This window comes from Xyrauchen texanus, chromosome 16 (genome assembly GCF_025860055.1).
Source record: "Xyrauchen texanus isolate HMW12.3.18 chromosome 16, RBS_HiC_50CHRs, whole genome shotgun sequence".
Taxonomy (NCBI): domain Eukaryota; kingdom Metazoa; phylum Chordata; class Actinopteri; order Cypriniformes; family Catostomidae; genus Xyrauchen; species Xyrauchen texanus.
Genome location: NC_068291.1, coordinates 14431247 through 14503335, shown reverse-complemented (window position 1 = coordinate 14503335; position 72089 = coordinate 14431247). Strand labels below are relative to the sequence as shown.

Sequence of the window (72089 nt, the reverse complement as noted above, 5' to 3'; positions counted from 1 at the left end):
TCAAGCAGCAGAAGTTAAGTGACAGTGCACATACTATTGGCGTTACATGTCACTGTTTATAACACAGGGCATTCATCCTTTGCTGGGCCACTTTAAAAAAATGGGGGGCATAATTTAAGAGTATACCCACTTCTCCAGGCACCACTACACCACTGGGTACAACACATTCTGGACCATCTGCAGTGGCTTAATCATGCTAGCAGGGAGGCCAGCCAACAGAGCATTACAGTAGTCCAGTTTCGAGATGGCCAGATCTGTATAGCATATTAACACAAGAAAGGTCTGATTTTCCCGTGTGGTTGATGAGATGTGGGCAGTGAAATTAAGCTTGTCATCTACCACGACTCCCAGGTTCCAGGCTGTCCTGGATGGCGCAAGTTGAAACAACCATTAGATTGATTTATTATTTAGCTCTTAATTATTTAGCCCTGTGTTGTGTTATAATTATTTTTTTTATCAAAGGGCCAGCCAGGCCTGTTAATGTATCCAAATATTGGGCTTAATAAATTAAGTTAGACATGAAATCTTAAATCTGTGATAATTGTATTCGATTTTGAAACAATTCAAAATAATTTTCCATAATATGATCAAAAATGTAAATGGAGGGCCAGTTTGCACTCTAGATGAATATTGACCAATACATTAACCAAAACAACACATCAGGTTTTACATTCACTGATTCAAATTTCATTTTGGAAAATAAAGAAATGTTCAGCAGTCCAATGCATTGTGTGGAACAGAAGAACGAACAGTCAGCAGGTAAGAAGGTTCAAAGTCTTTTCTGAATATCCTTACAAATAGCATGAAAAGAACAACTAAACGCAGCAAAAAAAGAAACGTCCTCTCACTTTCAACTGCTTTTATTTTCAGCAAACTTAACATGTGTAAACATTTGTATGAACATAAAAAGATTCAACAACTAAGACATAAACTGAACAAGTTTCACAGACATGTGACTAACAGAATGAAATAATGTGTGCCTGAACATAGGGGGGATCAAAATAAAAAGTAACAGTCAGTATCTGATGGGGCAACCAGCTGTATTAAGTACTGCTGTGCATCTCCTCCTCATGGACTTCACCAGATTTGCCAGTTCTTCCTGCGAGATGTTACCCCACTCTTTCACCAAGGCACTTGCATGTTCCTGGACATTTCTGGGGAGAATGGCCCTGCTCTCACCCTCCGATCCAACAGGTCCCAGACGTGCTCAATCAGATTGAGATCTGGGCTCTTCGCTGGCCATGGCAGAACGCTGACATTCCTGTCTTGCAGGAAATCATGCTGTGACAGGGCGGAGGGCAGGGCTGGGTCGTGATTCTACACACCCGGTCCCTTATCAGGCTAATCAAGCCTTCGAGAGGTATAAAGGCCGACTGCGGATGGTGGTGCAACGGAGAGAGAGCCTTTACGGGTCTGTCATATGTGTGTGTTTGTGCCGGTTCTCGCCTCCTCCTTTCTCTTGTTCCCTTTACACACGCACAGAATGAGCAGTATGGCTGGTGGCATTGTCATGCTGGAGGGTCATGTCAGGATGAGCCTGCAGGAAGGGCACCACATGAGGGAGGAGGATGTCTTCCCTGTAACGCACAGCGTTGAGATTGCCTACAATGACAACAAGCTCAGTCCGATGATGCTGTTACACACCGGCCCAGACCATGACCCTCCACCACCAAATCGATCCCACTCCAGAGTTCAGGCCTCGGTGTAACATGCATTCCTTCGACAGTTCCTCAGTCATCGAACCATCACCCCCGGTGAGACAAAACCACGACTCATTTTTTTCCACATATTGCGGACAGTCTGAGCACCGTTGATTCCTGAGCACATGGATTGTGCGTTCCTGGTGTAACTCGGGCAGTTGTTGTTGCCATCCTGTATCTGTCCCGCAGGTGTGATATTCAGATGTACCGATCCTTGTTCTGCCACTGCGAGGATGATCAACTGTCCCTGTAGCGCTGTCTTGGCATCTCACAGTACGGACATTGCAATTTATTGCCCTGGCCACATCTGCAGTCCTCTTGCCTAAGGCACGTTCACAAAGATGAGCAGGAACCCTGGGCATCTTTCTTTTGGTGTATTTCAGAGTCAGTAGAAAGGTCACTTTAGTGTCCTAAGTTTTTATAACTGTGACCTTAATTACCTACCGTCTGTAAGCTGTTAGTGTCTGAACGACCGTTCTACAGTTGCATGTTCATTAACACAGACAATCGCTTAACGCTCATATCACACAAAGATTGATGCATTTTACTTTTGTGTGTACAAAATTACTGCATGTTGGGAGGTATTTTGGTGGCTACGCCATGCTTCCAGCACAACAAAACCTTGAGGAGTGGGATGAGAGTTTCATTAGACAGGGTAATTAAATGCAAGTTTAGATTTGGTTGAATAAATTGCCATAGACCAAAGAGAAAATATCTGCCTCACTCATCTATCTTCTTCTCACCTTTATCCACCTTCCCCTAACCTTTCCTTTCATTTGCTCTCTCTTTCTCTTGATCTATCTCACTGACATGATCAGTTGGGGTGGGATGGGGGGTGGGGGGTAATGATTATCTGAGTTGAGCTGGAACAGTAGGGAAAAACTGCAAATGTCAGTGCAACTCTCCACTTCATTTACCCAGGACAAAAAAATCAGCTTATTACAAAAGATTGATCCAGGATAGAGCTATCAGCAGACTTTGAGGATCTGCAATGAAGGCAACAGAACGATATGCAGTACAGCCAATATCCTGATGGATAAAATGATATCAGATTGTTCTGTCCACACAGCATAAGACTCACTTCAGGGTTTTTGTGCCACCTTTGATGGAAAGCTTGGTGGCATTAAGGAACATGATGCAGGGCAAAAATTCAAGGATTCATTAATCCGAAAATGAAAATTCAGTCATCGTTTACTTACCTTTGTGTTGTTCAAAACATGTATATATGACTTTCTTCTATTGAACTAAAAAAAAAAAATTTTGACGATTGTTCTCACTTTACAATGAAAGCATACAGTGAACAGGGCTTTCAAGCTCCAAAAAGATTTTGAAGACTGGAATTTAAGTTGTTTTTCACTGAAAACCCTCTGCCACAGCTCTAAAATTTCATTCATGCATTTTCAAACTTGGCGCATAAAGACGAAATGCACCGTTGATGTCCGTTACACCAAATGGCATTGGTTCTTGAGTGTTTCCTTATACCGGATACAACCCAACAAGTTGGAAAATGTGCATGCTCAAATGGGATTTCAGAATGTTCATTTTTGGGTGAATAATTCCTTAAAGGTAGAGAATTTCATTTAATAATACAGGACTTTATTAGCTTTAGAATAATATGGTTTGTGCATGCACTCCCCATCCATGGGTACACCAAGGTTTCACAAAATGAAACAATTCGGCATGCATGGTGGCTTGTAGTCCAATTTGGCCCTCAATTTAAAATGTTTTTTTACACCCCTTCTCTATGTTACCTGTCATTATTAATTGCACATTTTGTGTATCTTTTTGTCCCGTGTTTCTGCCTTTTCCAGCCCCAACCTGAAAGATCACAAATAAGTGTCTTTAGGTTGCCAGTTATATATGTTAATTGTTTTTGTAAAAGGAAAGAATTATTAAAGATGTATTTTATTAATTGTCACATGTGAAGTTGTCACAAAGGCTATATTTAAGTAACTACAGTATAAGGTTTTGAATTAGATGTGTAATAAGACAAATGTCAGGGATATTGAATGCTGGTTTCAAACCTCTGGTTCAAAACCCCTTAATCCCTTAACCTCCTTGTGAACAGGTTTGATTGGAGCAATGGAGGAGTCAACACAGAATCGACGGTAACCGTCGATACCAATCCACTATTATTTTATACGTGTATATATATTTATATAAGCACTCTACATGGGCCACTCTCTCAGCTGTTGTGCTTTCTGGACACTCTCTCTCTCCCTCTCGACACTTGGCGTCCCTTTAAATGTCTCTCACCGTATCACTACAACAAGACACAGGTGTTAGAGATAATTACAAACCAGGTGACAAGCCTTACCGCTCTCTCTCTCTCCCGCAGACCGACACACGACCACGCCCCCCCATGCCACATGCTCCCACCGCTGACTCAGGCCTGGGCAACATCTGGCCTGCCTACTCCCCCATTTCTGGTGAGAAAGTCAGCCACAACCATCTGCGCCCCTGGCCTGTGGACCACCTTGAATTTAAAGGGCTGGAGATCCAGATACCAACGGGTGATCCACGCGTTAGTATCCTTCATGCAGTGGAGCCACTGCAGAGGGGCGTGATCGGAACAGAAAGTGAAGGCCCGCCCCAGCAGGTAGTTGCGGAGCGTCAGAACCGCCACTTAATCGCAAGACACTCCTTCTCGAGAGCTTGTGACTAATAAAAAGCACTGGCCGTTCCTCCCCTCTGACCACCTGCGAGAGCACTGTGCCCATCCCCCTGTCAGGTGCATCAGTCTGCAAAATAAAGGAGAGAGAGAAATCAGGTGCATGTAAAAGCGGCCTCCCACACAGTGCAGATTTTACCTTAAGGAAGGCCTACTGGCACGACTCTGTCCACTGGAACTGATCGGGAGCCCCCTTTTTAGTAAGGTCAGTCATCGGGCTGGTGACATCAGAATAACTAGACACAAACCTTCAGTAGTAGCCAGCCAGCCCCAAAAACTGCCTTACCCCCTTTTTGGTCTTGGGTGCCGGGCAGGTTGCGATCGCTGCGGTTTTGTCAACCTGTGGATGCACCTGCCCGTGACCCAAGTGGAACCCCAGATACCTAACTTCCACCCATCCAATTGCACACTTCTTCGGGTTTGCCATGAGTCCCGCCCACCGCAGCGCTCTCAGGAAAGCCCTCAGATGTTGCACATTGGATATGCGTCAAATTTGGGCACTGCATTCACTTTCCAATAGTCAACACAGAAACGGACCGAGCTGTCGCTCTTCAGTACCAGAACTACCGGGCTGGCCCAATCACTGTGCAACTCCTGTATTACGCCCATTTCGAGCATTGTTTCTAATTCCTCCTTAACAACCTTTTTCTTGTGCTCAGGGAGACAATAGGGCTGGCTACGAACCACCACGCCCGGGGTGGTCTCAATATGGTGTTCTACGAGGTTAGTGCGACCAGGCAGGAGAGAAAATACATCTGCGAACTCCGCTTGCAGCCTCGCAACATCTGTCAGCTGCGACAGCAAGAGGTGGTCTCCGCAAGGAACCGGGGAAAATGAATTTGCTTTGAGCGATACCTCCGTCCGAGCTCCGCCTTCTCCGAAACCGCCGTCACTAAGGATACAGTTACCGCCTCCCTCCATGGTTTGAGGAGGTTGAAGTGATAGGTTTGACGTGACCCTCTCCTATCCGTTCGCTTAACCTCATAATCGAGATCTCCAACTCGTTGCGTGACCTCAAAGGGTCCTTGCCACTTGGCGAGTAATTTGGTGCTCGAGTTGGGCAGTAACACAAGTACTTTATCTCCCTGTGAAAATTCCCTTAGCCGAGTGCCCCTGTCGTACAGTCGACGTTGGCGTTCTTGCGCTTGGAGCAAATTCTCCTGTGTTACCCGTCCCAAAGTGTGGAGTTTTGCTCGGAGGTCAAGAACGTATTGAATTTGATTTTTGCTATCCGAAGGTCCTTCCTCCCAAGCTTCCCATATCCCAGTGGCAGCGCCCGTACTGTAGATCAAACGGGGAAAAGCCGGTGGAGGCTTGCGGGACCACTCGTACTGCAAACAGCAGGGGTTCGAGCCACTTATCCCAGTTTTTGGCATCTTCGTGTACGGACTTACGAATCATGTTTTTCAAGGTCTTATTAAATCGTTCCATCAGTCCATCGGTCTGTGGTGATAGACGCTGGTACAAATCGACTTAATGCCTAATAATTCATGTAGTTCGCAAAGTGTACATGACATGAACGTTGTGCCTTGATCCGTGAGGATTTCCTTTGGAATCCCCACTCGGGAGATCATTTTAAGAGTGCCTCCACAACACTGCATGCTGAGATGTTGCGTAGAGGCACTGCTTCTGGATATCGCATTGCATAGTCCACCAGAACTAATACAAAGTGATGTCCACGTGCAGTCTTTTCTAATGGTCCAACAAGATCCATTCCAATTCTATCGAAGGGGATCTCGATCAATGGCAGCGGGCGCAATGGCACTTTTGGGGTGGCTGGTGGGTTCACCATCTGACATTCTCGGCACACCACACAGCACTTGCGAACGTGGCCAGCCATTGGATTATAGTGAGCCACCTGGAAGAGTATTTCCCGACGGCTCTTCGGTACTAACAGCTGAGTTGTAACCTCTTTGGTTTGAGTGTCCTGTGTCACTCGATACAACCGCTTCTTGATAATAGAAAAGTACAGGTATGTGAGCACAACACCGGGCTGGAGCTGTTGACCATCAATTACTTTCACTTGGTCGAAGGGTGCCTAAGGGACTTGTCACGCGACTGCTCCAGAGGGAAATCCCCCTAAGGGAAGCCCCTGAGGGTGGAAACACCCTTGTCTGCATCATCTTGACGCGGAGCCGATGTTGACGGCCCCGGCACCGCCTCCCCAGCCATAGTATCACACGCCAAACCCCATGCCACCCCTCTGCAGGACCCATCCACACTCATTACCCTCAGTAAATTTTTAAAGCCGGGCCAATTGGTTCCCAGGATTAGTGGATGAGTAAGGTGGGAATTAACCGTGGCCTCGACTCTATGCCTTTTCCCCTTGAATCGTATCTCGACGGTAACCACTGGATACTTGTGAATGTCCCCATGCACACACCTCACACTCACCAGTTTACTTTTATCCAATGCCCCACCTTGCACCAAGCATTGGTGGATCGAGGTTTGAGAACAACCTGTATCCACCAAAGCTTGATGTGTATCCCCCTTCACCCTTACCGGTATGCGATACATTCCTGCCCAATCGGGGGCAGCCTGTGGAGCGTCGGGGATACGAACCTGTGTCCCCACCTCCATCACTGGACACCGCTCCTGGCTATGTCCGGCTTCCCCGAAGCTCCAGCTGACTGGCCCAGGTCTTCTTTCCGCACTCGTGGGGGCTGGCTCACCAACCTGGGTAGAATAACGGAGAGAGACAGGGGGGTTTGAAGAGGCAGAGAAGGGGAAGTGTCCTCTGGACCGGGATCGGGGTCTGGGCGGGCCTCCCCACCTACGAGGAGCCGGAATTGGGCAGGAGTGAGGGGAACGGGGAGAAGGAGAGGGAACAGCAGACACAGGGGCTGGAGAGAGAGAGAGAGAAGTACTGCCTTGCCGCCTCCTGGGAACACTGCCATGTAGTCCTCTGCCACCTGGACGGCTCCATCCAACGACACCGGGCGGTGGCACTGGACCCACTCCGACATGCCTCAGGGAAGTTGAGAGATGAACTGCTCCAGTACCACCATGTCGACCACTTCCACGATGTCGCGGGTTCCTCCCACCAACAGCCACTTCCGGCAGGCGTCACGGAGCTGCTGCACAAACGCAAACGGGCGGCCGTCCTTCCTGAAGCTCAACAAGCAGAATAACTGTCGACTCTGCTCCGAGGTTCGACCGACCCGTTGCTGGATGGCCTTCTTAAGGTGGTTACAGTCCAGGAGGCTGGCGGCGGGAAGCTGTTGTGCCGCCAGCTGCACCTCCCCGGAAAGCAGAGGCAATAGGCGTGCCACCCACTGATCGGGAGGCCCTATTTTCGCGAGGGCCAGCAGTGGGGCGGCACCAGCCCCCTCCCTGGCAATCAGGCTCTGCAGCACTTGCTGGTCCTTGGCTTGTGCCTGGAGCAAGGCTTGAAAGCGTTGTTCTTGCTCCCAGCGAACCTCCAAGAGGGCATGGTGTTGTGTCTGCTGGATGTTGGTGAGGGCGTTGATAACTTCAGCCAGTGGTGAAGACTCCATAGCGGCGCTCTCCTCCAAACCCGGGTTTTGGCACCACTGTGAACAGGATTGATTGGAGCAATGGAGGAGTCAGGAGACAACGAGGCAGGTTCAAGGTTAGTCCTTTTATTATTCCTTTTTTTCTTCAACACAGAATCGACTGTAACCGTCAATACCAATCCACTATTATTTTATACGAGTATATTTATATAAGCACTATTCATGGGCCACTCTCTCGGCTGTCGTGCTTTCTGGACACTCTCTCTCCCTCTCGACACTTGGTGTCCCTTTAAATGTCTCTCTCTGTATCACTACAAGACACTGGTGTGAAGGTGCGTACATACTGCCAGCGACTTTGCCAGTGGCTGGCGGTGAAGTCGCTAGTGGGCGTTCCCACTACTGGTTGCCTAGTAACGTTTATAAATGACATTCACGGATGTCATTCCATTGCTGTTGACAGCGAATCTTTTCTTGCCACTAAAAACAAACATTTTGGAGGGAAAAGACTAAATATAAATAGAATCAGTACATAAAATGCTTTATATCAAAGATGAATGAGAAACAAGGCGTGCTGTTTGCCATAGCGGCTGTTTATCTGCGGCGAAAATGCAAATGCCGGTCTGTCTGGGTCCATTAAATCCCCGCGATCTCAGATACACCTTTCCACGCAGTATTTTTCTTAAAAATGTCCTTGTACGTGGGAAGAGACATATCATAGAGCACTGGAAAATTTCTAACAGCAAGAATTAGCCATTCATCCACCTTTCCGTTACTGCAGGAGCTGAGAGAGAGAGAGAGAGGAGGATCACGTGAGCTCTCCCGTCTTCTCTCCTATTGGCTGTCGCTTCCGTTAGTTGCTCTTCATTTGAATAAAGTTGAACTTGTCTCAACTTTGTCGCGTCACTGGACACGCCCACATCTAGTCACCAAAGGTCGCGACAGCTTGTGTCGCCGGAAGTCGCTGTGCTCTCATTGAAAATGAATGGGATGGAGTCGATGTCGCTGGCAGTGTGTACGCACCTTTAGAGATAATTACAAACCAGGTGACAAGCCTTACCGCTCTCTCTCTCTCCCGCAGACCGACACACGACCACGCCCCCCCATGCCACACTCCTATATCACAAAATGGAGTTCTTAAACTAAAGTTTGGGTGGAGCTTGCTCATCTAATCTGCCAATCAACCTGCAGGCTGCAGAGTATATAAGTCACTGCTTACCTCACTCTAGTCTCCATCCTCGATCTTCTAAGAGATCCTGCCTATCCTGAGTCTACCTTTCTCCCTATATTAAGTAGTCCTATGGAGGGGTAAATTTAGAGCTTGAGTCAAGCCTCTTCCTCAAGCCCCTCCTTTGTGGACAGCAAGCTACATACGTTTACCCTTTATCACTCAAAGATTATATAGGCAGGCAAACTCGTGAAATAAGCTTAAATGGTTAAAGTACCCAGATATATAAGTAAGGCATATGGGGTATAATAACCTTTTCATAGAATACTATAAATTGGTAATTTATATTACATAAAATAACTAAATAAGGGCTGGAACTTCTGCGTAGCAAATAAGCACCACCTAGAGATAATGTGGTTGAAATATTCATGTGAATATAAAAGTCTTTCACATAGCACTTAAATGGACATATATCAAATGAAAGCTCTCATTCTCTGGAATGTGACTATACAGTTTATTTGATTGCCCTAATATTACAGTTCAAACAAACTGAAATATGTTTTCTTTAAGACATCAAATACAAATTTCTCTTTTATGTAGCGATCACTGCTGCTGTAAGCCCAAAGTGGCCAACTTTATATCTGCTTTTACCTTTACCTTTATTTTACAAAATTAGCCATTTTTTACTTGTCTGTGAGCCTGCTTGGTTGAATAATCCAATGTTATATCTTAGATGTCCAGAACAAAATCTGCAGTCAAGCAGGGATAGCATGCAAAACAAATCATCTGAAAAATAAGTTATCAACTATTGGTGATCAAATGTTTTATATCATAGCAAAGGGGAGTATCTCAGATTTGTAATAACACTTTGATTGAGCTTCTAGTCCACTCAGAGGCCAAGATATTTGATGAAACATGGGGGGGGCATCAACTGAAAATTAGACTGAATGTCTATGAACAAGCACATCTGGGATGGCTAAAATGCATTAGAGCATCGCCTACATTTCAGATCTGCATTTTGTAATGGAAAGTGAAAGTTTTCCTAGTACTTGCTACCATCTAGTGGAGTAAAATAAGGGGCATAGAATAAGAAGCACCAGAATTAAATGCTTACAAAGGACAGTAAAAATATATAATATAAAATAAAAAATAAAAAAGATTGTAAACATATACAATGTTTTAAATTAATAGTAGTAGAGAATGTTTCCCCTTTTTATTTGGGGTGTGTTCTGAAAACAATTGTGGTCTTTTAAATTTGAGTGTTGAGTTTAAAGGTTAAAGTAGAATATTTTTTGTGAATTCTATCATTAAGTATACATTGAACCAATGTCACACATTTAATGGCAGGTTACATTGTGACAACTTACCCCTTATAACATGGACAAAATGTCTATGTGTGTTCAGAGAATTGTGTCTTTTTTTCCTTGGCAGTATCGGTGAATTTTTTTTATTTATTTTTTTTGTAGCCAAGACATCAATATCTGTATAGCCACATACATATGACTTTAAAACCTACCACCTACTAATAGTTAAAGGAGTTAATATCTTGCTGCTCTGGAGAGTGACATTTTGTTATTATAATTTTTTTAATGTTATGTAAAAATTAAAAAATGCTTTTAATGTTAACAAATATAAATCTAAAAGGTAAAAATAAAATGCATTCATTTAATGTTAGCAAAACCATAGCAAAAAGTCCTCGTGGTGGCGTAGTGACTCACCTTAATCCGGGTTTCCTCCGCATCTGAGACCGTCAATCCATGCATCTTGGCACGTGGCTTGTTGAGTGCATTACCATGAAGACATAGCATGTGTGGAGGCTTCACACTATTCCCCTCAGCATCCATGCACAACTCACCACGCTCCCCCACCAAGAACCACATTATATAGCGACCACGAGGAGGTTACCACATGTGACTCTACCCTCCTTAGCAACTGGGCCAATTTGGTTACTTAGGTGACATGGCTGGAGTCAGGACACCCTGGATCTTTACTTGCTGAGCAACCCAGGCCCCTTGGGCATTGGAAATTTGATTGTGACTTCAATAAATGAACTAGTACTTGTTGCAATGAAGTTTGGTTTCTTTATCCACAAGAACTACGCATGGGCACTGGCTTTGGTGTTGCCACCTCTCATACTTCTCATGTTTTGACCCCAATCACACACATTTCCTTCGAGATCTTCATTCAAGTCCTGAACTGTAGTGGGATATATATCTTTCTTTAAGAAGAAAAGGCTATTCATACACACTCATCTTAGAATATGAGAAACTCATGTAGGAGCATTGTATGCGCCATAGTATGCACCTGATAAAATAAAATTACCTTTTTTTCCTTCAATGGTTATCTACAATGGAGAACAATCTTCAGACCTTATTATTCCAGTTCTATGGTCTTCCACCATGTTTAGCAGTTCACAATAGATGTGGTCTGCAGCAATTATTTGGCTCTCTTCAATCATAAACCCTCCTTCATGGTGAAGAAAAGGTCATTACATGAAACATCAGACCATATTGGGCTGTGTGATGTTGCATGGAACTTTCGAATGGCAGCCATGTCACAAATTCTAGCTCCAAAGCATTTACAACCTGTTTTTTACAGCTGATTTGCACATTTTTAAAGCATTTTTTAATAGCTACATTGACCTAACAACAGTCATGAGGAGCCATCCAGGGTCTTACCTGTGCTTATATGGCATTGCACTGCAAATATAAGGGCAAGTACATAAAAGTCTGAATCTCCAAGACTTATCGACAAATTGTAGACAGTTAAGCTGTGTTATTGTATGATTTAAATTTGAGTCCATTTAGTTACAATTATTAGGTAGAAACGACAACATATATATCTACCTAAATAGTTAAGTTAATTATTTATGATCACCAAGTTAAGTGAATTTAATTACATAAGTTTTGAGATGCCATTACTCAGTTCAACTGAGGGAATGAGTTCACTCAATAAATTGAGTAAAGTCAACAAGGGTTTTCAGTGTATTGATTACATGTCATCTGGATAATGTAATCAGATTACAAAAAGCAAGTACTTGTAATTGGATTCAATTACATTTAAAATATATATATATATCTGACTACAGTTACTTTATATGAATTACATGTTAATTAGACAACAACAGTAAACTGTTAATAATTTATTGATCACTGTAATTTTTATCTTTTTTAAATCTTTTAATTTTTCACTCTAAATCAGCCAACCTACAATATACATTCAGTAACTCTTCAAGTGTTTTTGGAAGAGAGGGGGAAGGTGCTGAAATTGCACACTGACCTGATACTCATTATTAGACAGGTGAAGATTGAGTGCTCTAAATCAGCATTTTACCTCTGGATTTACAGAGAGGTCAGAAACAAAGTTTCAAATCCTGTCAACTGCAAAGGATTTCAATATATGTTTGCATGTTTTCTTAACTCCTGACAACACATTTTAATTATTATTTGAATTATCACTCTATGTGTAACCAAGTGTCGCTATGTGTTTGGAAGAGTTTTGTCCATTAAACACATCGAAAACACATCAGTTCATATTCAAAATATAATCCAACTACATTAACGTCTTAAATTAAGTTTTAGTTTCATGAATTGCTTTTGTTGTCGGCTTTAAAATAAAAATGAATACACTTTTGCTTGAGTAATAAAAACTTTTTTGCTATTGACTCTCAAATATAACTGGTCTGATCTCTTACCACACATGTTAGGGGTTTGTAAAATTAATAAATTGCATGACCACAGTGTAATGCGCCCTGGGAACCTGTCCATATTTCTAGAAACTCCCATAAGAAATGCAGGTGACATCGATTGAAAGAGTTAGGATGGAAGTCATTTAAAAGTAATCCAAAAGTAACCAGATTAGATTATCCTAAAAATGTAATCTGTTAGATTACGTTACTGATTGCAATTTTTGTCATGTGCCGATTACAATTCAGAAGTAATCCACCCATATAAAAAAAATGCAACCCAGGCTACATTAAATACGGGCTATGTTTTTAACTGTGTTAGGTCACCACTTGATGTCCAATTTAAGATCTGGGTCCTAATGCAAAATCTGTTACACTGTTATGCTATAATTTTGTACTACACCAACACTGGTTATTACGTTACTAAGCAATCAGATTTATAATTTTCACCTGACAGATGATAAAATGGGCAAAAAAATCCCATAGACTAATAGAAGTAGGCACCCTAGCCATATCTAGAGACGAGAAAGTGGCCGGTAATAAACCACCTAGCAACCACCCAGAACACTCTAGCAACCGCATAGCAATGCACATACAGTAAACTCAGAACACCCTAGAAACTGCACAGTAATGCTCTGACAAATCCCCAACAACATCCTAGCAACATTGAAGCAATTTTTACACATTTAAGCACCACTCACATTTCCTTCAGAAATTGTTTTTGTGTGTGTGTGTGTGTGTGTGTGTGTGTGTGTGTGTGTGTGTGTGTGTGTGTGTGTGTGTGTGTGTGTGTGTGTGTGTGTGTGTGTGACTGATGCGCCAATAATTTGAATACTCTTTGGCCTCTGATGCTTCATGTTGTTTCCAAAACATGCATGTCAGTGTGTTAATTGTCAAACCACTTTTGTTGCTTTCATACACTGCTTAATGGAATTCATTGTGTCTGAGCTCTACAGCATATTTATAACTGTGATTCAGTTACTACAATGTTAAACCTGCTTTGCATGTGTTTGGGTTTTATCGTCTAACCCAGAATAAACCACATAATTGGTTTATACTGCCAGGAGAAAAGAGCTACCTTAAAGAGGGATGGTAGCCTAATGATGGTGGAATGATAACTGTTCTGGGTTTGAGACAAAGAGGTTATAGGTTCAGTCCCAAATTGGTGTGAACCAGGTGCTGAAGTTAATGAGATCACAATCTTTCTCCATCACCACTGTGACCTTCAGTACTCACTTAACCCCAGGTTACTTCAATAAGACTGTCCTTGCAATCAGTGTACGTCATTGGATAAAAAAGGTCTGCTAAAATAACAACCACCTTAATGCATTTTAGGTATGTGTTAGAAGAAAACCAAATATGAAACCTGAAATTAGATTACATTTGGACTGATCATACAAGATCTATCTTAGTTAGTGGTGCTTGCTGAGACAAGCATCACAATTTTTAGGGTTAGTGATCTGAACACACCCCTAACCCTCAGTATACTTAGGCACCTCCTCCTGCACCTTTTTTGCTACAGACATTAACGATGGCTCAAATCTTGTGGCTTATTGAGGAAAGTTGTGCTAATAATTTTCTAAGCGATCAGACTTTCTATTTTCAACCTGCAGACAATAAAAAAGTTAAACGATTCAAAGGTCTTACTTTGATGTAGGGACCCAAAATGACTTGGGCCAGTTGTAAACCACCTAGCAACTGCTCAGAACACCATAGCCACCGCTTAACAACAAACTAACACCTACTCTTGAACAACTTAGCAACTGCATAGCAATGCTCTGGCAGCCACCTACATCAAGGCTTTGTGTTGACGACTTTTGCCAGGGCAAACCCCGCCACATTTTCTTTACAGCCACTGACGTGCAGAGAACAGGGGGAAGCAGGGGCGCAAGCCCCTTTCGTTCACAAATCTAAAAGTGTCCTTTTGGTCGTCCAGAAAAAGGGGAGAAATTTGAATACTTAAATTAAAATAGTTAAATTAAACGAAAATAAAATCTTGCCATAATCTCACAATAACAGTAATAATGTGTTATTATAAGATTTCTTCATAAATCACGGGTGTATTAAAGAAAATTAAGCTGAGGTGTCTTTAAGAGCACGCGCTACTGCGGATTCCAATCGCAAGTGATCCTCCCTATGCACTATACTCACTCCAAACTGCAGAGCCCTTGAAATGGGTTCTCTGAATGAAACATGGCAGTACTGTATGAATGTACCCTTCAGCTAACAGTCTTGTGGAAGGGCCCTCCGAGAAAAGATTCATTTTCTCACTTTTGTTTTGAACAAGCCTTTGAGTGGCATCCCCTCCCGCTGGAGTGCCTTTCAAGGAAGCAAAAATTGCAGTTTTGAATTCGTCCTGGATCATCGAAGTGCTGTTCATTGTTGCCAACTTAGCGACTTTGTCGCTATTTTTAGTGACTTTTCAGACCCCTTTAGCGACATTTTTTCAAAAAAGCGACTAGCGACAAATCTAGCGACGTTTTGGACAAACCTTAGCAACTTTCCAAATTCCAAATATCGCCAGTACTGCAAGCGTGAGGTCTTACTTCCCCGCTGTGTCTGCTCTGTTCAGTGAGCGGCTGAGAGGAGCAGCACATTCCGTTGACTGCACGCCAGCGGACATAGACATGAATGAGCTGCGCATGTGCACGCTGTGTTAGCAGGAACCAATCAGTGATCACATAGCAGCTGCCTTCTCCTTTGTTTTAATTCAAAACATTTCATTTGACCGTTTTTTCTTGGCATGCGCTTATATTTACTACTAATCAGAGTTTTAGTTCATTCCGGTTCGATTTCTGAACTCTCCGACTTCAGATCGTATATTTACAGACTCTATACATTTTACTTATCCAAACACAACAATAAACCTTCTTCAAACTCATAAACATGTAACGTTAGCTAAGTTCCGTTCCGTTCCATTGTCTAACAGAAAATATGTAATTGAGAACCGTTTTACTGGACATTCGGCTATATACTTATATAAAAACAGTATGAGCACGGTTTAGGGGAGATAACCGTTATTATAAACTGAAGTAGGCTACAGTACCGACAAATTAGGCAGAATGCAAATACGACGCGATGATGTCATTAATATGCTAATGACGCATGAGGTCATCTGGCGACATTTAGCTACTTTTCGAGCAGGCTTTAGCTACTTTCCATTGAAAATAGTTGGCAACACTGGTGCTGTTACCTCAGACGAGTAACAGGTCAGATAAAAAGTCAACTTATTGTGCTGTAAGTTCATCAAAATGCTACCGCATTTTCAAAATTGCATACTATTAGTGTAGACAAATTATTAATTATTATGGGAGCTGTTGCGTCGCTTTAAGTTACATAAATTAAATTAGTCTTTTATAGAATATTCAATATTGACATAAACTGAAGGAGCTGTCAGCTAGTTTGGTTTTGTTGAAACTAATGAGCCAATCACTTTTAGAAAAATACCATCAGGCTAACACAGACGCAGTCTGCGTAGGGCACCAACGTTTTTCAAGGACCCTGTAGCATTCGCGTAACAGTAGATTGCCTCGCGCTCGCGCTCTCTTATCGAGCATTCGCACCCTGCACCACGTTACCAGGATGATAACGCATGGTACTGAATGACTGATCATGTTCAAATTTCATGATACTGTCATGGTACACCAAGACGCTTGAAAAAATGCCATGATTTTACTATGACACGTGTCATAAACATGGGGTTATGACAGATCATGTCTGAAAATAAATAAATAAACAAGTTTATTACCATGGTGCTTTTTGTGAGAAATATAACAGAATAGGCTATTATTTGTGATAAAGAAAAAATTTTAAAAAATTATGTACAGTATATACTGTATATACAAGAAAAAGTTTAAATACTCAAAAAGCAAATTCAATTAGTTAAGTATTTATAATTACTACTCATTCAAAAAAACAATTTAAAAAAAATTGTGCCCTTTTTATCCTTCCTCCCCTGTCCCTGCTAAGATCAGTGCATGTCAATGTTTACAGCCATAAACAAACAGATCTAAAAAAGCAGAAGTCTATAGGTTTAGAATGGCTCTAGTATTTCACTTTAATTTGAACTAAGTTTGCAAACATAAGCTGTTCCGTTTTTTCTTTGTGGATGTTTTCCACATCCTTTTATCCGTTTAGAAGCATGATGAAGATAAAGTAAGACAGCGGAAAAAGAAAATGACAAACTATTGCTAAAGACACATAACTAGTCAGGCAGCTGCATGTCTTGTATTATCCTTATGGAGAAATATATACCCAAACACCACTAATGGGAGAATTATGCGTGTCATTTAATGAGTTTAACGTTAACATAACATCTCAGAGCGTTTGAAAATGAGACTCTGGGGAGTTGCTCGTATTTTGAATACCTTGTGTAAACATCACAAACATATACTGTCACATACTCCTAAAAATACTAGAGACATCTACCATGGCAACTACTGTTAACAGTAAATTAACTGTTGTGAGAGGATTTATAGCGATATAACAGTGCAGCTTAATTGCGTTGTATTTTTATACTCAGCACAGCGGCATTCAAAGTGACACAGATCCATTTTGCATATACAGGTTGTTGAGAAGTTGGCATGATTGAAAAAGAATCTGTTGGGTCTAATGGGAGTTATATATTGCTGCAATTCTCTCAAAAAGCCTACGAGAACACTCTGTGAAAACAAATCTTGTTGGACAGCTCAGCCTCTAGGTTTAGATATTTGTAGAGATAAAAACAAGGGCATTAAAACATCTGAAAAATACTCCATTTAACTACCTCAACCTGTTGAAGGGTCTAAATTCAGAATGTCAGTAATTGCTTCAGGCGAATAGTTTGAATGACACAGAGCACTATAATGTGGTGAATTCATCATGTGTCTTTACACTGGCTCTCTCCATGGTTAACATAAAATGTTCTTGGACTGATTTGCTACATCGAGGAACATTTTATTTCTTAATAAAAAAAAAGACTTCAGAATCGATATGATAGGTGTGGGTAAAAAACAGATCAGTATATAAGTCCTTTTTTACTATAAATTCTCCTCTCACCCCAGTAGGTGGAGAAATGCTCAAAGAATGTGAATTGCCAACAATACAAGGAAGTGAAAGTGGAGATTTATAGTAAAAAAAAGGACTTCAATATTAAACTTTTTCTCACCCACACCTATCATATCACTTCAGAACACATGGATTTAACCACTGGAGTCATATGAATCATTTTTCTGTTGCCTTTTTTTAGAGCTTCAATGTTCTGGCCACCATTGGCTTGCATTATATGGACCTACAGAGCTGAGATCATTGTCTAAAAATCTGTGTTTGTGTTCAACAGAGAAAAGAAAGTCATACACATCTGAAATGGCATGATGGGAGTAACTGATGAGAGAATGTACATTTTTGGGTGAACTCTCCCTTTAACTGAGCATGTTTGAAATCCAGGGCTCATGTGATATGACCAGTGCTGCGACTGCATTTTTGCGTTAAACCCTGCTATAGGCAACTCTGTCCTACAATCGAAGAAAACTCAATGCGGTTATGTAACACCTTGCTGTCAGAGAGAATTTAGTTTTCACTGCAGTTTCCTAGCCAAATAAATGTTGTGTAACCTGTGAAGTCTATTTCAAAGTCTTGAAAGTGAACTAATTTACTCACTGTTATGGGGGTTTATGACATAATTAATTTACACATGCATAATAAATCAATGATATGGGGATATAACAACATGCATAAAAGGGTTCCTTTGATGCAAAACCTGGCAAATAGTGACTCATTTTACCTCACATGTTATAAATATTTAATAACACTTATTCAACATTAGTGACATATGAAAATGTACCTCAATGGGACAGTTCACCCAAAAATGAAAATTCTCACAACAATAATTAATAAAATAAATTTTTCTTCTGCTGAACACAAATAAAGATTTGAAGAAAAAAAAAAATATATATATATATATATATATATATTTCAGCTCTGTGGGTCCATACAATGCAAGTGAATAGATGCCAAATTGTTAAGCTCCAAAAGGACATAAAGGCAGCATAAAAATAATCCATACGACTCCATTGGTTAAATCCATTTCTTCAGAAGCATTGGGCAAAGATTTGGGTGAGAAACAGATCAATATTTAAGTTCTTTTTACCATTAATCTCCACTTTCACATCTTTCTTCTTGTTTTTGGCGATTCACATTATTAATGCATATTGCCACCTACTGGGCAGGAAGGAGAATTTATGGTAAAAAGTACTTAAATATTGCTCTGTTTTGATCATTGATCATATCACTTCTGAAGACATGGATTAAAACACTGGAGTCTTATGGGTTACTTTTATGCTGCCTTTGTATGCTTTTTGGAGCTTCAAAATGTTGTGATCCATTGTCATACAATGTATCCCTTTAATGTAGTGGACACCTGTGAAGCAAATATTATATATAAATAATATAAACACAAAGCAGACTGTAGCAAAATGACATAATCCCTCCTTTTAATCTCACTATAATAGTCTGTTTTTGCTACATTGTGACATAAATCACAAATTATGTCATTTTATGCTTTTAAAAGCATACCTCGGGTCTTTAGAGACCCAGGACCTCATTCCACCCTCTGTACCTCATCAATTTTTTGGAGCTGTGCCCACACATTTTTAGTATTCCTCAATATATCTCTTACAAATCATGTAACACACGAAAAAAAATTTTGCAAAATTGCAATATATATATATATATATATATATATATATATATATATATATATATATATAGATTTAAGTATATATATATTGATTTGGAAGTTTATTAGAGAACCTATTATTTTTTTTATTATTATTATTTTCACTTCCATAAATTATATTGTTATGATTTTTCATGTCTATATAAGTTTACCATCACAGGATATCTATTTCTTTGTTTATTACAAGAGGAATTAATATTATCTACATACAAATAAATACTATATCACATTGATTTTCTGTGCAACAATGAAATAACAACAATGGTGGTTTATTAGTATTCCATATGCGTGTACACATACATATTATACATGTGTGGCAGGGCAGAGGGCGGGGCCGGGTCGTGATTATTGGTCGGTCCCTTTTCAGGCTAATTAAGCCTCCGAGAGGGATAAAGGCCGATTGCGGGCAGTGGTGCGGGAGAGGGAGATCGTTTACGGACATGTCCGTCGTGTGTGTGTTTGTCATTTGTTTAAGTTTAATCATTAAAAATATTATTTATTTTGACAAGCTGGTTCTCGCCTCCTCCTTTCCACTGAACTACATTACACTGGTGCCGAAACCCGAGAAGGAGGAGGGAGTCCTCGACACTGCCGTCCACCCAGGGGAGCGCCGCTGCCATCCACCGGGGGAGGGAGTAGACCGGCCGTCCGGACGCGGTGAACGGCCGGTGTCCACGAGGCGAGTAGGGACTGGATTCCCCGACCGCCTGTAGCGATGGAGCCGCTGCCAGGGGCGGAGGAGAGCCCTGCCATCCCCCAGAAATGCGGAGGGGTCGACAGAAGACCGCCGTCCGCGAGGGGAGGAGGGAAGTGACTCCCCGACCGCCTAGAGCGGTAGGGCCGCTGCCAGGGGCGGAGGAGTGTCCCCAGGAGTCGCCGTGAATGCGGAGGGGCGTTCTTTCCACCGGGGGTCTTGGGTCCGGCTTACGTCTGCCTGAGAGGGTGGAGGAGTGATTGAGGACCATGCAACGGTGTATCAGAGAAGTTTTTTTTTTCTCTCTCCTCTCTCACTGCTGCTCCGCATTGGCCTTTTCCCTCTCGTTTAAATTTGACAGTGTTTTTTGGGGGGTACTACACTGTTACAGGAAGTACCCCCCCTATTTAATTATTTCTGTTTCCCTCCCCTTGTCCCCTCCCTCGTCCAGGTAGACGGAGATGACCTGCCAGCAGACGGGGCAAAAGGCACGCCCCTCCCCAGGGAAAGAGTGGTGTACGTCATTATACACACCCGATCCCTTATCAGGCTAATTAAGCCTCTGAGAGGGATAAAGGCCGATTGCGGGCGGTGGTGCGGGAGAGAGAGATTGTTTACGGACATGCCCGTCATGTGTGTGTGTGTGTGTGTGTTTGTCTTTTGTTTAAGTTAATCATTAAAAATATTATTTATATACAAGCCGGTTCTCGCCTCCTCCTTTCCATTGAACTACGTTACAACATGTTATTTCTTACTCAAGGTGGAGCTGTTGTTTCAGTGATTGACTTGATTTACATTTGACATAGATATTTAATGATGAATCAACATGGAAGTAAACTATAGCAAGTGTAACACGTAAACTGTATGATGTGACTATTGTAATTTGGGTGTACTACTGAAATTATATTAAGTTGTTAATCTATTTATACTCAATAAGTGCCTGAGAATATACGTATGTGTATCTTATGTGTTATGTGTAGCTCAATATATTTTTTATTAAAAAATAGCAATATCATATATCATTTCCTAATTGACACTATTTGGGCATTTTGTAGATCCATTTGTGATAGATTAAAGTGTCAGGGCTCTAAAAACCTGAATATGTAAGAGTGTTTGGTGAAATTCTCATCCATTTAAGGGTTTATAAAGGGGATTATTAATGACTAATAAGTAATTTACAAATACATTATAACTCAGTTATATACAGTTCAGGAACATGCATAAACATTTAATCTAGCACTTGCCAAATGGTGAGCCTTTTAACTTCTAAAAGCTTAATAATACACTTATTTATACTTGCATACAAGGGAACAGTAATGTAAAGTGTTAGCTGATTTTGTTTTTAGGGAAAATAATGTTGTTTTGTGTGATATTTTCCTTCTCGGCTATAGTTTTCGGGAAACAGTACATGGCAATGTTCACAGCTAGGATCCTTGTGTTCTGAAATAAACCTCCAGAATCCTTGAAGAAGCTCCAATCCAGTGTGGAAAAGATCCACTAGAGCCAACAGCTGCACAAACCAAAATAATATTGTTCAAAAGCCACACACCACCATCTGGTGGTCATGTCTGGGTATTCTAATACAGGACAACGTCACTGACATCTAGTGCTCAATCTTCCTATGAAATCTAAAAGTGAACAAGTGCATTAATGTATTTGAGTGACTCTATTATTTGCAGATGAGAAAATGACAAAGTGTAGCTGACAAAGCAATTTCTCTCTCCTCTCACATGGACCTCCCATCTGAATGAGATGACAAGACAATTATGGCCCTAAGATTGATCTCTCAAAGGGCTCTTCATTTCTCTGATAATTACATGCTTGACATGAGGTCTAATGAAGATATTGTCAAATTTGCAATGTGCTTAACAAGAAAAAGGCATGGAAGAAGAAGCATGGATGAAAGCACAAGAAAGAAAGAAAGAAGTTAAAATCCTTTCATCATTTCTTTTCCTGTCTTACTCCTCCTGTCTTGCATCTATTAGCTTCACATTCATTACCATGCAGTCTAGTGTATTTCAGAGGGGATTTTTTCCCTCTCTACCGCTTCTGTGATTTCACATATGGATAGTCCCACTGCAGATTAATAAGCTTACCCTGGATTTATGTGTGAAAATGTCAGCTGCAACTGCAGACCTCACTGAACAAACAAGTCACATTTCCATATTTCATCACTCTGCGATGTACCTGCCGTGACATCAGGTGTTATTGGGTTTTATGTCTCTGCCTTTTGAAAAGATACATTTAATGCTGCATCTCACTGCCAGAGTCTCATTAGGAGTGAATGCTAATGTGATTCCTAACCTGTTATGGCTTTCAAGGTGGGAGCAGAGCATGTATGGGCTCTAATGAAGTACAGCGTAGGAGAGACACTTCCAATGATGGAACAAGCGTACTTGCCCACTCACATGAAGAGCGCATTGTATTTTGTCTTTATCACATTAATCTGTAAACCTGATCAAAAATATGAGAAAATAATGACAGTTTACCACATAAATTCTCACACAAATCTGTCATGAAGGAAGCTCCATGGGAGTAGTATGAGAGCTGGTCAGAGGAGTTATTGCACTGTCAGGTAGATTAATGACCACTGAAGAAAACAAATCAGGTTCCTGCTTTTTTATTAGCTGAGTATATGAAGACCAGGCTTGTGACATGTTATATTCTGTCTGCCACCAAAATACAAAATGACTTAAGGCCATATCTTACATCTTCAAATTGTTAAGAAACACTAATTGGAGGATGACAAAGCTTGAGCAGTTTCCTTGTGTGCACTTTATAGGGATAGTTCTGAACACAAACAAAGATTTTTAGAAGAATATCTCAGCTCTGTAGGTCCATACAATGCAAGTGAATGTTGATCAGAACTTTGAAGCACCAAAAATCACATAAAGACCACATAAAAGTGATCCATATGACTCCAGTGGTTAAATCCATATCTTCAGAAGTGACATGATAGGTGTGGGTGAGAAACAGATCAATATTTATGTCCTTTTTTAGCATAAATCTCCTCTTTCACTTTCAAAATGTGAAAGAATGTAAAAGTGGAGATTTATAGTAAAAAAGGACTTAAATATTGATCTGTTTCTCACCCACACCTATCATGTCACTTCTGAAGATATGGATTTAACCACTTGAGTCACTGTTAGTATTAAGTTTTACAGCTGGATTACACAAATTTGTCAGACTTTCCCAAATCAAAAGGTAGCTATTTACTTAACAGCCTTTTGACTGGTTTCAGTAAGGTTGCTTTTTCCTGACATCACTGAAACAGTTCAATATATCATTGTGAATTCAGCTAGATTGTAAAGTCACAACATATTTTCTTCCGAAAAATGCCGTTCTTTTTGAGGCCTGCAGCGCCTCCTTTAGGACATGCAGTGACTCACGGAGAACTAACTAGAGTGCATTATGTTGTGAGAATGCAAAGTAGGGTACAGCAGGGCTAAAGGCACACCTTAAAGGTATAGTTCACCCAAAAATGTCATTCAGTCATTGTTTACTCAGTCATGTCTTGTTATAACCCTATATGACTTTCTTTCTTTTTTCTAACACAAAGGGAGAAATTGTAAAAAAATGTGTGATCAGTTATGTCATACAATAGCAGTTTATGGTGACCACATCTTCAAGCTTCAAAACAATGTAAAAGTATAACTCAGAAGTCTAATAAATTATTCCATGAGACTCATGATTGTTATGAAAGCGTACGATATGGTTTGGTGAGAAACAAACCAAAATGGAATGTATTATTAATGAAAATGTTCACTGACCGTTGATGTCCCGTGTAAGTTCATGAAAGGGCACAAGAGTAACAGTTCACACAGCCCCCTCACAACATTGGGGCGTTCAAGCAAAAACTCATTCCTATCTAAAAACAGGTCCTCCACAGTGATAACAATAACAGAACACAACACAGCTTCACACAAACCAGAGAACAGAACTTACTAAATATGTCTGAAGATACCAGATGTTTATGAGTTCTGCTGAACACAACCAAAGATTATTATAAGAATATTGCTGCTCTGTAGGACCTTACAATGAATGTGAAAGTGAATGGGTACCAAACCTTTGAAGCTCCAAAAACCACATTAAGGCCACATAAAAGTAATTCATAAGACTCCAGTGAACCACTGGAGTGAATCCATATCTTCAGAAGTGATATGATAGGTGTGAGTGAGAAACAGATATTTAAGACCTTTTTTACTACAAATCTTCACACATTTGTGCTGACTTTATTTGCTTTATAGACCTTAAAAATTCTGGCAACCATTCACTTGCATTTTATGGACCTACAGAGCTGAGATTTCTTATAAAAAATCTTCCTTTGTGTTTAGCAGAAGAAAGAAAGTCACACTTATCTAGGATGGCACAAGGGTGAGTAATGGCACTTTTCCATTGCACGTTACGATTCGACTTGACTCTGCTCGCTTTACTTTTCTGAGCTTGCTTTTCCACTGCAGTTTAGTGCTTCCTCAACGTGGGTGGGATTATAGGCTGATCGTCATAGTTGCTTGCCCCATCCAGCTCTTATTGGATCCTCTCCTCGGCTACTCATGAGAGGAACGTCTGCACCTTGTTTACTGACCATGGCGTGATTTTGTGCACAGCCATTTCTTTTTACAATTCGAAAGTCACGTGAACAAATGATACTGCTATTGCTGTCGCTAATTTTAACTAGCGGGTTGATGTCCCATGTCGCAAATCCAGTGACGCTGGTAGTGACGATTCTCTCTGACCATTCAGTGATTTGCAGGGTTTTGACGACACATTTATGGCAATTTTCCACTGCACGTTACGGTTCGAATCGCCTCAACTCTACTCGCTTTACGTTTCTGAGCTTGCATTTCCATTGCAGTTTAGTGCCACCTCAGCGTGGGTGGGATTATAGGCTGCTCGTCATAGTTGTGCCGCCTCTACTGCCGTGACATCATCTTAAACACAACACAAACTGACCAAAACAATAACACGACCGCTAGCTGTTAGCTAATAGCTCATTGTGCTGCATAAAGCAGTGGTTGCATGGTGATTTTACACAAGTGTAACAGTTAAATTGGCCTGGTTGTTTTAGAAGCAAGCTTCCAGTAGCTGGTCAACTAAATAAAGTGAAGCTTTCAAGCAGAGTATAGAGTTAACATAATAAAACATATCATCCTCCATTGTGGCTGAGTTCAGGGAACTCTCCCTCCCATTGCTCGTCCATTTGGTTGAACCACTTCCACTTTTCCTTCATGGTTCTGTAGTCACTTAAATTTTTTTTAACTTTTCCACTTGGCCTCATTGTTTGTACTGAAAAAACGAATTCACTTAAAAAATACAAATAAAGTTACATTTATCTGATTAGTCCACACAACAAGAACATCATTCAACATTAATTTATGTAACATTTCATTTCCATAACATTTTAACAAAATTACCCTGTGACGTTGTGGTTCACTGTGACAGGGTGGTATGGATAAAGTGTTTCTCTATATGATCTGCTGGTTTTAACCTTTATAAAACTGGGGGAGGGGAAACATTAAAATAGGAGATGTATTGGAAAACTTTGGTGAGTGAGTGAGTGATGAGTGACTGAAAGAGAGAGTGAGCGAATGAGTTGAAAGAGATAGTGAGTGAGTGAGTGAGTGAGTGAGTGAGTGAGTGAGTGAGTGAGTGAGTGAGTGAGTGAGTGAGTGAGTGAGTGAAAGAGTTAGTGAGTGAGTGAGTGATGAGTGAGTGAAAGATATAGTGAGTGATGAGTGAGTGAAAGAGATAGTGAGTGAGTGATGAGTGAGTGAGTGAGTGAGTGAAAGATATAGTGAGTGTGTGAGTGAGAGAGTGAGTGACTGAAAGAGATAGTGAGTGATGAGTGAGTGAAAGAGATAGTGAGTGAGTGAGTGAGTGAGTGAGTGAGTGAGTGATGAGTGAGTGAAAGAGATAGTGAGTGAGTGATGAGTGAGTGAAAGAGATAGTGAGTGAGGGAGTGAGTGAGTGAGTGAGTGAAAGATATAGTGAGTGTGTGAGTGAGAGAGTGAGTGACTGAAAGAGATAGTGAGTGATGAGTGAGTGAAAGAGATAGTGAGTGAGTGAGTAAGTGAGTGAGTGAAAGAGTTAGTGAGAGAGTGAGTGACTGAAAGAGATAGTGAGTGAGTGAGTGAGTGAGTGAGTGAGTGAGTGAAAGAGTTAGTGAGAGAGTGAGTGACTGAAAGAGATAGTGAGTGAGTGAGTGAGTGAGTGATGAGTGAGTGAAAGATATAGTGAGTGATGAGTGAGTGAAAGAGATAGTGAGTGAGTGAATGAGTGAGTGAGTGAAAGATATAGTGAGTGAGTGATGAGTGACTGAAAGAGATAGTGAGTGAGTGAGTGAGTGAGTGAAAGATGTAGTGAGTGAGTGAGTGAGTGACTGAAAGATACAGTGAGTGATGAGTGAGTGAAAGATATAGTGAGTGAGTGAGTGAGTGAGTGAGTGAGTGAGTGAGTGAGTGAGTGAAAGAAATAGTGAGTGACTGAAAGAGATAGTGAGTGAGTGAGTGAGTGAGTGAGTGAGTGAGTGAAAGAAATAGTGAGTGACTGAAAGAGATAGTGAGTGAGTGAGTGAGTGAGTGAGTGAGTGAGTGAGTGAGTGAGTGAGTGAGTGAGTGAAAGAAATAGTGAGTGACTGAGTGAGTGAGTGAGTGAGTGAGTGAGTGAGTGAGTGAAAGATATAGTGAGTGAGTGAGTGAGTGAGTGAGTGAGTGAGTGAGTGAGTGAGTGAAAGAAATAGTGAGTGACTGAGTGAGTGAGTGAGTGAGTGAGTGAGTGAGTGAGTGAGTGAGTGAAAGATGAGTGAGTGAGTGAGTGAGTGAGTGAGTGAGTGAGTGAGTGAAACAGATAGTGAGAGAGTGAGTGTGTGAGTGAGTGAACCAAACAGGGTTAAGTTAACAAAAAATAAATTGATTAGCCTATATTAGAATCCTTGATTTCACATATCCTCACAATCAAACTGGAAGCAGAACCACCCCATCACATCCCTTACCACCACGTCACAATAAAACATGTGATGGGGTGGTAAATTTTATCCCAAAATGGCCGCAGATCTCACATGTGGTCAAGTTCCTCACATAGCATAAATGCATTCAATCTGAAATATAATTTTCTTTGCATTAATAATGTAAATAAATTAATAAAAAAATCAGTTTTCCCTATCTAATTTGCATGACGGGGTGGTTGGTTTGAGCTTGTCGGACACTGCCTAACATGAAAAAGCAACAAATAAACAAAGTAAAAGAGGCTCAAATGAGGTAATTTACACTTTGTGACGTAATTTAAAGCAACAGTACATTATTTATAGATAAAACAAGTTAGTGTGACAGGGTGGTAAGTCAAACTGAGGGACGCACACAAATCATAAAATATTTACAAAAAATAAGGTTTATTTTGAATAAATATATCTTATATATCCACAGGGACACACATGAAATCCTGAAAATAATAAATGTTTGAAAAAAATATATAACTTATTTGGTGATATTTTAGATGCAAATGTCATGTTGGTCAACAAGGACATGTGAAATTGGCTATGTACTAATGAAAAATGATTAAAAATAGTATGTTACTCTTTCAGAATAGTATTTTTTTTATCATATATCATGTTAACAAGAACACTTGATTTAATAACTTATAGCTTTGGAAACACACTTTGGGAAATGTGTTGTGCCTTATGCATCTCATCAAACGTTGCAGACCCAAATGGCACCCGTTTCATAGAATGACTCTGTGCAGAACGTTTCACTGGCTCAATGGCAATCCAGATTTAACTGTTGTACTCCACGATTGCTCTTTTCAAAATAAACATGAAAGCTCGAAAACGCAGAAAACAAGTAACCAGACTACATCATGAATTTTATCTTGGTTGTACCCCGGAACTTTGTTCTGTGTTTAGTTTCAGCTGGGTGGTTTTAGATCTGCGCACTCACAGCAGGCGGCGCTGAGTAGCTTTCTGGCTTGTGGAGTAGTTTGGTGCTGGAAGTGTGACAAGGCCATTACGAACAGACAGAGAGGAAAGACATGGCACTAAACCTGACAATCAACAGCAGTGACCCACCTCTAGGTAACGACATATGCATAAGTTATATTTGTTTCTTTTTTAATCGCATTTTGGGCATAAAGTTTGCAGCTGAGCTCGCGCACCGGCTCAATGGACTGACACGCAGAATATCCTCGTGCCATCGTGGCATAGTAATTACGTGTCTGCATCTATAACGGGTTTACTGTTTACTCACTGTGGGGTTTTCTTGCTCTCCGTCGCTTTAAAGGTCAATAGAGTCATAACTAGGGCGTTAACAGTAAAATGCTATATACTGCTTTAGTAAATACCAAAACAGAAGCATAAACTGCGCATGGTTTTATAGTATGGGGAGACGTTTGTTTTGCTGTCACACGCAGAGCGCATTAAAGTAAACGAGTACTCTTTAACCCACTTTGGATTAAGATTCTCACCATCACACATTTTAGATATATGAAATACTGTTGTTTAGCTGATGAATTATATATTTAGTGATGAGCTGTAGTGCGCCATCCTGTGCTGGGAAAGCAGTGCTACTGGCTGATGCAAGTCACTTGAAAGAGCTGTCTGTCCAAATCTGTTAATTTCACACCTGTCAACATAAATGCTTTATTGCCTTACTGTATTGTGGCTTTTCTTTATACTATCCTCACTTTGATCAAAAAAAGCATAAAGCAATTGTTGTATAAAGTAAGGCTGATTTTAGAAAGTTTACTAGCAATTAAAAGTTATATTAAATGGTAGATAATCATACAAAAGTTAAATCAGAGGCACCAAAGTGGATAAACTTAATACAATTACTTTGTATAATGAATAAATACAAAGGTATTTGTGGACCAGTTTGCTCGCTTTGTATTTGTTTTGCATTATCTCATAATGTGACCTGATAGCACCACTGTTTTCAGTTTATCCAGGGTGGGGCTTTTCATATTTTCATGCTGGCACAACCTTCTCCATGAATTTTCCAGGATAAAAGAATTAGGGATATGCACGTGTAATCGAGTACTCGTTCAGTAAATACACTGCTTGAATATTGCACATTTATTTTTCTATGTGTGAGTGCAAATGTTTTTTAGTTTTTTGTCATTTTTTGATCAAGATGTTGTTGATGCGTAGTGCTCATTTTAAAAAGAAAACTCATTAGTTCAATGGTTGAACTTTCAAATTAAATGCCCATCCTTAAAAAGAATGAGTTGCATATTGTGACAGTTAACACCTTAATGCATTGAAAGAAATCTGTATTAATAGTGACACCGCCAAAATTAACATGTTAACGTATGAGATTAATTAAAAAGGTTTAACACGTACATTTTTCTTAATCGCAATTAACACATTTACTGTTAATACAGCATAAACCAGCATAAACACTGGTTGTAAGGGCGAAACCTTTGCGATTTGTTGACGTGTCTGCCCCGAGTCATTAAACTAATTCACACACCACAACAAAGATTCACATAACGGTGACGTAAATTGAATCCGTTAGTCATTGTTTACATAGAACAGTGCTCCGTGATCGCTCATATTACCACTACATTACTTAAGCTAGGACATTGTTTTAAAAGGCTTTAAATGAACAATTTCAGGATTAAGGCTTATCACAGCTGAGAGACACACCAGACTGTTTGATTACAGAACTCGAGGCACTTACCGAGTTTCCACATTGGATACACACTTTTTAAAATGGCGGAGGACATCGCTGTTTCTATAGTGAATGACAGTTGCGTGGCTACCACGAAATAGGGAGAAATGCCCCCGCTTGGACGCTATTTTTCCACTGAGAAAAACACTTGAGACTGTTTAGTCATTGTGCCATTTATTTTTAGTTTGACTGTCAGAATCATTTTAAAAGGAATATTTCATGTGTTCTTGTCATAAATCTTCAAAGCTGCAAAATAAGTTTAAACAAGCAGCATAAAAAGGTTCAATTTTGGGTAATGTTGATTATTGTTAATAATAACAATGTAAAAATGTATAAGCCTTTTTACTGTTTCATAATTGTATTCATCATTATGGTCATCATTATAAAGGCATTTCAATGGCATTAATCCATGATAAGTGTGGATTAAACAAAATAAGTTTATTCTTTGTTGAAGGAATGGTTTTGTAATGTAAAAAAACTCCTATTCCCCTACTTTATTTTTATTTTTGATTATTTTACTTATTTTTTGTTATTTATTGTTTGGTATGATGTGGAGAATATGATGTGTAAATTGAATTGTAATCTCAGTCTTTGTTTGTAAATCTTTCAGATATGACTGCCTTTCTGTTGAAGTTCATACAAGAATAAAAAAAAAAAACTATAAACGCGCACGCTAGTTCTTCCTTTTTCCTCGCGCGGCTTTACTCTATCGCACGTGCGAGCATCAAATGCCTTCATAATGATGAATAAAATTATGAAACAGTAAAAAGTCTTATACATTGTTAAAATAAATGGCATAATGACTAAACATTTGTAACATTTGTTAGAGTTCGGTGTGTAAATTAGCCATTAAATGCCTAACAATAAGCCTACAATTTGCATGAAATTAATCGTATGATGTAATCACGCACATCTGAATGATCATTCGTGATGTTTGTGTCTTGAGCTCAAAACGCACTTACAAACACCAACAAGTGTTTGAAATAATATCCGACTTGGATCTGATGTGGATTCCGATCACAGAATGAATAAATTATTGAGTTATATGTTATGCTTACTCTTACGCATACTAATCACTTTCATGCTAAATATACTTTATACTAAAACAAAGACCAGAGACTACTTAGACAAATGTCTCATGTGATGAGAATGTCCTAACGTGCTAATCATTAAAATATAAATCATACAAGTTTTAAGAACCACTTCATGGTCAAAATGGCAACCTTTTGAATCACGCTCGCGCCAGAGAATTATTGCACCTCGACCTGTAATTGGCCAAAATGCTCCGTTCAACTTTTTCCGAGACCCTCTACTCTTCCCTGTGGAACACGGAAGCTTGACCTCTGACCCACTTTCTGTAGATCTGAATTTCTGCGGTTTGAATTTTAGAATATTGAATTTGCTGTTCTGAATTTCTTCTTCATCTTAAACTTGAAGCTGTATTTTTTAAAACGGAATATTTACAGTAAGAATTCAGAACCAAAAATGTGCTGTATTAAAATACATATTTATATAATTGTGCCATAAAAAAATTGGAGTTTAAAAAAATCTAATTCAAACCTATTTAATATTACATTTGGCAAAATCACACTTGTAATTCAAATTCAAAAGTCTATAATTCAAATTTACACAATTCAAAGTCAAATTGTTTTGTCATATTTCTCGCTCCATATACATACAGCTATTAGATTTCCCTTGAAATTAATCTCTCTGTAATTCTTCTCTTTACCTGTAGGGGCGCTGTTGGTCGCCGAACATGTAAGGGGCAGCATCAATCTCTCTGTGGAGGAGGGCAAAGACACCATGCTTCATGTCTCGGAGTAAGTATTTGTCCAGTATGAGATGTTCTTGCTTTATATGGTGAAAAATACTGAGTTTTAGGGTGTTCAATAAAGAGTAATGTCTGTCGCTTAAAATCACAATGAAAAGGATATACCAAAGGTATAATATAATCTCAACAATTTGACACATTTCTACAATTGCACGTATTATACAGCCCAGCCCTGCGTAGCTGCATGGCATTACTCGCTACTCTACTTGATCATGAGTACAGTTTCAAAGAAAAAGGAACAATAAACAAATTTTGAGCTGTTTTTTTTTTTTATATTGGTCCTTTGATAATTTACCCATCATTCTATCCTTTTCCCTCCTTTTGTCTCTCTCTTCTTTAGTCAGGTGCAGTTCAGTGACATTAACTCCATCACACGTTATCTCGCCCGAGTGGCTCCGGCGTTAGGACTGTATGGTTCTAACATGATGGAGCAAGTGGAGGTTAGATTTGGGAATCCTAAACTCTATTTCCATGAGTCTTGGTTACAGATTAGAATAATTTCACAAGATTACATTGTTCTTTAACTTGTTCTCTCTGTGGTAGGTTGACCACTGGCTGGAATTCAGTGCCCGTCATCTCTGTGCGCAGTCAGATCTGTCTCCTGCTCTTGCTGAGCTGGATAAAGCTCTGGCATTGAGAACCTTCCTGGTGGGTCACCGTGTGACCCTGGCTGACCTCTGCATATGGGCTGCTCTCAAAGGTCAGTTTTTCAAGTCAAGTTTTTTTTTTTTATGTAAAATATTTTTTTATGAAATATTTATTTTTCTTTAGCTATAACTACAGTAAATTAATATAGGTTTTAAGGTATTCAAATTTTCAGAAATTTTCATAATCGATTGACATGGAAATGAACGATCATTTTATTAATTGATCGTTTGCGTTAAACTGCACGTGGAGGATTCCAAATAAAATGTGTATGTAGTCTACTGTTTAAATATTATTTAAATAAATTCACTTAAGAAATGTAAGTATTGACATTTTCCTCTTAAATAATTTTTAGTTCCATGTATTTCAATACATTGACTCCAGGCGGACACATTGCAAAGTTTCTGCCCTCCCAACCAGTGTTTATGCTGGTTTATGGTGTATTAACGGTAAATGCGTTAATCACGATTAAGAAAAATTATTAGTTAAACTTTTGAATGAATTAACTTGTTAATTCTGACAGCTCTAGTTATTATTGATTAACTTATTTAAGATGCAATATGGGCGGTTTTTTATTATTATTATATTTGCTCTGCCATCAAAAATTGTTCAGTTACCATTTTGCAAAGCATAGAATTGGAATTGGAAGGAAATGCCATTATGTTATGGATGAGAGGTGTAAACGTAGCAAAACTAATGCGTTTTCAAACGAAAACGTATTAGGGATGATGTGGCCTTAGAACGCTGCTTGTACTTTCAAAATAGTGGAACAAAATTTTTGCATAGGAAATATTGAGATGTGTTTGAAAGATAATATGCCACTACGTAGTAAAGATATATGTATTTTACATACAGGCTAGTTCCCAGATTGTTTTGTTGCACTTATAAAAAATTTAGGTCTTTCCCTGACCCACAGGAAATGGTGAGTCACAAGCCAAGCCAAGCTCCTACCCGCATCTGTGCCGCTGGTTTTCTTTCCTGCGCTCTCAGGTGCCATTCAGTTCTGTGGGCACTAAATGGTCCAGCGAGATCAGGGCCAGCAAAGTCAAAGCCACTGTGAGTTTAGTGCACAACGTGTCATCCCTGTGAAATATGTTTGGCTTCTTGATAGAATACTGCAGTTTTTTTGTTGCCCTATTTAGACTTTTAAATATTGAAGAGGGTATTCATTTGCATGGTATTTGGTTATATTTAAATCACAAATATGTAAAGCATGTCCTATAGTGCTTTTTGTTATTAAAATGCTAGAAATGTAATATTGTTTTTTTTAGCCAGTGGAGAAGGAAAAGAAGCAGGATTTGGGAAAGTTTGTGGAGCTTCCGGTGCCGAGATGGGCAAAGTTGTGGTGCGGTTTCCCCCAGAGGCTAGTGGGTATGTAGCATTAATGTCTGCACAACAAAGAACATCTTTCATTGTATAGATGTGTCTTTCTAATGTACTCATACATCTCCTCAGATACCTGCACATCGGCCACGCCAAAGCAGCTCTTCTCAACCAGCACTATCAGGTCAATTTCAAGGGCAAGTTAATCATGCGTTTTGATGACACTAACCCAGAGAAGGAGAAAGAAGACTTTGAGAAGGTATAAATGAAGGTTATGAATGAATATCATCAGATGATTTGTCCCAAAAAAAAAAATAATAACAGGAATGGGTTGTCTTACACATATTTTGAGATACAAATAATCTCACATTGCCTTATTTTGTTTTGAGACTTTTTTTGCCTCTTTGATTGCAAAAGTAGAGTAGTGTTGTCTAAAGTACCGACTTCGGGACCAAGTCGATACTGAAATTGTAAAAATGTGACTCTTTGAGCACTGTTGAGCGGAATCGTAAACACCTCTGATTGGCCATTGTGTTCACGTGCTCATCGGATATGTCTGTGATTGGCTACAATGATCAGCGCTTCAAAAACATGTTGTAAATATACATCAATGACGCTCTTCACCGAGCGCTTGCACAGATACACACGGGAGCGTTTGAAAGCAGGACCGGTCCGCTGATAGACGGCTGCTTGTGCTTTCAAAAGCTCCCACTCCCGTTTTTGAAAAAACTTTCAAACGCTCCCGTGTGTTGATCATTGTAGGCAATCACAGACATATCCGATGAGCGCGTGAACACAATGGCCAATCAGAGGTGTTTACGATTTAGCTCAACAGCGGTCAAAGCGTAAAATATTTTACATTTCATTACCGACTTGTACCGAAGTCGGTACTTTTGACAACACTATAGTAGACAGGAAGTCATGTGGAAAGGGAGGGGGTGGGGATACGATGCAGGCCAGATTGGAAACTGCACATCTTGAGTTAGCATCAAGGTTGCTAAGATAAATTTGGTTGCTCTTTTTGTTGCAGGTGATCCTGGAGGATGTTGCCATGCTACAGATCAAGCCAGACCAGTTCACCTACACAAGTGACCACTTTCCCAGCATCCTGCGCCTGGCAGAGAAACTCCTGAAGGAGGGCAAGGCCTACATAGATGATACACCTCCAGATGTCATGAAACAAGAAAGAGAGCAAAGGGTTGAGTCTCACAACCGCAGCAACAGTGAGTTCACATTACTGAACGTTATTTCCTTATTTCAACCTTTTTTACAGCAATGTTGCTTATTATTGTTTGTCTTCATCAAAGTGTCATTAAGGACATATGTAGCAAACGTTCTTGATGTTGCACTGAACATGTTCTTGGTCTCTCCTCAGCTGTGGAGAAGAACATGCAGATGTGGGAGGAGATGAAGAAAGGCACAGAGTATGGGCAGACTTGTTGCATGAGAGCCAAGATCGACATGAACTCCAACAATGGCTGCCTGCGTGATCCCACACTGTACCGCTGCAAGAACACTCCTCACCCTCGCACAGGCAGCACTTACAAGTGAGTGAACGTGCATACATCATGTTACATTTGTGTTGGCATTGACTGTTGCTCTAAACAGACCTGTGAACCTTTTGCTTATTACAATTTATTTATTTTTCTCTTCTCCTTTCACTCCTCTCTGTCCATTCAGAGTCTACCCAACATATGATTTTGCGTGCCCCATCGTGGACAGTGTTGAGGGGGTGACACATGCCTTGCGTACTACTGAGTACCATGACAGAGATGAGCAGTTCTACTGGGTGATAAACGCCCTGGGTCTGCGAAAGCCCTACATCTGGGAGTACGCCCGACTGAATCTTAACAACACCTTGCTGTCCAAGAGGAAGCTCACCTGGTTTGTGGACCAGGGTTATGTGGAAGGCTGGTGAGTCTCATTTTATAGAGAAAAATCCTTAGCCAGTGCTCAAGCAGTTAACTTTCATGCAAAGAAGTACAAATGTGATGGCATGATCTTATTTTCTGATCTCCGTATCTCTTCCCTTTCCCACCTCCAGGGATGACCCACGTTTCCCCACAGTCAGAGGTGTGTTGCGTAGAGGAATGACTGTTGAGGGACTCAAACAATTCATTGCTGCTCAGGTTTGTGTATCTCATGATTAGAAAGATTTTTGGACAATGGTTTTATCAGTTTAATCATCTGCAGTCAGACAGTTCCACAGAAGTGTCAACCATTTCTTGGAGAGAAAAAAAATGTATTGTTCATTTTAGGTTTATATATTACTGTATTGTAGTGCTAGATTGGATTTTTTTGGAAATTACATTGTTTATTCACTGCACATGAGGGGTGCACCATTTCTAAACACCATACTCAACAAGCTATAATTCATGGTTGAAAAAGATGGGTTTTTAACTTAATAATCCTTTATTATTCTATATTTGAGGTAGCTGCATCTGTAATGCTTAGGGTTGTTGATTTAACACGTCAATTCAGTGTGACTAATTATATTAAAAAAACAGTGCATTAAAAAATAAATGCAATTAATCATGTGCCCGGAGCATAAAAAGGAATACTCCTACCATCGGAGTAATTCAAGCTTGAAGTACCGTCTGTTTTCAGCAGAGGGATGTAAGTGAAACTCCAGTATGGAGTTAATTTTGTGCCATAAGTAAACAAACAAATGCAGCATTTTGCAAACAAACTCAATCTGCTTTGCAAAGGAAAAACCGACTCGCAAACAAACACGATCTGCTTTGCAAAGGAAAACTCGACTCGCAAACAAACAGAAAGCAATGTGCAAATACAAAGGTCAATCTGAGTGAAAATGAGCAGAGGAGTAACAAATATGTATAGTGTTTTACAAATATAAATAAACGAGCCAAGATCATATTTTACAAATAAATACAAACCATCCTACAAATTGCTTGTAACCTTTAAACAGATACCAAACCTATTGCATACAAATGCATACCTGTCTGTTACGACTGTGCAGATGGCTTTTTATGAGATCCCTCGGCTCGATTTTCTCACAAATGCATCCAGGCAGATTTTCTCACAAATGCATCCAGGCAGATTTTCTCACAAATGCAGTAGATCCTCTTCTAAAACAGTAGATGGCGCTATGCGATTAATTTAGAGTTAGTCTCCCGGTATGGAAGCATATGGGTAGCAATATTCAATTTGACATTTAATATGCAAAATGGCAATGCATTCTGTATTTAAATTTACATTTTACGTTACCATTCTAGCAACGTTTGGTGCAAAATGAAAATGAAATTACATAATTTACATTTGCCATTTCATACACTCGTTTTAATATGCATTATTGAAACGCTTTATAAGTTGCAAAATTAAAATGAAAATGTATTACAGAAATGATTAGATATGTGTAACATGTTCAAGCAAAAACTGTGGCAAAATGATCATTCAAATGTTATTTTTCTTAATTGCATTTACACTCACAGTCAAGACACTTGCGATTGCTTTTTCATTAAATGTCCCGCAATGAATGTAGCAAAATTCAATGTGCACATTGAAAATGCATTCCGAGCCGATCATGCCCCTGCCCCGCCCTCTCCCACCCCGTCAATCACTGCATCAGGACTGGGCTCGGCAACAGGTAAACATAACATGTTATGGCTATGTTACGTGTTTTGAGTTTACAGTCTATGGTTTTGAGGTGTTGGAAAAATGAATACAAACAATGCATATTAAAACGAGTGTATGAAATGGCAAATGTAAATTATGTAATTTCATTTTCATTTTGCACCAAACGTTGCTAGAATGGTAATGTAAAATTTAAATACAGAATGCATTGTCATTTTGCATATTAAATGTCAAATTGAATATTGCTACCCATATGCTTCCATACCGGGAGACTAACTCTAAATTAATCGCATAGCGCCATCTACTGTTTTGGAAGAGGATCTACTGCATTTGTGAGAAAATCTGCCTGGACGCATTTGTGAGAAAATCTGCCTGGATGCATTTGTGAGAAAATCTGCCTGGATGCATTTATGAGAAAATCGAGCCGAGGGATCTCATAAAAAGCCATCTGCACAGTCGTAACAGACAGGTATGCATTTGTATGCAATAGGTTTGGTATTTGTTTAAAGGTTACAAGCAATTTGTAGGATGGTTTGTATTTATTTGTAAAATATGATCTTGGCTTGTTTATTTATATTTGTAAAACACTATACATATGTTACTCCTCTGCTCATTTTCACTCAAATTGACCTTTGTATTTGCACATTGCTTTCTGTTTGTTTGTGAGTCGAGTTTTCCTTTGCAAAGCAGATCGCGTTTGTTTGCGAGTCGGTTTTTCCTTTGCAAAGCAGATTGAGTTTGTTTGCAAAATGCTGCATTTGTTTGTTTAATTATGGCACAAAATTAACTCCATAGTCCAGCTGTACAGGCAACTCGCAGCTGTACAGAGAACAAACCAAACACTAGCGACAGCACAAGATGAGGGCGCATTCTTGTGTTCAAACACAGTTGTTCCTGAGACATCGGGATCTCGGGACTTGCTTCAATGACGTGTTAATGACATGTTGCATCCAAAGTGACACATTCCAAAAGCGTCTGTCTGTCGCATGTTTACATTGATGTCCTTAGAAAAGACCTTATAATAAATAGAGATTTATTATAAGGTCTTTTCTAAGGACATCAATGTAAACATGCGACAGACAGACAGATTGATCTATTCAATTGCAAACTGGATTGCTGTGAACTGTAGGGCAATAATAGGCTTATATTCAGTGGTATGGAAGTAAACAATATGTTGCATTCTAAAGACACTCTTATTATTGTCTTAGTAATGCTTTACGCCCTGTTCACAATGCCAGCAGTATTGCGCGGCATAGGCACACGCTTATTGTTAAAAAGCTTATTGTGCTGCATAAAGCAGTTGTTGCATGGTGATTTTACACAAGTGTAACAGTTAAATTGGCCTGGTTGTTTTAGAAGCAAGCTTCCAGTAACTGGTCAACTAAATAAAGTGAAGCTTTCAAGCAGAGTATAGAGTTAACATAACAAAACATACCATCCTCCATCGTGGATCAACGCCAGTCCAGTGCACTCCCCTCCCATTGCTCGCCGGTTTAGATAGCATCCATTTGGTCGAACCACTTCCACATTTCCTTTTGGTTCTGTAGTCACCTTAAGTTTTCTTTTACTTTTCCCTACACTATAGGTAGGTCCAGTGGTAGCCGTGTGCGGCCAACAGCTGAGACACTAACTGAGACTTTTTCATTCCGCTCATCGCTAACGAGTGGACTGCCTGCACCTTGTTTATTGACCACGGCGTGGTTTTGCTCACAGCCATTTCTTTCACAATTCGAAAGTCATGTGAACAAATTATACTGTTATCGCTGTTGCTAACTTTAAAACTAGCGAGTTGATATCACGTGTCGGAAATTCAGTGACGCTGGTAGTGACGATTCTCCCTGACCAATCGGGGATCTGCACGGTTTTGGCGTCACATTTAGTATCGGCTCGGCTCGCTAGGAACCTCGACCTATGTGGTACTAAAAATAGTATCATGTACCAGGTACTATCCACAGTGGAAAACCCCAAAAAAGCGAGCAGAGTCGAGTTGTACCGTGCAGTGGAAATGCCCCAATACAGTGCTGTGAAAAAGTATTTGCCCCATTTCTTCTGTTTTTGTATGCATCTCATACTAAATGAAAAAAAAAAAATGGAAACAAAATCTAACATAAAACAAAAGGCATTCTGTGTAAACACAAAATCCAGGTTTAAACGATAATGTTATTTATTGAAGCAAAAAAGGTTATCGAATACCAACTGGGCCTGTGTGAAAAGTATTTGACCTTAAATGGGCAGTTCATGCCTGAAAACCCTCCAATGTGACTGAACTAAAGCAGTTCTGCAAAGAAGAGTTGGACAAAATTCCACCACAGCGTTGTGAAAGACTGATCTCCAGTAATCGGAAGCATTTGGTTGCAGTTGTTGCTGCAAAAGGTGGGACAACCAGCTATTAAGATTTAAGGAGCAGTTTGGTTTTCACATGGATGATATAGGTGTTGGATACATGTTTTGCTTCAATAAAAAAATTTATATATATTTGAAAACTGTATTATGTGTTAACTCATGTTGCCTATGTTTAATGTTATATCTCATTTGAAGATCTAAGACACTTTAGATTAAAAAATACACAAAAATAGAAGAAATCAGAAAGGGTGCAAATACTCTTTCACATCACTTTACATGGATATGGGCTACTAAAATGATGGGTAAAAACATGTCAGCATTCTGAGTTAGAAAAAAAGCTACCAGTTGTGCAATCCACCAATAATGATAGAGCGGCGGCAGCAGTAGGAACACCCACTAGAGACATGAATTGCGAAGTCTAGCGACACCAAGCGACAATGCCGCCTGTGTTGTGAACGGGGCTTTACTCATCGGCCACAATAATGTAATGCTTTTTAATTATCTGAATTATTATCAGTATTAAGAACAAATGATCTCCTTTACTTAAAATACCCATAAAAATGCATTACAGATGTGACTGTTACAGACGCTTCATATCAGATCATATGGATATCAATGTGAGAATCACGAACATCCACCCCTCTTTCTTTTACCATCATGATTCTGATAAAGCACTGATCATTGCTTGATGTTGTATTTTAAGCTTACTTTATACCGCTTATAGCCAACATTTAGGAAGTCTCCATTACTGTGATTGAAGCGGTGAATGCAGAAAACAAATTCAGCGTTTTATTAATAGTGCGGGGCTATATTGCAAATTTGTATTCAGTCATGCAGCCTTAATGGATATCATACTGATGTCTCAATGGTCACAGTCAACTGGTTTCAAAGTGTTTTAGATGGTTTTACTTCATGTAAGTTCATCTTTGTAGCAGAGATGTCACATCCATAATGCCAGTTTTTCCTCATTAATATGACGACGATGACAGTGATTAAAAAAAAGTATAATAATTCACTGCAAATGTCACGTCCATGATGCTGTAATTGCCCTGTCTCTATGCTTTAGATTTGATTTTATTAACCTCCACTTTCTGTTACAGGGAGGATCCAGATCTGTGGTGAACATGGAATGGGACAAGATCTGGGCATTCAACAAGAAGGTAAATATTAAAACCACATCCAAGGCCCATCTTGACGGTACCTGATCTGTAGCTGGTGATTGTGATCCCATTCATTCACTAGTTAAAATACTGTAAACATATCAGCTGGCTATGGTGTCATCACACTTTCAGCAACAGTCCATCGAACCAGAACCTTCATCTTACACTATTACTCTAGCATTTAACCTCTCTAGCTGCTAAGAGATTGTGCACAGATGTGGAGTTTAACTTTATTGTACTCCTCAACCTTGTACTTTCGTTTGCACGTTCCCCCTTCAACTCTCATCCTCTGTTACTAACTTGCCTCTGCATTTATCTTTAACTGTGTCCGAACTGACAGTATTTTTATCATTTGCCTTGTGAATGAATTGTCACAGATACAGCTTTACACCTTAGTTTGTGTTGCCTTTTTAATTATGCTTTTATATTCAAGTCATTTTAACGACAGTCTTTTAAATGCTGGGCACATGTCTGTGATCCAGTGTCTTTCATTGATCATCAGCAACTCATTTCCTGCATCAAGCATGTCCTTAGCTCTTTATTACTCTGCTCATTAGCTGCAAGCTTCAACTGCTTCCTCTTCTTTTGCGCTGGTGCTTTTCATTCTCACATCTATTTCTTTACACCATTGTCTTGTGGTGCTGTCTCATGTCTTTGAGAAGGAATGTTGTTGACTGTAAAATTCCTTGATTTTTTCAGAGACATTTCGACCATTATATTTAACTGGATTTAAAACCGCCTTTAAAGTTGGATCATGTTAGTCAAAGTGTCCTGATTTAGACAGAAGCTGTAATATAGGCCATGAGAGGCATTGTGTCCATCTACTATGAACTGATGGTGATATGCACTCTCACTGAAGCACTTCCCATTCTGTCTGTCTCTGATCTCTGAGCTTTGTGTCCCCTCTTTTACATTAAAGTGCATCTCACTCTTCTGTTTACAAGCTGCCAGTTAGCTGTAAAAAGGTACTCCTACACCTTCCTCTTATTCGCCTCTCTTCAGTTCCCTGTCAGTTCCTTCCTTCCCTCTCACTTACTATTTCCCAAGCCATCTCTTTTGCGCAAGTCTACATTATATATCTGGCAGGAAGTTTATTTTTAAGGGATAGTTAACACAAAAAGGAAATTTCTGTCATCATTTACTCACCCTTATGTAGTTTGAAACCTGTATGAATTTCTTTCTTGCATTGAACATAAAAGGAGAAACATTGTGGAGTGTCCAAGCTTCTCTTTTTCTTACAACAAACATGGATGGTGATTTACACTGCCAAGCTCTAAAAAGATAAAAAAATTAAAGGCACCATAACAGTCAATACAACTTTTTGTGGTATTTTCCAAGTTTTCTGAATCCTTATGAAAGCGTTGTGTAAATTACAGAACTAAATTTAAGCCGTTGTTCACTATTAAGGCCCTGATATACTTCTGGAGAAATTCATCGTCTTTCAGGGATAAAAAGAAGATAGAAACAGCCGAGAACGGTATAATGTTTGCAAACATTCAGGCACCCGCCACACTGCTGTGGGAGGTGTTTAATGAAGCATTTAAATAAGAGGACGCTATATGTAAAACTTAAACTAATGTTACATTAACAAATGTGTAATCAATGACTTAATGCCTCATCCTATGAGTAGAAATAAAACTAGATCAGTAAAAGATGCTTTTTTTTAACCACTCGGCGATGATGTAAAGTAACATGCAGTAGAAAATGAGCAATTTGTCTGATTCAAATTCTGAATTCATGATGCTAACACGCTATTCGTGGCCATATTATGCACTGATTACACTTATTGTAAACTATGATGACACTGATACTACTGCAAAGATGAGTGTATGTAACCGTGTTAATGGGCAGAATACAGACAACAGAATGATGATAATAGGGGAATACCTTACTTTAGGCAAATGTGTGAATGGCTTTCGCTGGAGAAGGCACACGAGTGAAGCAGCATATAAAACAAAAGAGTGAATTGGCACTTAAGAGTATTTGAGTAGATTTGTTTCCTTTTGTAGACCAATTAAACAAAAAATGTTTGACATGTTCTTGGAAAATGTCTCTAAGCGAACGATCATACAGATGTAGGTATATTTGCACAGCTCGCTAATAACTCCACGCCGGTGTGTTCATGTTGACTGATCTTAACTGGCTGAACGGCGTGAACGGGAATTAGCTGTTGGCCTCAAAGTAGGTGGAGCGCCAGGGCACATACCGATGGCATGGACCAATGGAAGTAAGAAGGTGTTTAGCAGCCTGTAAGACGTTTTCCTAAAAGCTCACCCTGGCAAGATGTTACAAACCATCGAAACCAACGCAAAAACTTTTTTCGTTTTTTGATTTTGTTCTAAATGATGTCACACTCGGTTGTTCGTCAATTTTGTATGAATTATATCGGGGCCTTTAATCTTGCTTTTGACCTGTTCATATCACAATAAAAGTACAGCACACTCAACACTATATAAGGAGACTGAACTACACAAGCATTGATTCTCGCTTGCGTCGTGATGCATCAGGTTTGAATATGTGCAGGCAAGAATGAGATTTTAAAGCTAGAGTGGAAGATTTTCTACAAATAACAACTTTGTTCGTTTCTGTTTCTCATAAATCTATGGACTGTAAAGCACACAAATCATATGAACTCCTTTTGCATTTTTAATAGATCTTTTTTTTTTTTTTAGCTTGAAAGTGTGAATCAGCATCCATATTCTTTGAATGGAAAAAGCAGCTTGGACATCCTACTAAACTTTTGTGTTTCAGGGAATGATGAAAATCATGTGGGTTTTGAACAATGTGATGGTGTGTAAATTCTGACAGAATTTTGCAATCTGGGAAAACTATTCCTTTGCTGTTCAGCCAAATAAAAAAGGACACTGCATCTATGTGCACTTTCACAGTCAATTCGGGATGGACTTCGAAGACTCTTAATCATTAATCTTACAGTTAAATCAATATCCTTTAGTTTTAAGCATTGCCCACCAACATTTACTCTGTTTACTTAATTAAAACTTGCATCACGTATTGATAACTGATATTGACATTATATTTGTGCTGTATAGCCAGAGGGGGACTGGCTCCACCAGCTCAGCCTGGTTTATCCTTCATTAAGGAGGATCTAATATTAGTCTAATATAACTAATATTTTATGGAATATTGGGTTCCTTGCCAGTCGTTTTGGCTTGCTCACTGGAGGCCAAAAGACAAATCATTTTTAAAGCATGATTGTCAATCATTTAACTGCTCAGTGAGAACATTACAGCATCATTTTCTGTTACAGCATCATTTTCTGTAATGCTGCTTTGAAACAATGTGTTTTGTGAAAAGCGCTATACAAATAAAAATGATGAATAATGCACCTTGGAATTATCATTTTGAAATATTTAAGCTCCATATTTGTGAAAGTCTTTTGCCGCTTTTTTTCTCCTGACTTTATCCCTTGTGCGTCTTGCTTCAGTGTTTGCATTCTCAGTCATTTCCTTCCCTCATACAGCTTCTGGCAGATTCATTTAGCTTTAGAGCTCCTCGGTGACTCATTTAAAAGCTTTTGCTTTTGTTTCCACCATGAAAACTTGTGTCAAACATAATAGCAGTCAACTCCCTCTTGTCCCAGTTAAGGAACATATAAATCGGTTTTTTTGGGGGGTAGTAATTACTCCTCTGGTAATGGAGCACCTCTATGTCTGTTTGGCTTTCCCTGCTCTTCATTTCTCTCCTGTCCACTGCTCATCAGAGGTTGTATTAACTGACAATTTTGCAGAATAGTAAAAACATTGATCATTCAAAACACTCATTCGAAATTCGGTCAAAAAATAAGGTATCTGGTCTGTTACGTTTTCCTACAATCCCACAGTAAAGGATGCTTATAATGAAGAAAAAGAAGTAAAGAGAAGAACAGTTTTAAATGGCTGCTGTGGAAATAGACAGAACAAAAGATGTAAGGATTTTGGGATATTCCAAGTTGTAGTCCAGTGGAAAAATTAATGTGATAATCGTGTGATATTAAATCGGGTGACCAGATCACAGACCCACAGTGTCTGTTGTGTTATTCACATTGCGAGAGCAGAATGTCTTAGAAAAAGCCAAGAACCCACAGTACAGCGGTTGGTTAGACTATAAGAACTCTTACAACAAAAGTTCTTTTGATATCAGTGTCACATTAAAAATAGCAAATGTTACAATATTTAGTTGAATGATAAAAAGTAGAACATTTACAACCCACTCAAAGTGACCGATTATGATTATTTGTATTGCAACCTCTGCTTCTCCTCTTCCTCCATTGTTTCATTGTTTTACATGTTTGATCTGTTTATGTCAGTCTATCAGTCCATACAGAACTGTTTATATGCAAAGAAGCCTTTAATGTGTTTATTTTTATATAAATGTCTCCACTGCCATTTGTTTCTCTCTCTCTCACCCTTTTTTCTCACTCTCTCCCTTTCTCTTTGTAGGTCATTGACCCAGTTGCTCCCAGATACACAGCCCTACTGAGCTCACAAGTGGTTCCAGTCTTCATTTCTGAAGCCAAGGAGGAGATGAAAGAGGTTGCCAAACATCCCAAGGTAATAAATGCTGCATATCATAAAGAACATGGTTCTGTAGTCATTGATGTAAAATATGGTTTGTTGTACACTTTCACAAGTCTATCAACAGAATTCACTAGTGAATCCAGAATGTACGTATGATGATGAACTTGCATAAATGTATCTCTACTTTAGGTGGTTATTGTGTCAGGCAGGTTTTGTTTTTGTTATTTAAGTTGGGCCTTGTCATATGAAGTTGGTTTTCAGTCATAATTAACTTTTGGGATTTGCAGAATGCTGACGTGGGAATGAAGCAGGTGTGGTATGGGCCAAAGGTGTTTGTTGAGGGGGCTGATGCCAAAACTTTCACAGAGGGCGAGACAGTCACTTTCATCAACTGGGGAAATATCATCATCACCAAAATCAACAAGTAAAAGCTTCAACAATAAAATGCATCAGACACTAATTGTATGTAGGAAATTGGTTGCATGGGACAATGGTCAATTATACACTCTAGCAGTCATAATACAAATATATTTGTTGACCAGTCTGAGTAAAGTATTCCAGAGATTTGTGTAATAAGTACAGTATGTATACTGATTGCTGGCCTTGTGTTGATGCATATTGCAGCACCAAAGCTTCTCTTCTGTCTTGATCCCGACAGGGACAGCAGTGGAGTGATTACCTCTCTGCAAGGCCGTCTGAACCTGGAAAACACAGATTTTAAAAAGACCACTAAGATCACATGGCTAGCTGACAATGCCCGTGCTCCACTCCTGCCCACTGTATGTATCAACTACAACCACCTCATTACCAAACCAGTCCTTGGCAAGGATGATGATTTCAAGGAGTATATAAACAAGAACAGCAAGGTGAGATCCTTCCCTCGACTAATTTAATTACAAGTGTTTACAGGAGATTTATTTTTGGTCTTGTCTGTCTACCGTAGATGGATGTTAGTTCAAGTGTAAACCGGCCTCTTAGTCTAATAAATGTTCTGTTTCCAGGTAGAGGAGAAGATGCTGGGAGACCCTTGTCTGAAGGACTTGGAGAAAGGTGACATCATTCAGCTACAGAGGAGGGGCTTTTACATCTGTGATCAACCTTATGAGCCAATCAGGTTATACACCCTATCTGTTCTTACAAAATAATTTACAGTCCTATGAATCTGCTCCAGGGAGTTTTAAAATTGTATTTTCCATGCCTGAAAAGTCATAGAAATTAATAAAATCTCAAAAGTCATGGACATTTCTATACTGAATATATATGTATGTTTGTTGTTCTCTGCTGTAAATATTTAATTAGCTAGATATTGGCATTGTGTGGAGTAAAATATCATCATTCAAGTCATAATCCAATTTGTCATTGAATTGTTCTTTTAGGTCAGTTCTTTTCAAAGAAAATCTGTCTAAATGACTCATTGTCAGATATGTCTGAGTCAAAGTTATTTAAAAATGACTTTAATAATCCCTAACACTTAAAACATCATTGAAATGAAGTGGTCAAATAAGGGTGGGAACACTGTATTATGTGTTAACATAAAACTTTTGACCTTATCTAGCCCCCACAGCTGTAAGGAGAGTCCCTGTGTCCTGCTTTACATCCCAGATGGACACACAAAAGAAATGCCCACTGCTGGCTCCAAGGACAAGAGCAAGAGCCAAACAACTGCTAAACCTGTAAGTGCAGAAAACCTTCCAACTTTTTTAATCCACTTCTCATTTATGTAGTTTCATACTGGTTTAATAAATTGAAAGAAAATAAATACTCATGCTGTTTTTTCCTCTCCCCCTCTGATTTCTGTAGGCTGAATCTGCTACTCTTTGCAAATCCAAACAAGCTCCAGCTTCCAAGCAGTCCTCCAGCCCAGCACCAGCCAGATCAGGAGATGCTTCCGCACTGTTCTCAAGCATTGCGGCTCAGGGAGACCTGGTCAGGCAGCTCAAGACAGACAAAGCCACTAAAGAGCAAGTGGACTCTGCTGTAAAGCAGCTCTTGGCCCTTAAGTCTGAGTTTAAACAGCTGACTGGACAGGAATATAAACCTGGTATGGCCCCTCCTACTTCCACTCCAGCACCGAAATGCTCTACTGCCCCAACTCCTGCAGCAGGAATCCAAAGCCCTGCTTCCTCCGCTTGTCCTTACACTCGTGTTGCTGAGCAAGGCGAGGTGGTTCGAAAACTGAAGGCTGAAAAAGCACCCAAGGTCCGTATCAGTAGCCATTTTCCAAAACCTAGTGAGCTTCCTAGCTAGACAGCATTTAGGTGCACTCCTGATGTAAATGCTGCTATAATGGGATGAAATATTTAATTTTGACCAAATTGTGAATCAGTATTACATGTACCCTTCATGATGGACAAATGCATTGCATTGAATTCAATGAAAAAAAAAAATTATCCAAGATGGCGAATCCCAGAGTTTGTGTTTAGAAGCCTAACCTTAACCCTATTCCTAAACATAACCCTAACCTTTGTAGCCGCAAATGCGACTCACTAGACTTTCCCAGATCGAGGCATACAGTACATTCTAGACTTGACAGAGTGTAGAGCAAGACTATAAATATACTTGAATTTCATTTCAAACTAAACCAAATATTTTATAAATTTCAGTCTACTGAAAAATAAGGATGGACATTTTTAAGTAATTTTGTAGTTACTTTAACCCACAAAAAAACAATTAATCAGTTACTCATAAATTCCAATGTCAGTTAAAAATATCAAGTATGACACGTATGTAAAATTTATGTTTTGTAATATTCACAAACGTTACGAAGAACGATTAAATGTAACTGAGTTTACATAATCACATTTTTATAATTTCACAATTATTAAAAAAAACAAGTGGGGAAAGTTGGCTTTTTTTTAATGCACTCTGTCCGATCTTAGATATTTAACACACCAACTGGTCTGATAAGCTTCCGAGTTTCTCGTGCTGCTTCGCATTTCCTTTCCACCATAAAAACAGATCTTCATCCACTGGTTTGCAGGACTCCAACAAGAACGGAATAACAATAGAGTAGAATTCATTAAGAATCAAAATATTACAAGTAGTGCCACACTTGGCCTTGCTTTAAATCATACAAAGACGCCTTCATGTCTCCTCTCATCCAACACCTCGAAGACACACATCCACAGCGCCCCTCAATGGACTCAATTGTAACTGCCAGGTTTGTTTAGCGATTCAGAGGGAAAGTGCAGTATTCAGCACTGCTCACGGCAGGCAAATGCACAAAGAAAAATCTATTTGCGATATTCAGGTAGCGTTTTAATAGTCGAATAGCTGGTGCTTGATTAGTCAATTACTTGTGCACATACCTAATATAAAATTGGCCATTTTACCTAATATTTGTGACATATGTATTAGGGTTGGGCAATCTTCTCCATAGTCAGATCGTCCTGTTGTCAGCCTGTGAGATTGCCAATACCCGATTGGGAAGGTGGGTGTGGTTTTCACATTCAAACCAACAAACACCGTTATTATCGCTGGTTGGATGCTATGTGGTCATTTTCGTTAAGCAGGGTTAGTGTTAAGCCTACACAATAAGCAAGACACCTTGATTGCAAACTTTGAACTTTATGTATTTTATTTTAACAAAAAAATTTATGAAACTGGAAATAAATTAAGTGCAGTGAAAATGTGTTGTACAACTCTTTGAAAGATTGCTTTACAACAGTAGGCAACACCACTTTGGCAAAGAACCTACTTCATCTGTGCATACTCTACTGGTTCTATTGGGGCAGAACAAGTACTCAATTAGTCGGTTACTCATGCACATCCCTAGTATGCACCTGTGTATTTGATGGCAATGTAGAGCTATCTAAATCAGAAATTTGAGCTTCAATTTAGGTGTCTACTTTGGTAGTAGACAGAAAGGGTGCTTGCTTGGTTTTCCACCAGTATATTTTTTCTGTTTTGTTTTAATAGTAATGGAGTTCTTGACTGTCTCCTCATTACTATTATACAGGAGCAACTAGATACAGCAGTAAAAAAGATCTTGGCTCTAAAAGCTGAGTTTAAACAGCTAACTGGTCAAGACTACAAGCCAGACATGACTCCACCCACAGCACCTCCCCTTTATCTAATTCCACCCCTGCTTCCTTATATGGGCATGTGGCAGAACAGAGAAAGCATCAAAAGTTAGACAGTCTTTTCAGTTTTAACTTGAAGGTACTTGTCAATCAAGCATGACAAAAACATCTCCACAAACCTCTTTCTTTCAGGACCAGATTGATTCAGCAGTAAAGCAGCTTTTGGCTCTGAAGGCTGAATATAAGAAGGTGACTGGGCAAGACTACAAGCTCGGAGCTCTTCCAGCTGGTGCTTCTGCATCGACTCCAGCCCAGCCTGCCACCACCACCACCACCACCACCCCTGCAGTGTCTAGCTCCTCTGACAGCTCTCCTATGGCTATTTATGAGCATGTCTCTCAACAAGGAGACCTTGTGAGGAAACTGAAAACAGAAAAGGCACCCAAGGTTTTTATTGCTTTATCTCAATTTTGGTCATGGTTTTAAATGTTTTGTTTGAAACTGGTATTTAATCAATGCTTATTTTTTTACAGGATCAGGTAGATGCAGCTGTGAAGCAGTTGCTATATCTTAAAACGGAGTACAAGCAGCAAACTGGGCAAGAGTACAAACCAGGTGTGCCGCCTCCTACAGCCCCCGCCCCTACACAGTCTAGTTCCTCCCAACCCCAGTCCAGCTCCTCCCCCCAGGCTCAGGCTTTGTTTGCCGACATTGCCCAGCAAGGAGAGCAAGTGAGACGGCTGAAAACAGAGAAGGCCCCTAAGGTTTGTTTGCTTTCTGTTTTCAATTGACTTGCCGTTAAAGGGGTTTGAGGACAGATTTAATTGGTTAGTTCTTTATTATATTTTCTGTCTTTCAGTAAGCTGTTTTCTATTCATTTTAAAGTTCTGCCTGCTGAATCAGAGAAATTGTGAAATAGACAACTGAAAAATGTATATGCTTTCATATGCATACATATTGTCATATGCAAAGGCCCCAAGCATACTGTATGCAAGTAGGTTAAGGCAAAGACTTCTAGCTAAACAAGCTTGATTTTGCATATCGTTGCTTCAGAAATTTGGGTGTTAGTCTTCTATGATCAGTTTTCTCTTTCAGGTCAATTGCTGTCAGAGCATCAGCTTTCCAAGAATATTGATAATATTGCAAGTTTGTTGAACTGTCAACATGATACCAACCTAAATAAAAACACATCTGATTTAAAGACACAGGCAGTTGAAGGTATTCTATATCCACCTTGAGTATTGTGGTTTGCTACCACCAATGCAACACAAGCATGTTAAGTATGCACAATGGGACCTCATGCATACAATGCTTTGGTCAAGCGTTTGCAGACTTGCAGAGTTTCTGGCATTACTTGTACACAGTCCTGGGAACTTGCTTGCAAAAAAGTTAATTAAATATGTTATTGTTTGTGGCCTTCATGAACACTTATTTTTTTTTATTTGGGGCCAAGCACTGAATGTGCACTTATGCACTTTAACTGGCACTTATAGTATCCATTAGTATTGTTATTATTCATCCGCTCCAATGGGAGTCTATGGCAGCCTGTAGAACCTTACATAGGCAAATTATGAAATTTAGTACACTGATAGGGTGGGTATGAATAGCCCCATACCCAATTTTGGGGTCTCTAGGACACACTCACCAACAGTTAAAAAATTATCTTTACTTTTGCTTGTTTCTTTTGAACACTTTTTCATATAATTACTCTCATCCTGATGATTCCAATGGACCCCTTACATTAAAACTTTGCCCATTACAGTGGACGCCATCTTTGATTAAGATGTTTACAGTTTAAATGTTTCACATCCTTCAAACTTGGTATGATTTGCCCAAACTATGTCTCAAAATTATCTACAGACCAAGCTGCACAGAAACGACTTTTGATTTTCGCCTTTGTTTAAAAGTTACCCCATTGTGACTTTAACGAGTTGGGCGTGAGGGTTCATGCAAAGTTTGGAGAGAGCACCACCTCTGGGTCAAGAAATGTTTAAAATGGCTACTGATGCCTGAGCTTGGGCCATGAGGATTGCAACAATATACATTTTTCCCATATCAGCCATACTGTCTCGACGCCATTCTGAATTCTATTAAAAAGGTATATATCTTTTGATTGCATTGTCGGATTTAAAAAAATTATAATTTTATGCTTTATAGACATCATGTCCACCTATAGTTCAAAGGATAACCTGTACTTGTGTGCTAACTCTAACCTCAGGATGTCTCTTTGGCTTGGTTAAGATGTGTCAACTGAGTAGCACAACTGTTAAAGCGTCAGACTACTGCTAAAAAGGGTGTGAGTTTGAGTCTAGCAAAGAACGTTTTTAAGAATTGTTCTTCTGTTGACCTCAGAGTCTTCCTCTTGTGTTTACAACTATGTAGACTGGACTACATTGCATAATTCCTGCTTGAGTTCAAATCCACTTGGCTATAACAAAATATTGTCAGAAATAGTTTTGTACTCTTAATGTTTGATGGCAATACAAAGCTGAGTGTGGTGACCACTGTGCTTGTATGTGCTGATACACAGCTTGGTACGTCCCTTTAGTGACTGTTTACCTTGTGGCAGTATGGTACAGTGGATTGTGTGCTGAACAATTGAACAGAAAGGCATCAGTTCTATCCCATCATGGGGTGAGATGTGAAATAGCATGGGGTTAATTTTTGTGGCAAATACATGCATGTTGTGTTTACTAAAGTTGGAATTCTTGGTGTTTTGGTGCTTGGCCCTGTAATTCTGCTAGCAGCTTTATTTATTTTTGTTATTAATTTTAGGAGCAAGTAGATAAAGCAGTGAAGACTCTGTTGGAGCTGAAGGGTCAATATAAAGCCCTCACTGGAGAGGAGTACAAACCTGTGACTACCCCAGGAGTCTCAGGAAACACAGGAGAAGACAAGAGCCGCAAGGAGAGGGAGAATAAGTCTGAGAAGCAGGGAGGAGGTGGAGGAGGACGCAAGCAGCAGAAGGGAGGAGAGAAACCTCAACAAGGTCAAGAATCTGGAGCAGGTGGAGCAGGAGATAGCCAGGGGCCAAAGAAACAAACAAGGTTAGAGACTTGAGGATATTTTAAGACACAAAAATATTATTTTAAAAGTGTACAAATCTCTTGGATTTGGAGGCTTGAGAAAGTTTTGAAGTTGTTTTTGTACTGCCACAACTGGTTCTATCCTCCAAGACTAAATGTCAAACACTGCAGTTCTGTCTGTTAGCTGTGTTTGTGTGCACTTCACTGATGTCGCTAAAAGATAATGAGTTATATATTGAGGAAAAACTCAATTAAACCTGGAATCATTTAATTAATTCACTGTCTTTTATTTTTTCTTAAATGTAGATTGGGCCTTGAGACAAAGAAAGAGGAAAACCTGGCTGAATGGTATTCGCAGGTAGGCTTTGATAAAATGATTATGCAACTTTTGCATGTTTATTTTTTCCACACTTCTTTACTATAAATTTGCTTACCTGTTTCCAAAATACTGATGTCTGATTTTAGGCTTTTGCTTAACTCTGTTTTTCAGGTGATCACCAAAGCAGAGATGATAGAGTACTATGATGTTAGTGGCTGTTACGTGTTGAGGCCCTGGTCTTTTGCCATCTGGGAAGCCATCAAAGAATTCTTTGACCGGGAGATCAAGAAGCTTGGCGTGGAGAATTGCTACTTCCCCATGTTTGTTTCTCAGGCTGCCCTGGAGAAGGAGAAAACCCACATTGCAGACTTTGCACCAGAGGTTAGGAGTTAAAGGAAATGAGGGAGGGTGAAAGATTCTTGGATGGCATAGCAATGTGGTTAACCTGTTAATACGCAATCCCCCGCACGTGGTAATGATGTCACTCAGCTTACATTTAATATATCATTTACCGTCTATAAATGTAATTAATGTTAATAAATTATACATCTTTTCAAAGATCTACGGGTTCAACATTGATATCCGATCTCTGTTTCACCAATAGCAATGCTCCAGAAACAGCAATTTAGATATTTGTGCCAGGAGTACACATGAAAACATGCAATATCAAAATAGGACTTCATACCTTTATGAAAATGCGATAGCCAGATGAATCCAGTTCTGAATCAATCTGAGAAATATTGATATTTTCTCCATTGTTTACCTGAAAGAATTAACCTTCGTCACCGTTCTTCAACAAACTATGCAATCTTAGCAGCATTTATGTTGTAAAACTGTATATGAACTTATATATTAGAGTCCTGTAAACAAAATTAGCTTGTCTCCAAATTCTATTTTAAAAAATGGAGCACAGTTTTATTCATAATAGCCAGGCAGTGCGGGCAGATTTTGTGCCGTCTTGAAAGGCGGAGCCTTAATTTTACTCTGTATGCTTCCAGCGATTTTACAGAGAATTTTAATTTTTTGTTAGATCATCTTTAAATTTGAAACATAACTTCTGGTACTTTTATTATTGTTTTTTAGATTATAAAAACATGTTCAGCACAAAATATTTCCATTAATATAAACTTCAGCTTCTATAACTTAGCAACATATTTTAATTCTAAAACTTGGGAAATAAAGTCCAAAAAGCTTTCAAAAGATCTTACAACTGTGTCCATACTCCAAAAGGCCAGTAAATACAACCATTTAAGTTCAGGTATGTCATTTTCATGGTTTGTGCTCAAAAAGAGGGTGCGTATCAACAGGTTAAGGCGACAACAGCAATATGATAAATGACATAATGATCAGTTAATACATGCATTATGAATAATCACAATAAAGTATTCTTATTAGTACAGTTAATAAGCCCTAATGCAGGCTGTTTACAGTTGCCAAACAATATAATAATTTGGTGCATTACTATAAGATTCTAATGATGTGCTGTGCGTATATCAGTGCAAGGTCTTTGAATGTGGTTCATGCAATCAGATATTAGAGCTAAAAATATCAGTTTTATAATACTGGATGACTAGAACAGGGTCATATTAGGGTGGAAAGGTGTTATTTAGGACTGATTGGCTGTGGAAAGCCAAATGGATAATTATGGACCGTGTTAAGTGCAACTCAAAGAACTGAACTGTTTATCTGCAAATTCCATCAAGGTCGCTTGGGTGACAAGATCAGGAAAGACCGAGCTGGCTGAGCCCATCGCTGTGCGTCCCACTAGTGAGACAGGTGAGTCCCTGTAGCAATCACATGGAAAGCACATGAAATAATTAGATCAGATTATCAGCATTATTATATTGTATTTACTTTTCTCTTGTGTTGATGCAGTCATGTACCCGGCCTATGCCAAGTGGGTCCAGTCACACAGAGACCTGCCAATCAAACTCAACCAGTGGTGCAACGTTGTGGTGAGTTTCAGACTTTGTCATACACTTTATATCCCTTTTACGACATATTTGAAATAAACATCAGTAGTGTTCATTCCCGCCCCTCACTTTCTTTTTCAGCGTTGGGAGTTCAAACATCCCCAGCCCTTCTTGAGGACCAGAGAGTTTCTATGGCAAGAGGGACACACAGCTTTTGCTACCAAGGAGGAAGCCACAGAGGAGGTTAGATGTGGTTTATCACACCACCTCCACAACTTTTAATTTACATACTTATCCAGAAATAATTATACCATGTATTTGACCCTCCCACACTTTATTAACTATATATTTTTTTGTGCAGGTGCTGCAGATTCTGGACCTGTATGCTCGGGTGTACGAGGAGCTGATGGCCATCCCTGTTGTCAAGGGCAAGAAAACTGAGAAGGAAAAGTTTGCAGGAGGAGACTACACCACCACCGTGGAAGCTTTCATCTCAGCCAGTGGCCGAGCTATTCAGGTAAGCCTTTGGTTAAAAGCAGCATGTATCATTAGCCACGTTTCCACTGTCGGGCCAGTATGTGCCAGTGCGTGCCAGTGCGTGCCAGAGCTGTCAACTTGAGCCATGAAACCAAAATCTTTTTTTTTTTTTTTTCGCTTGGGCAAACGGTTTGGCAAGTGTCTGGGTGTTCACAAACAGTATACCATTGCTCGGCTGTTTCAAACTTCTTTTTTACCACAGAACAAAAGAAGAACTTCTCTGGAAGTATAATGGGGCTTTGAAGCTTCCGATTGTTTGCTTATCTTGGTATCACTTGCTTGTGAAAAGCGAGACCTGAAACTCCCCCTTTGACATTTACTCTGTCTCAATCTCCATTTGGCCTTCTTTGGCCCAAGGGTAATCTGCGGGCCAAAGGCGCTTGGCCATTGCCACGAGGAGGCACAATGATGCCCCAGAAGTGACCGTGGGAAAGCAACTGGCCCTGGCACTAGCACGCCCACATTTGGCGCCATAGTGGAAACGCAGCTCTTGAAGCGTTGTTGCAGAGAGACTGTAAAACTGGAACTTCCTTGTTACTCCCTCAGGGTGCCACATCTCATCACCTGGGCCAGAACTTCTCCAGGATGTTTGAGATTGTCTTTGAAGACCCTAAGAAGCCAGGTGAGAAGCAGCTTGCCTACCAGAATTCTTGGGGCATAACTACCCGAACCATTGGAGTCCTGACAATGGTTCATGGAGACAACATGGGTCTGGTGCTGCCACCCAGAGTAGCATGTCTACAGGTAGGCTGGAAGTCTATTCTTCATTCTCATTTATAAAGGCATATTTCTCCTGTAGCACATCTGGTAGAGCTTGGCTTTAACAACACCAAGGTCATGGGTTCAATTCCCAGGAAATGCACATACTGTTCAAATGTACACCTTAAAAATATATAAGTATATTTACACACTCTGTTTTACAGGTGATCATCATTCCTTGTGGCATCACAGCTACTTTGCCTGAAGCAGAGAAAGACCTTCTATTGGCCCAGTGCTCCAAATATCTTTCCAGACTGCAGAAGGCGGACATCAGAGTGAAGGCTGACCTGCGTGATAACTACTCACCCGGCTGGAAGTTCAACCATTGGGAGCTGAAGGTATGAATGTTCTCTATGTAAGTGCAACCTATACATTATAATCCTGAATTTCAAGTATGATTTTGTATCCTTCCTGTTTTATAAATGTAGGGTGTGCCCATAAGATTGGAGGTTGGGCCAAAGGACTTAAAGCAGGGCCAGTGTGTGGCAATAAGGAGAGACACAGGAGAGAAGGTCTTTATGCCAGAGGATGAAACAGAGAAGAAAATCAAAAACCTTCTAGAAGAGATCCAGAGCAACCTCTTCAAGCGGTATGAACATGCACCTGCTGCTAGAGGATGACATTATTGGTTCAAATTGATATTTTTCATTAGATATTAGTGTCCAAAAATCATCCACAGAATCGTAGTCACATAAGAAATGTTCTTGCTCCTCACCTGGTGTTACTATATTTGAAGAATATTTATTTTTATTTTCCCACTTGTTTCAGGGCTTCTGATGATTTGAACAAACACATGGTTGTAGCAGATACTATGGAACAATTCCAGAAAGATCTGGACCAGGGAAGGGTAAGTAAACACATCACTGAGCTAGAAACTCTGTTAATTCAATGGCAAATGGGAAACAAGGCCAGAAATGTGCTATTCTGATTGACTAAATTCTATCATTTCTCACAGATTGTACAGATTCCCTTCTGTGGAGGCATTGAATGTGAGGACTTGATAAAGAAGACAACAGCCAAGTAAGAAATTAGTCTTTTTTTTCCCCATGCTTTCAGGTTGTCGTTTATGTGATAACTAGTTACTTGGCACTAGTGTTGTCAAAAATATCGATATTTCGATAAATATCGATACTGAAATATCTGAACGGTACCAATACTAATTTCCCTAAGTATCGATACTAGCCGAGCTGTCACTTTCACTTCTCTCCAAAGGCGCTTGACAAACACCACACACACTCGCGACTCCTCTCATTCGCTCTGGTTAAATAGCAAAAGTGAAGTGAATGTAAAGATGGCGAGTGCATGCGGCGCCCAGCGACCAGTTTTGTTTGATAAAGAACACAGCAGGAGTGCTATCTGGAAATATTTTTGATATGAAGCCAGACATCCCAAGTCTCCCGGAAGTTCCGGGAGTCTCCCGCATATTGATAGCTTCTCCCTGATGCCCGCAATTTAGTTCAAATCTCCCGAATCTATAGCGCACATGCGAGACAGAACATACTGCACGCATAACATAGATAGCGCACGACACAACATACATAGCGTGCACGGCAGAGAGGGAGAGAGCGAGAGACCTTATGAAAGCTAGTCAACCCCAACCCCCCTTGACGCTTAAGTATCTTTTGTTGACATTGAGATTGGATTTGATTTGACTTGGAAATACAAAAGATTGCACTTTTTATTTACTTGCACTTTATTGGTTTTTGAATGTATGGCAATCTGAGAGGCTTTTGAACAAGTGCAATACCTCAGGACATTTTGTTCATGTAAAATATACCTCATTGTCATGTTCTAGACAGTTCTACCCTCTTAATATTGTGGCAGTTTTTTTCTCTGTGGTATCGAAAATGGTATCGAATATCGATATTTTTCAAGGTATCGTATCGAAGTTAGAAATTCTAGTATCGTGACAACACTACTTGGCACACTACAATACATTTACAGCAGTTAAAAGGAAAGTTAATTTCAGATATGGATAACATTTAGGACTGGGTGTGTTTTTACGGTATTTTCAATATTTTGATGGTGTTTATTTTGAAACAATATTATTATTATTATTATTATTCAAATGTTTTAAAGACCGCTCTGATTTAAACCTCAGTTGCAAACATGACAGTAGACTGCTGAAGTTTGATTCCGTGAATCACTTCTTTTGAACTGTCTGTTTCAATTTATTGGGTGAAACCGTGAGTGCGTTTACATGCACAACAGTGCACTGATAACTATCAATAAGAAGCTTATTAAAACAAATCACACAAAATGATTTACAATATATTTGAAATCTTCAGGTTTTTCTTTGGTTTTGACGTCAAAATGTAAACAGGCTTTTTTGCTTAAACATTTTTTGTTCTTTCTCCAATAGAAGAACATGCTTGAATGTGTTAACATAGGCTTGCATGTTGTCTGGTACTCTGGTTATTAAGTATAATTAGTGTAAGATTATGCATTTAAACGCACTCACCGATTCAAAGATTTATTTGTATTATCAAGCAAAAATTTTCATGGAAGGCCTAGAATGGTATTTTACGTACTTAAAAATATATGCTGGTAAATATTGCAGTTTATTAATGATAAAAAAAACTTTTATTAACATTAACACTTCTTCTGTCCTAAGGGATCAAGATCTGGAGCCTGGTGCACCTTCAATGGGTGCCAAGAGTCTGTGTATCCCCTTCAAGCCCTTGAAGACCCTCCAGCATGGTCAGATGTGCATCAGCTGCAAAGAACCTGCCCAGTACTACACGCTATTTGGACGCAGTTACTGAGTCTGTCATCCCTATCTACCAACTAATAGCTTCCCCTTTTTAACAAATGCACTTGCAAGATTTGTTGTAACTAATAACATCTGTAATCTTCTTTCACCACTGATCAAACTGCAATCCCCATGTCTTTCTGGTCATATTTTATTAGCTGAACAGACAGACAGTTCTGGGCTAAGATTTAGATATCCTTAATGGCTGTAGTAGACCTTTGCACATCTTTATCCTAAATAAATGCCTGGCAATTGTAATAAACTAAACGTTGTCTGTAATAAAGGGATTCTTAATTTCTATCTTTTTACTATGCCCATGGTGACTTGTATCTGGGGAATCAGTTGACCATTGTTGTCTTAAATGACAATTGATCTGGCCTTGGTGTGACAAGACCCATTTGGAAGCTCACATTGGTTGCGTTTGTTTTGGTAAAATATCTTTCTCAGCACAGGAACCCAAATAAATGTTAACATTAATGACAAAAATGATAGTGTGTGCACTTTTTTTCTAGGTACAAATTCAGTGAAGTACCTCAGGGACATGACAAAATGGTTGGTATAAGATGGAAAAAAGACATTATTTTATGACAAAGATTATTTAATGCAATAATTATTTTAATTCATTAAATTTGACATACTCTATCAATGTCTTTAAACATTGTTATCGGAAATTAAGCCCAGGAGTAGTTCAATTCATCTGTAAAATTTTCATCCAAAGGAACAAATCTAGGCCTAAGTGAGAGCCCCTTATAATGATTCACAATGTGTGCAGTCAAATTGCATGAATTTTCTTTGGTTGCGTTCATTAATGTCTATGCCATTGTGCAACAATATATCTGAAAACCCGTCTTACCAAATTAGCATGTTTATTTCTGTCAAATTCAGTGTTATTGAAGCACTTTTGGTGCCCTTGCAACATTATATACTATTGGTAACTCTTTATAATGAGGTTCCATTTGTTAACATTAGTTAACATGATGAGATAATGAACAATCTGTATTAAGCATTTATTAATCTTAGTTAATGTAAATTAAAACATGTACTAATATATTTTTTAAATCAAAAGTTGTATTAGCATTAATGCGCTATAATAATTTGTATAAATGGTCATTTAAATAATACAGTTATAGGCTCATATATCAGTTAGGAAAAAACATATGATGCCATGACAATAGATGTTTGCCACTGAAATTCTCGCAGTGATCTAGATATGTAAGTATAAAAAATATTATAAAGTTAAAAGCTCATTATTTCCATCAGGAAACAGTATAACATGATGAAATTATATTTTTTGTTAGTCTATGTGTTTATCCCTCTACGTATTGGGATAAATGTAATCCATACGACTCCAGTGGTTAAATCCATGTCTTCAGAAGCGATATGATAAGTGTGGGTAAAAAACAGCTCAATGTTTAAGTCCTTTTTTACTTTAAATCTCCACTTTCAATTTCACATTTGAAAGTGGAGATTTATAGTAAAAAATGACTTAAATATTGAGCTGTTTTTTTTACCCACACTTATCATATCGCTTCTGAAGACATGGATTTAACCACTGGGGTCGTATGGATTACATTTATGTGCTTTTTGGACCTTCTGGCCACCATTTACTTGCATTGTATAGACCTACAGAGCTGAAATATTCTTGTGCTTTGTTTTCTTTAGAAGAAAGAAAGCCATATACATGGGATGGCATGAGGGTGAGTAAATGATGAGAGAATTTTTTAAACAATGGCAATCGGATCAGAAAACTTTAATGACATCAATAGTTAAACTATCGGCGTCCTATTTTCCGTGCAGCGGTGCCTTTAAAAATGCAGCAGATGACAATGTGCGGGAGGAGCTTTCAAGCGTCTGTGTTTCTAAAAATGAACCGAACATTTCTGCTAAACTGGCTTCATTCCTAGTGAAATAAGAGTAAGAGCATCAAGATAACAAACAATGATCAACAATCAGTGTTTGGCGGCAGCGGTTGCCATTTGTGCCTTATCGTTTGCGGTTATACACGCAAAGAAGAAGAAGAAAAAGAAACGCCGAAGGGTTTGGACCAAACCACATTTGCGGGGTCGCGGACAATATGGATTGGAAATTCTACAGCGACAGTTGGAGGTAAGAACGCGCTCATGGCCGTTGCTTATTTACACGTGTGAAAGTTTATAAAGCGATATGAATAGACGGTCGAGTAAGGCAGAATGTATTTATTTTGCGATAGCGACCGGCTAACTAGCCTTATTACACAGCTACATATGAATATTATATTAAATGTTTTTGTTAAAGTGTATGACAGATAAACGTAGAATGTGGCGACTGACAAATCACAATAAATGTTTTATTTTTAAATACTATTTTATTAATTACATACTCATAAATGCTATATCTACACTCAGTGAGCACTTTATTAGGTACACCTATTTATTCGTGCCATTTATTCAATCAGCCAATCGTGTGGCAGCAGTGTAATGCATAAAACCATGCAGATGCGGGTCAGGAGCTTGAGGTAATGTTCAACCATCAGAATGGGGAACATTTTGATCTCAGTGAGTTGGACCGTGGCATGATTGGTGTATTTATGTAACTGCTGATCTCCTGGGATTTTCACCCACACCAGTCTCTAGAATTTACTCATAATGGTGCCAAAAACAAAAAATATCCAGTGAGCGGCAGTTCCGCAGAGAGAAACGCCTTGTTGAAGAGAGGTCAACAGAGAATGACCAGACGGTTGGAGCTGACTGAAAGGCTATTGTAACTCGGATAACCACTCTGTATAATTGTAGTGAGCAGAATAACATCTCAGAATGTACAATGAACCTTGAGGCCGATGGGCAACAACAGCAGAAGACCACGTCAGGCCCTTTATTAGGACCATACTGTTCCTAATAAAATGCTCAGTGAGTGTATAATGTAAAGTAGGCAATACTCTAACAATATAATGTAAGTATGCATGTATTTTTTCCTTTTATTTTATCAGCTTAATGACAAATCAGGATTCCGAGAACTACTCCGGATGACTGCAGATGAGTTTGAGTTTCTGCTGGAGAGAGTGTCACCTCTTATATCCAAACAGAATACCAAACTGCGGAAGGCCATCACAGCTAGAGATCGGCTCTCCATAACCTTGAGATATTTGGCTACAGGTGAGTTATTGTCTGATGAGCAACAAAGGGATTTAAAAAATAAATAAATTTAAATTGATAAACATTTTGGCTTATGTATTTTTTGTTTTTTAGGTGAGACCTTTACATCACTGGCGTTTCAATACTGCATTGGCAGATCCACTGTGTCCTGTATTGTCACAACGACATGTGAAGCCCTCCATCTAGTCCTAAAGGATGAATATTTGAAGGTGATTAAAATCATTGCAAAAAGCAAATGCAGCATTACATATCTACTTCATGCTAATGATTTACCATGAAAGGCAACCAAGTCTAATGTCATTCATATCCTTCATTTAGACACCTACATCTGAGGACGAGTGGCGAACTATAGCCAAGCACTTCTTTGAGAGATGGCAGTTTCCGAATTGCCTGGGTGCTTTGGATGGCAAGCAAATTAACATACAGCCACCATACAACTCGGGCAGCACATACTACAATAACCAAGGCCACTTCTCTGTTGTGCTCACAGCTGTAGCAGACGCAAGATACTACTTCACCTATGTCTATGTGGGCTGCCAGAGTAGACTTGCTGAAACTGGCATCTTTGCCCATTCTGACCTGCGCAGAGCCATGGATGAAGGACACCTGAATGTGCCACAAGCAGAGCCTCTACCAAATATGGGGGATGTATTTCCATACATGTTTGTGGGTGATGATGCATTCCCACTGCGAGCAGACCTAATGAAGCCTTACTCTAGCAGACAGTTGGACCATGATGAAAGAGTTTTCAATTACCGGCTGTCGAGAGCTCGCAGTGTGGTCGAAAATGCTTTTGGGATTATGGCAAACCGCCTTCGTGTGTTCAGAACTACCATCTGCTTGAAGCCAGAAAAGGTAGTGAAAGTAACCTTGGCATCATTGTGTATCCACAACTATCTTATACGCTGCCAATCTGATGCATACATGCCACCTATGCTCGCAGACTGGGAAAATGCTGCGCATGAAGTAATCTCTGGGAGATGGAGATCAGATGGACCTGGGACACTTCAGGATGTTCCTTTAGGATCAGCACGCAATCCCTCCCAGCATGCCAAGGACCAGCGTGACAAACTTAAACAGTACTTTGTCTCACCTGTGGGCCAGATGCCTTGGCAGGAGAACCATATTTAACCAGCCACAAGTTCAAGGTCAATGACTTTGCTAATAAAGTTGACCTCTTTTATAAACCATGGCCAATCTAGTTCTTAATGTGGAAAGGAGGCAGCGGGGACCGGGTGAACAATCCATGTAGACATTTATTGCTGCACTTTTCAGTGACACACAATAAGACATTGGTTGTTAAACTATTCACTGTCACACATAATACACTGCTTTTCAGCAGCCAATTCACACTGACACACAGCTCTGGTGTGTGTCTCTCTCTCTCTCAAAATGGTACTCCGGCTCCTCTTTATCTCTATCTTTATCTCAAGGTGTCCAGCCTTATAACTCGGCCATGCCTGGCTCGCCACATAGGCTTTGTCATATGTTCTGACAAACAGTGACATTATTGATGTCCTTATGGTAGTTTTTTCTTTAATAAACTTTTAAAGTACTGTAAACATTCTTGCTTGCAGTGTGCTGTATAAATATACACAACATTTAGACTGGATGCAGATGTAACCAGTTCAGTGATTTCACAGTAGCTATTAATACATTGGCACCTTATTTGCACACAAAGTATGCTCTTTGATCCTTTTATATTATAGTCTGCAGTGCATTAACACCAAATAAAGCTTTACAGACACCTATATTTTACCAACTAAACATCAAGGTAAACATAATGCTACGTAATGCTGTTATCAGGCAGTAACCATGCAAGACATTAAAAAAGATCTTTGAATAAACATCACTTATTTCATTAGTTAATCATATTAGTGGTAGTGTTCATATGAGGTGTTTACTGTTCCATTTACAGTTGAAGTAGTATAAAAACACATGGAAAGTTCACCCAAAAATGTTCTCATCATTTATTCCCTCATGCCATCATGTGTATGACTTTCTTTCTCCTGCTGAGCACAAATTAAGTTAAAGGCAGCATAAAAGTAATCCATAAGACTCATGTGGTTGCTATGTTATGATTCTGTTGTTTGCCTTGTGTTTTTCCCCATCATCTGTTTCCCATGGACTACACTTCCCATGATTCACTGCCAGCTGTCCGTGATTGTCCTCACCTGTGTTTCATTAACTCATTTGTCATTGTGTATATAATGCTCTGTTGTTAGCTTGCTTGGTCTTTGTCAGTTAGGTGTTTTGACCCGTTCTCCACCCGTGCAGTTAGATCCTGTGACCTCCTTCGTTGTAACATATAAATACACTGACAAACACAAACATGTATTACATATTTACTTTTGTACTTTAATTCACTTTTGCAGTACAACCACAAATGGACAAATGCAACCTCTAAATCTGTCACTGCACCTTTAAATCTTCCCTACTTTAGTTTTGAAAAACACCTGTAGCAAGACTCACTTGTAAATCAAGATGTGAGAGAGCACTACCGGTGTTCTGAAATATTCGGTTTCTGAGATTTTTGGTTGCACTGGGCGGCGCATTCATGAATATTCACAAGTTTCGTGTTAAAGCGACACTGAAAATATTAGTGCCTGCAAATTCTAATAAATTGTTGTGTAAAGTTGAACAGTTAAGCTTAAGTTTGTTTGATGCTGAAACTTTTCCTAAAACATATTTTCGAAGAATTGTAATCCAAGCCAGCAGGAATAAGTGTCGCTTTAAGAAGAAACCGGAAACTCATGAATATTCATATATGCTCTGCTCCGTGCAACTGAAAATCGCAGAAACCGAGTATTTCAGAACACCAGTGCTGGGCGGGGCCAAAGAAGTCGTAACCAATAATAAGTGCTGGAACGACTGACGCCGGACCAATCGCAATGGATCATCTTAGAACACGATTATGTCACGCAATACCACTAATGCTGTTTTTGTAAGCAAAACAAGTCCAGTGTTGACAACAGCTGGCTGGCTGGTGCAGTGGCAGGATAAGTTAAATACATTTATAATTAAATGAATGAGAGTGAATTTATCATGTAACAAATTAAATGAGACGATTTGATCACGAAGTCTGCCATCTTTCTTTGGAACAAGAAAATAACAGCTGTTAAACCCTTTTTGTGCTTGACAATTTGGCACAATCTCTATCGTGTTTTTCACGATGAGATTGTGTATTTCGGATCATAACACCGGTGCGTCTTTGGACGAAACCGTGGAAGACAGAATGCCGTTGAAACAGGGTGGCCGGCGTACAAATTGGATCGTATAACCATGTTTGATCATTTTTTGCACCCATTCTGAAACACCCGCTAGGGCACACCACGCATCTGTGTAATGGGACAGAGGGCAATTTGCTTTGCTCACTGTATGATACGATACAACGCTCACTAAAGGGAAGCGGTTGCGCACAATGTGTGTGCTTTGAGGGCTCTTTATTGAGAATGTGTGAGCATCCTGTGCATTTGCAAGGAATGCTGTATTCCATTTTGCTCTTATTGCATTTTTTATTTTATTTATTTGAATGCAAACACAGAAACAACATTTTGAACAATATTGTGAACAACAATAGTCCTTTCCCAACAAACAGCATTGGAGAGATGGGGAACAGTGTTTTGAATCTACAATCGAGCCTTTTTTGGAGCAGACCCGGAGGGAACCGCAGGCTCTGCTTTCCGCTTCAAAGGGCTGTGCCCGTCTGGAGCGCTTTTGATGCATGTGCTGATACACAGGTTCCAGTGAGGCAGCAGATACAGGGCTTTTAGTCAAGCACTGACTCGAAACAGAGCGAGGGCGAACTGGCTGTGATATACTCTGTTTAGGCATAAAGTGTCTCATAGTCTGTGACTGCTGCTTAGGTGTGACGTAACACTCAGCAAACTTATTCACAGAGCCTCTAAAGAGGCCGGACAGAGTGGCTTTTTCCTTATCACTCATTTCTGTGAGGGTTAGCCATATATGTTGATCCAGAACTGCCAGGTTGCCCATGGGCTTGCCGATGGCCTGCGCAGTGACTTTCATGGTATGTAATACGAAGTCTATAGCGGTGCAGAGCTCTTTGAATGTCTCTGGACCAAAGCTGTGAGGAGCTTGGCTTGAAATACCTGGAGCACCACCATTGCGTGGAGTGCTGATCCAGCTTGTCCTGAGTAAGCTATTCCCGCCAGTGTGGACGTTTGTCAACACGGTTTGGAAGGATGTATGTGCCATGATTTCCACAGCCTGTTACTCACTGGGCAGAAGTGTGCAGTTACCGCCTCCTCCACAGTGGGTAATTGGGCATAACCATTTTCTTCCGTGTGATCCACATTAAAGAGAATTGTGTCACTGCGTGAGCGCGCCAAGAAGGGCGCGTCATGACTTAAACAGTTCATTATGAACTTCGGGGAAGAATGGGGCAGATTTGCGGGACGCTGCCGTTTGACGTTGTCCGGACCGTTTGACGTTGTCAGGAACCACTCATCGAGGCGAGACTGTTCAGGTTCCTCTGGGGGAGACCACTCAAGGTGAAGCTCTTCAACCACTATTGTAAGGAAGCGTAGCATCTCCCTGTCAGTGGCGCGTGCACGTTCCTCACCCTCGCTGGGGGGAGGGGCAGCAGCATCATCAACTGACCACTCACCTGATGCCGCAAGAGACATGACATCATCATTATTATCCCCAGCGTCAGAACCGCTGAACGAGACGAGGCTGCCCGCTCTTTCAGAAGGCCAGAGCTCGTCTCACACATAGCGTATCAGAAAACATGCACTTCGGAGAGATTGAGGGGCTTGTAGGGCGTGTGCTGTCACGAGGACCACCTCAAAGTCATCCTGCTCACCCTCGCGGCCCCGCCGTGCCACCTCGTGTGAATCCTCAGGTATCACAGAAGAGGTGGTTGGGAGGGCGCATGAGGCTGAATCATCCCTCAGAACGAGGGTGATTCACGGCGAAGCATCTTGAGACTCATGCTCTCACAGTGAGGACAGTCTCCCAGACAGTAAATGTAGCTCTCATGCTGATCTGACGGTGGGATGTGTCTGGCATGTGACTTTTAGATATATAAATATATAAATTAATATATATTTAAAGTCGCATCGCACAGTATACAATACACAACATACAATTGCTTTGTAAGGATACACAAACCCTGCCGAAGCACTGCGGGGAATCAGGATGCTGAGGCCCGTTCACCAGCGAAGCATCAAGCGGTGAGGTGGTGTGATGTTCACCGGAACACTGCAGGGGAGTGGAAAGTATTCCCACGAACATTCCACCCGCTGACTCGTATATATTTCGACAGCGACATTAGAGGGGTTCTAGACAAGAGATGATCACTGTCTTGAAGGAAGAAATTCTGAGGAGATGGTGTTTGTGCACCTGTTTTTTTAGCAGACAGATTTGTGCCAAAACAGGCGGGACTCAAACACCATAGCCAATATTAGAATAAGGTGTGTAAGAAGGTAATCCTCATATGCTTAGCTACGCAATGTCAAGTCTATTGAGTCATAAAGGAACTGCTGTTTCGCATGAAGACGAGGCGAGAAATAAGTGCAGCTTTTGTTTCTTGATGTTTTCGAACCTTTGCTTGAGCGTAACATCATCTGTCTGCACCACTGGCCCAGGCACACTTTGGTCAGAGTGGAAGAAATGCTTTTAAATGCCAGTATAATGCGATTCAAATAGGAGTACTCCGCGTATCTTACTGCGATTATCATTACACACATTACAATCACAAATGTTCTGTTCACATGAGGAACCGTTTAATCACAGTATTGCCTTAATCCCATTTTAATCATATTATGAGGGTGCATGTAAATGTAGCCAATGACGCCTTAAGAATAAGATATATAATATAGAACTTGAGATATATAAATGCCTAACCACGATGACTTGCTTTAATAATGATTTTGAGATCACCAAGGTCATATGCACTTAAATTTAAATCACATTTTGACATCTAAATAAGGGAATTGAGCAAATAATAAAAACACCTTTAAATGCACATTTCTATATCTCTACATTAGGTGCAGCGGGAAAATAGATGAATTATAACTTATGCTGAACTCTATATAAAGTAGATAGCCACCAAGTAAGTGCTCCTTTTGATTGGTCCGGTATCAATCGTTCCAGCTCCTGTGATTGGTCACGGCTTCCGAGTTCCGCAAATCTGCCCCATTCTTCCCGGAAGTTCATAACGAACTGACAAAATCCTGTTGCGCACCCTATTCAGCTCGCTCGCAGAGTGATTCCACTCTCCTCACTAAAGAGGACCATGGAGAAGACGAAGGTTATGCCCAACTACCCCCTGTGGAAGAGGCAGCAGCAGCATATCTCTGCCTGGTGAGTAGCAGGGCATTGAACTCATGCCCCGTTCAAACTGCCAAGCCGTGTTGACAGACGTCCGCACTGGCTGGAAAAGCATACTTAGTCACGAGCCAAGCTGGTTCAGCACTCGGGATGCCGGTGATCCATGTTTTACAAGCTAAGCTCATCAAGCAAATGGAAGGGCAAGGTTACGATCCAGAGATGTTCAAAGAGCTCCGCACCGATTATTTAACTGACTAAAAGTGACTTATCAACTGGTTTGCTATAGCTAGTAAACAGTGTTTCAACAATCATTCAGTAGACTTTGAGTAGCTTGTATAGAACCATTCACGGATGCGTGGCGAGCCCTTATGGGCATTTCCGATTGGGTGCTAAAAACGATCAAACATGGTTATAAGATCCATTTGTACGTCGGTCCCCCCGTTTCAACTGTGTTTTGTCTTCCACAGTTCCGTCAGAAGATGCCAAAATACACAATCTTCTAACAAAGAACGTGATAGAGGTTTTTTCAGATGAAGTAATAAGCCTGCTGTCCCGCTGCGTGAATGTGTGGCATACCCCTCACAAACGTGTCAGACTGAATGCTTAAAATGATCGAGCACGGTCATACGATTAATTTTGAATGCTGGCCACCTCGCGTCACTGCCGCTTTTCAATCTGTGGTCTGACCACAGGATGTGGCTGTACTGCACGCAGAGAATCACAGTCTCCTCACAAAAAAACACGATAGAGATTGTCCCTGATTGCGACACTCACACAGCGGGATTTACAGTCATTGTTTTTTCATTCTGGAGAAGTATGGTGGGCTTCAGTCAGTTCACAGACTTCATGTACCAGTTGCACCATGTCTCAGGTGGTTTTTGAGGTTCACATTCAAGGGAACTGCATATCAATGTAAAGTCCTACCTTTCAGTCTGCCTCTGGCTTCCCGCACGTTCACAAAATGTATCAATGCAGCACTCGCCCCGTTGAAAATTAATGGTGTGTGTGTTTTGAATTACCTCGAAAACAGACACTTGCTCTTTGCCATCTGAAAAAAGTTTATGTGGCAACTATATCTGTGTGTCATACACCTGAAGCCGGCACCTCTATTGGCAAACATGATTAATAATAAAGTTCCTTAGGGGAGCGAGACAGCTAAACTCCCCTCCTGCGGCTTCAGTCCCGACTTTGGACCTAACTTGGTCTTAAAAGCACTCGCAGGGCCTCCCTTCGAGCCTCTGGACTATGTTGAATTGCGGATATTTTCTCTTAGGACCACATTACTGCTGGCTTTGGCCTCAGTAAAATGGTGATTTGCAAGCACTGTCAGTCGACAATTCATGTCTGGAGTTTAGTCCGGGTCATTCAAAAGCCTCTGTCAAACACAGGAAAGGCTATATGTCTAAGGTTCTAATATCATAGCTTGGTTCACCTTCAAGCCTTTTTCCCTCCTCCATTTAATTTGGATGAAGAACAGTCTTTGCGGGTCTGACCAGCTCTTTGTGTGCTATGAAGGATGCACGAAAGGAATGTCCATCTCCAAGCAAAGACTTTCTCACTGGATCGTTGATGCGATCGCCCTGACTTACTAGTCGCAAGGTGCGAATTGCCAAGTTTGTGTTAAAGCACACTCAACTAGAGGCATGGCCTCTTCATGGGTATGGACAAACAGGGTGTCCTTACAAGACATATGTTTTACAGCAGTATGGTCTTCTAAAAACACATTCGAAAAGTTTTACATCCTAGATTGTTTCTCTCATCACATGTCCTCTCTGTCTAGAGCACTTGCTATTTCATTGGCCAAACATATATACTTATGCCCCTCTTTTTTTAGTATGGGGTAGTTTACACAACTACCTGCATTCAGACATTTGTATTTTCCAAAAGTCACAGGCGCTTTCATTACAAATAAACTTCCATCCCGACTGGGTTCGTGAAGGGATTAATTCATACTATATGACCATAGTTCATATACAGTGAGGAAAATAAGTATTTGAACACCCTGCTATTTTGCAAGTTCTCCCATTTGGATATCATGGAGGGGTCTGAAATTGTCATCGTAGGTGCATGTCCACTGTGAGAGACATAATCTATGTATGATTCACAATGTATGATTTTTTAACTATTTATTTGTATGATACAGCTGCAAATAAGTATTTGAACACCTGTCTATCAGCTAGAATTCTGACCCTCAAAGACCTGTTAGTCTGCCTTTAAAATGTCCACCTCCACTCCATTTATTATCCTAAATTAGATGCACCTATTTGAGGTCGTTAGCTGCATAAAGACACCTGTCCACCCCATACAATCAGTAAGAATCCAACTACTAACATGGCCAAGACGAAAGAGCTGTCCAAAGACACTAGAGACAAAATTGTACACCTCCACAAGGCTGGAAAGGGCTACGGGGAAATTGCAGCTTGGTGAAAAAAGGTCCACTGTTGGAGCAATCATTAGAAAATGGAAGAAGCTAAACATGACTGTCAATCTCCCTCGGACTGGGGCTCCATGCAAGATCTCACCTCGTGGGGTCTCACTGATCCTAAAAAAGGTGAGAAATCAGCCCAGAACTACACGGGAGGAGCTGGTCAATGACCTGAAAAGAGCTGGGACCACCGTTTCCAAGGTTACTGTTGGTAATACACTAAGACGTCATGGTTTGAAATCATGCATGGCACGGAAGGTTCCCCTGCTTAAACCAGCACATGTCAAGGCCCGTCTTAAGTTTGCCAATGACCATTTGGATGATCCAGAGGAGTCATGGGAGAAAGTCATGTGGTCAGATGAGACCAAAATAGAACTTTTTGGTCATAATTCCACTAACCGTGTTTGGAGGAAGAAGAATGATGAGTACCATCCCAAGAACACCATCCCTACTGTGAAGCATGGGGGTGGTAGCATCATGCTTTGGGGGTGTTTTTCTGCACATGGGACAGGGCGACTGCACTGTATTAAGGAGAGGATGACCGGGGCCATGTATTGCGAGATTTTGGGGAACAACCTCCTTCCCTCAGTTAGAGCACTGAAGATGGGCTCCTTCCAACATGACAATGACCCGAAGCACACAGCCAGGATAACCAAGGAGTGGCTCTGTAAGAAGCATATCAAGGTTCTGCCGTGGCCTAGCCAGTCTCCAGACCTAAACCCAATAGAGAATCTTTGGAGGGAGCTCAAACTCTGTGTTTCTCAGCGACAGCCCAGAAACCTGACTGATCTAGAGAAGATCTGTGTGGAGGAGAGGGCTAAAATCCCTCCTGCAGTGTGTGCAAACCTGGTGAAAAACTACAGGAAACGTTTGACCTCTGTAATTGCAAACAAAGGCTACTGTACCAAATATTAACATTGATTTTCTCAGGTGTTCAAATACTTATTTGCAGCTGTATCATACAAATAAATAGTTAAAAAATCATACATTGTGAATCATACATAGATTATGTCTCTCACAGTGGACATGCACCTACGATGACAATTTCAGACCCCTCCATGATTTCTAAGTGGGAGAACTTGCAAAATAGCAGGGTGTTCAAATACTTATTTTCCTCACTGTATATATATATATGGCTCCTGGCTCACCATGAGGGCCAGTCACTGCTGCATCATTTTTCCATTCTGGGAAGGTTATTTTGTGTAGTGTGGCATGATGGGACTATTTTTATGCACAAAGCTGTCCGGTGCAAAAGCAGTTATGCAAACACCATTCCTCAGAATTTTCTTCCTTCAAGACAGCGGTTCATCTCTCATCTAGAAGGCCTCCACTACTTTGCCGTCAACATACACAAGTCTGAGGGCGGGACGCAATGTGAAGTGAACTGAATTGTAAGGGAACATCTTAATTATGTATGTAACCTTGGTTCCCTGAGATGAAAGGAACAAGACATTGCGTAAACTGGCCGCACTACGGGCGAATGATGCATTCTTTGTCCCTTAGTCAGAAAACTCTGAAGAATGCCGTTTGCGCGCCTGCTTTTATACCGGACAGCTTTGTGCCTAAAAGGGCAAGGCTTAAGCACAATAGCCGATCTTGGCATAATTGTAGAAGTGTTTCAACTAGGTTGTGTAGAAGGACACTCCCCATAGCGTCAGCTTAGTAACACAATGACTCCTTCCTTTCATCTCAGTGAACCAAGAGATTTTGCTACAGGTTTTTAGCTAAAT

General features: G+C 40.0%; 2 protein-coding genes across 2 annotated transcripts; both read left to right on the top strand.

Annotated features, from left to right (window-relative positions):
- The first annotated feature begins 28036 nt into the window (after positions 1-28036).
- Positions 28037-58984, top strand: eprs1 (glutamyl-prolyl-tRNA synthetase 1). The gene is given in 34 exon segments (XM_052145287.1): positions 28037-28171; positions 31501-31585; positions 31937-32036; positions 32140-32296; positions 33158-33297; positions 33513-33561; positions 33564-33612; positions 33697-33823; positions 34595-34787; positions 34940-35111; positions 35245-35478; positions 35609-35693; positions 40602-40661; positions 45101-45211; positions 45466-45602; positions 45837-46044; positions 46180-46292; positions 46734-46851; positions 46979-47377; positions 49393-49647; positions 49734-49964; positions 51976-52247; positions 52533-52584; positions 52717-52926; positions 54249-54321; positions 54421-54500; positions 54600-54701; positions 54820-54975; positions 55542-55739; positions 55919-56092; positions 56183-56343; positions 56523-56601; positions 56710-56774; positions 58369-58984. Coding segments are annotated over 34 exon segments (4839 nt in total). The 5' UTR covers positions 28037-28128; the 3' UTR covers positions 58520-58984.
- Positions 58985-60351: 1367 nt separating this feature from the next.
- LOC127656820 (uncharacterized) lies at positions 60352-64045 on the top strand. The gene is made up of 4 exons (XM_052145299.1): positions 60352-60612; positions 61472-61637; positions 61731-61846; positions 61956-64045. The coding sequence occupies exons 1-4, from the start codon at positions 60445-60447 to the stop codon at positions 62766-62768; spliced, it is 1263 nt and encodes a 420-aa protein (XP_052001259.1). The 5' UTR covers positions 60352-60444; the 3' UTR covers positions 62769-64045.
- Positions 64046-72089: the final 8044 nt, after the last annotated feature.

Coding starts and splice junctions, on each gene's coding strand:
- LOC127656820 (XM_052145299.1), top strand. CDS start 60,445: ATGATCAACAATCAGTGTTTGGCGGCAGCGGTTGCCATTTGTGCCTTA. Junction 60,613..61,471: donor TTCTACAGCGACAGTTGGAG/GTAAGAACGCGC, acceptor TTATTTTATCAG/CTTAATGACAAATCAGGATT. Junction 61,638..61,730: donor CTTGAGATATTTGGCTACAG/GTGAGTTATTGT, acceptor TTTGTTTTTTAG/GTGAGACCTTTACATCACTG.